This window comes from Sceloporus undulatus, chromosome 1 (assembly GCF_019175285.1).
Source record: "Sceloporus undulatus isolate JIND9_A2432 ecotype Alabama chromosome 1, SceUnd_v1.1, whole genome shotgun sequence".
NCBI classification, from domain to species: domain Eukaryota; kingdom Metazoa; phylum Chordata; class Lepidosauria; order Squamata; family Phrynosomatidae; genus Sceloporus; species Sceloporus undulatus.
In genome coordinates, this window is record NC_056522.1 from 127,667,154 (window position 1) to 127,725,312 (window position 58,159).

Sequence of the window (58,159 nt, forward strand, 5' to 3'; positions counted from 1 at the left end):
GCCGCCGCCATATTATACGTATTGACTACGTACTAGGGTTAGGGGGGTGCGGAAGCACCGCCCCTTCCTAACCCTAATGTGTATTCAATACGTATTTTATGGCGGTTTGTAACCCGCCTAAGTTTCCAAATTAACAACCCTTTCCTACATCTTCCCAGGTTTTCTCTTTTTTTTATTCTGCCCCCCCCCCCCATCTTGTAAGACCAAGAAGTATGTTTTATCGTAAGCCTGAAATTTGGAGAATGTCTCATGGCACATACCACTTCTTAGCTTGTTGCCCAATTTAGGCTCTGCAGCAACATCCAGAACCCGAGGAAAAAGAGATAAGGTTGGCTATGGATGTTTTGCTTGGTTGCTTTTTTTTTAACTTGTTAGCGAGTTTGTTGCTGTTAACTGCCCTTGAGTCAGTCCAAACTCATGGTAACCCCATGGATTAGAAATCTCCAAGCTCACCTACCCTCGACTGCTCTGTTCAAGTCCTATAGATACATTCCCATGATCTCCCTGATGAAGTTTCTATCTGACTAGGGTTGCCATAAGTCAGGACCTCCAAACCGGGACAAATGTAGGACAAATGTAGGACAAAGTTTTCAAATGGAGGACACACTTTTTAAAAATGGAGGACACACAAAAAATTTGATGATTTTTAAAAATATGTTAATATAAATGCATGTTTCTTAGGCATGATCAAAATGGAGGACATTTTGGCATTTTTCCTAGAAAGAAAGAAATGTACTTCCCTTTCTGCCCAAACCACCCCCTTCCATTCCAATTTGGGCATTGAACATGGTTTTATTTAACATTGCCTCTTGCATATTTCAGAGGCTTATGAACAGTGAGTGCATGCCTCAGAAGCTGTCTAATATCAATATCACCATCTTCATCATCATCACTATCACTGTTAAAAGTGATGAAGGCCTTGAGTTCTGGTCCTCACAGCACACTCCAGCTCCCAGAATTCCACAGCCTTGAGTCAGAAAAGAGTTAAAGCATTGCCAGCCAAACTGGGTTATTTCTCCAGTGTAGATACAGCGTGATGGTGCCACTCCCATGCTTCCCTCCCTCCTGGGCTCCCTTTTCCCTGGTGCCTCCACCTCAGCCCCCCCCCCACATGGCCCCCACGAGTCCTGGCTTCCCTCTTGTTGGGAAATGCAGGCCTGGCCATGGAGGGAGTTGGGCACACAACAACAACAGCAGCAGCAGCAGAGGCAGTAGGGGGGAGGAGGAGAAAGAAGGAAAGGAGGAGAAAGAAGAAGAATAGGGAAAAAGATAAAAAGAGGAAGGGGGGAAGAGGAAGAGGAGAAGAAAAAGAATAGGAGGAGTAGGAGGAGAAAGAACAAGAGAAAAGGGGCAAAAAAAGAAGAGGAAGTACCTTGCAGGTAGAGCCTTGGGCCCGCGCGGGGAGGAAGGAGAAGCTCCTCCTCTGGAGGCTGGCTGGCCAATGGGAGAGAGGGGCTGGAACAGCCCCACCCCCTGCTAGCTTTCACAGGCTCCTGCATCAGGGGCGGGCTGTCCAGCCATTGGCCAGCCAGCCTGAAGGGCAGGAGCACCTGCTCAGCCCTGCGCGCTCCCACACAAGAGCGTGCAGGGCAGCCCAGGGCGCAAAATGGAAGCGCAGGAGGGCTGCAAAGGCCGCAGCAGGAGCGGCTGCAAGAGTGGCCACGTTGGTGGCAGACTGGCAGTCGGCAGCAATAGCTGCAGAGTGGCTGCAGCTGCTGATGCTGAGGCAGGGACCAACTCAACCCGGGGCCAACACAGGGGAGGGGCAAAAACATAACGGGACCGTGCCAGGGGGCCAAAAAATGGGAAAGTCCCGCCCCCAGGCAGGATATGGCATCCCTATATCTGACATGAGCACTTCCTCTTTTCTACTGCCCTCCACCTTTCCGAGCATTATTCTTTTTTCTAATGAGTCCTCTCTTCTCACGGTGTGTCCAAAATACACCAGTCTCAATTTCGTCATCTTGGCTTCCAGGGCATTTCTGGTTTTATCTGATCAAGGACCCATTTGTTTGCCTTTTTAGGTATCCCATCCAGCTAGATCTCAGGGTACAGCCCTGAGACTCCAATTTTCATGGGTCATCTCCAGGTCGGAGATAATGGTACTAGTTTTCAAGGGCTAATTTCCGGGCAAGAGGCAAAGGCCGTGTGCAAATCTCCCAGTCAGCTAGTAGAGCAGCAGTTTGTACAATTTGCAAGGTTTAATTGATCAGTTGCTGCACCTTGCAAAGACTCTTCAAGAAGATGGGAACCTATCTATTTCCTTAGTTAATCGTCATTCTCTCCCAGTTGTGGTGATGCTGGGGCTCACCCTCCACTCCACTCTGCATCCACCTTCTGGTTAGAAGCAAGCAGGCTAGATTAAATATGCATTATCCCATTTCCCTAATACCATAATAATCCCCTCATTTCATCTTAATCTGGGAACAGCCCCTTTAACTGCTGTGGTACTTAATGCATACTACTTAATGACAACACAAGGGGTAGTCCTTAGGACTCAGGGTTTGGTCTGGAAACCTCAGAACCTAGGACAATCCTGAACTGATAGATATGGATCATACATTTCATTTACTACGGCAAATAGCCAGCATATAGATATGGATCTTTCATTAAATAATTCAAGTTACTATGTGGAGGTGAGTATTTCTCTCTCTCTCTCTCTCTCTCTCTCTCTTTCTAACATCTCATTTATAAAACATCTTTCTGATTTAACTTGTTGAAAATTGTGAGGTCAGTAAAGGGCACATATGCTCAGAAAAGGTGCATTTTGATTTCAAGTAGGAAAGAAATTGTTATATCTACTCTAAGAGAGCCGAGATTCTCATTCTTGTGCTTTGTCTAGATTTCTAGGTCATCCTAAAATGATGACTTTGTTAACTCTCTGCCAAAGTTCTCCAATTCACATTTTCATTCTGTTCTCAAAAGGGTCATGCAACCCAGGCCACATCTAAAATACCAGTGCCCCCTTTAGTATTGTATTTCTTTTGACCTTTCCTTCAGCACCATCAAGTTCTGATGTATTTTCTATGAATAAGGAGGGTGGCGAAACCTTTGGTACATCTCCTTCACTTTATTGGGTATTTCTTTCTTTTCTTTTTTTTCCCCTTTTAAGGACAAGACCATACTTTCTGGTGTATTTTTAGCTTAGTCAAAGTGTAACGCCTCTATCTGATCAGACAGCACATGAACCAGCTTCCAAAGTTTGCAGTTGTATCTGAAGTTAATATAGTAGATACTTCCCATCCGTAGGGGTTCAGTTCTGCGGGGCCCTGTGGATGTTAAAAAACAGGGACACTCAAGCCTCATATATTATTCAATGGACAGCAATGTGCATGCATCAAAGTCCTGCCATTGAATAATATGTGATGCGGCAATCTGCAGACAGTTGAATCCAGAGATCAATAGTCCACCAATACGGTAGGACTACTGCATTGGGCAAAGTCTTGGGCTTCTGATGATTGTGGTTGTAACCTAAACTACATTTGCACACTGACTGTGATGGACTGATACCTGGGAGTCCTGTCTTCTATTTTTTCATGCTATCCATTATTTTGGATGAGAAACGAAGTCTTCCCTCCTTTCCAATTCTGGATAAGCTGGCCTGTTTTCTACTTTCCATTTGCCAGCAGGCAAAGTTTATTCCACTCAGATAGGCATTTAGTGATTAATTGGTTGCAGGGAGTCATTTTTATGAGATGTGCAGAATAATTTCAACTTTGTTTTTAAATGATTTTTACACCTTGAAAATTTTATATGACAACTTGTCCAATTGTTCTCCACCAAACAAAAGAGGCCTGGGCCTCACAAAGGATAGAGACATGTTGGATTACAAAGAAGCATCTTTTTGTTTTGCAAATGGATGTTAAATTTCCTAGACTTTGACAATCTCCCAGTGACCATATGGCCAGAAGGAGAAGAGTCCAGCCTGCAAGTAATACCTCTCCATGCCATCTGAACTAAGAACAAAAACAATTTTCTTTCTCCTGTATAGTTTAAAACACCTTGCCTGAAGAAGATGCCAGTGGAGCTTTGAAAGCTTTCAACATGTAATTGTGCATTTTGGTTGGTCCAATAAAGGTGTCATTGGGAAATCCCGTGAATGATCCTGGTTCTTCCCCAGATAAGTCCTCTCTAAGCATGATGTGTGTAAAAATCTTTGTACGGCTGTCCTGGGAAAATGCCTTTTTAAACCCTTGATTTCCCCCATGTGATGAAGTCCATTGTTTGGTAGATTTTTGATTTGCTAATATGGCCAACACGTCTATCCCTGAATGAACTTGTCCAATTGTGTTTTTAACTTCACCATTATCATGTTTTTAGCTTTTTCTTATTTTAGCATTTTGTAAACTGCTTTGAGTCCCACACCAGGAGAAAGGTAGAATATAAAATAACTATCTGAGTAAAAAGAGAGAGGGAGAGAGAGAGAGTTATGCATTTGAGTCTATCCTTGATTTTGGCAACGATGGCTGTTCCTATTTAGGAGAAATAATCCAGTTTGAGGCCACTTTAGTTGCCCTAGTTCAATCCTATAGTGTTCTGGGAACTCTAGTTTTGTGAGACATTTAGCCGCCTCAGCCAGAGAGCTCTGGTGCCACAGTGAACTACAATTCCTAGGATTCCCTTGTACTGAGCCAAGGCAGTTAAAGTGATCTCACACTGGATTATTTCTGCAGTGTTTTGGACCCAATATAAACTTGCTGCTAACCAAAGATTAGTTGTTCTTATAATGCAGAAACTGTTTAAATCAGGGGTAGGGAAAGTGTGACCCACATATGATCACCCAAGTTTTGTGTTTTGCTGTCCTTGACTTCAGACCCCACAAGATTGCTCCCTTTATGCCCTTTCCTAAAGTGACTCACTCTCATGCTCTGAAAAACTCTAGGAGCAGCTCAAATTGCACACACACAGAGAGCAACATTTAAGTGAGGAAAAAAGTACTTTCTGACTATTTCTAGAATAGTCCCCAAACTGTGCTCTTTAATAGGATTTTGGACTTCAGCTCCCAGAATCCCAGGCTATTGGCCGGCATGGCTGAGGCTTCTGGGAGCTAAAGTCCAAAACCTCTTAAAGGGGACAGTTTGGAGACCACTCCTGAACCCTTGATATTATGACAGTGGTCCTCAAACTGTACTCTTTAATAGGATTTTGGACTTCAGCTCCCAGAATCCCAGGCTATTGGCCAGCATGGCCGAGGCTTCTGGGAGCTGAAGTCCAAAATCATCTTAAAGGGCACAGTTTGAGGACCACTCCTGAACCCTTGATATGATGACAGTGTACAAACTGGGCTAAGTTTCCAGCGTGGGGCGTGAGGGCCGGCGGCCATCTTTGAAACGGGCAAGGGCGTTGCTTCAGAGCTCAGGGGCGGGCGGCCATTTTAGGAGAGGCGGAGGCTCCCCTCTCAGCCCTGAAGGGAAGGAAGGAAGGAAGAGGCGGCCATTGCCCTCAAGGGGCCAGAAGGGGGCGGTGTGTCTTTCTTTCTCTGTCGGGGGCCAAAGTGCTCGCCTTAAGATGGCAGCTCCCTTTCTCCGTTAGTTTTGGGGAGGAGTGAGGGCTAATAGATGCTCGCCTCTTGGCTGCCACTCGGGGTTTCACTCGCCTTCAGCCTTTTCGCTTTTGCTTTTTGGAAAGGGGAGGAAACCTGTAAGTAGATCTGCGAGGAAGAACTTGCAGCGAGGCGTACGCACTGCAGAAACAACCCACTTTGAGACCGCTTTAACTGCCCCTGGCTCAGTGCTAGGGAATCCTGGGAAGTGTAGTTTATTGTGGCATCAGAGCTTCGCTCTTTATGGTGTGAGGATATCGTGTTCAAATAATAATAAATAAATGATAACAACAATAAATTATTTAATAATAAATTTATTATTATTATTATTATCATCATCTTTTGTTTAATATGTATTTACTTTTATTTAAATAATAATAATAAATACATAATAAATTTATTATTCAATAAATATATACATAATACGTTTATTATTTAATAAAATCATAAATAAAAGTTAATAATAATAATAATAACTTTATTATTACATAAAAGTAAATAATAATAAATAAAATATTTACTTTTATTTATTATTTACTTGCTTTTATTTAATAATATTTTATAATTATTAAATAAAAGTAAATAAATAAAAGTTGATAATAATTTTATAATTATTAAATAAAAGTAAATAAATAATAAATAAATAAAATCAATAGTAATAATAATAATTTTATAATTAAATAAAAGTAAATAAATAATAAATAAATAAAATCAATAGTAATAATAATAATTTTATAATTATTAAATAAAAGTAAATAAATAATAAATAAATAAAAATCAATAGTAATAATAATAATTTTATAATTAAATAAAAGTAAATAAATAATAAATAAATAAAATCAATAGTAATAATAATAATTTTATTACTATTAAATAAAAGTAAATAAATAAATAGGACGCCTGCCCGCATTATGGAGTGGCTTCTTCCTTGTTCTCTTAATTCTTGGCCTGTATTTTTCTGGGGACCAAGGTTCAAATCCTGGCTCAGCACTGGGAGGGTTTCTCTGAAGATGCCAGCTAGAGAAACCAACTCTTCTAGAACAAGGCCACATATCCTGAAAAACCCAGGATGCCGGCCATGAAAGCCCTCAACTTCCCACTGGGTGACCTTGGGTAAGTCACACTCTCTCAGCCTCAGTGGATGGCCATGGCAACCCCATCTCTGAAAAAACCTGCCAAGAAAGCCCCATGATAGGGCTGCCTGAGGGTTGCCGTAAGTCAGAAGTGACTTCAAGGCACACAACAGCACATTTCTCAGGTGGCAAGCATGACATGCTTCTTCTCTGAGCAGGTGATAATCTGCTAAATATTCCTTTCCTTCCTCCCTGCAATGTCTCCTGGAAGGGAATATGATTTCATGGTATGCCAGTTGCGCCCTTTCCTAGAATCGGAGGACCTAAAGATGGTATTATGTTTTTATTGTAATGTTTTTTGAAATGCTTTTTACCTGTGAGCTGCCTTTCTGGGAGAAAGGCAGTATAGAAATGACATAAATTATTATTATTATTATTATTATTAACCTTTATTTATGAAGCGCTGTAAATTTACACAGCGCTGTACATGCAATCTTTTTAGTTAGACGGTTCCCTGCCCTCAGGCTTACAATCTAAAAAAGACATGATACAGAAGGAGAAGGGAGTGGTGACGAGAAAGGGTAAGAGGTCCAGCAGTTCCTCTCAACCTCCGAGGCCTGGACCAAGGCAGATGGACTGGAGGGAGGGCAAGGCTTCATAATGGATGGTTAATCATTATCCAGGGAAAATACATAATCACAAGTAGGATAATACATATACAGTACATAGGAATACAGGAAATGGATCGATAAACAGCCAACAACAGAACATCAGATAGTAAGCGACAATTATGCGATGCCTGGGAAGGCTTCTCTGAATAGGATGGTTTTCAGCTCCGTTTTGAAGCTGGTTAAAGAAGTGATGGCTCTTGCTTGTGGAGGAAGAAGGTTCCAGGAGTGAGGGGCAGCAAGTGAAAAGGGGCGAATCCGGGATGGGGCAGAGGAAATCCTGGGCTGAGACAGCAGACCTTGACTACCAGAACGGAGGGCCCTGGTGGGAAGGTGAGGAGAAAGAAGGTCTGATAAGTAAGGAGGGGCCAGTCCATGGAGGGCTTTGAATGTCGACAGCAGGAGCTTATACTGAATGCGGAAAGGGAGAGGGAGCCAGTGAAGGGATGCCAACACAGGAGAGATGTGGTCAGAGCGGTGGGTGGAAGTGATAATGAATAAATAAATACTGTACATGAATAAATGCCTGTAACCAAAAGGGTGGACTTCTGCAATGCTCTCTACACTGGGCTACCTTTGTACCAAGTCCAGAAACTCCAACTGGTTCAGAATATAAAGAGACAGCCATATTAGTCTGTGGAATCAGAATGTAGAGAGATTTTGCAGCGCCTCTGAGACCAATTGAAAGATAGAGGTGGACAGAGTGAGCTTTTGTAGACTTACGTCTACTTCCTTAGATGCATTTGGACCCCAAATGCATCTGAAGAAGTAGACTTTAGTCTATGAAAGCTCATTCTGCCCACTTCTATCTTTCAGTTAGTCTCAAAGATGCTGCAAGATCTCTCTACATACTGGTTCAGAATATGGCAGCCAGACTGATTACAGGTACATCCAGGAGAGATCACGTCACACCAATATTAAAACCCCTCCACTGGCTGCCACTGAGTTTCTGGACAAAATACAAAGTGTTGGTTATTACTGCTAAAGCCTGACATGGTTTGAGTCCAGGTTACCCAGAGGATTGCCTTCTCCCATGCAATCTGCCCTGCATACTTGGATCCTCTGGGAAATGTTTAGTCCAACTGGCCAGGCCTAGACTGGCAATGGTTTCCCAGAGGACTTTTTCATCTGCTGCCCCCAGACTGTGAAATGATTTACCAGAAGAGATACAACAGCTGAAAACATTCAAAACGACATACCCAGTCAATTTTAAAACATGACTTTTTAATTTTATGTGTACTCAATGAGTGTATTTTAATGGTTTTATAGTGTTGTATTTTAACTGTGGATTTATGTTTTTAATTGTGTTTTTTATATTAATGTTTTAGTATGCTGCATCCTGCCTCGAGCCTTCAGGAGAGGCTAGGAGGAGGAGGATGATGATGATGATGATGATGATATTATTATTATTATTATTATTATTATTAGAGACGACCTGATGTTTTTTCCCACTGGTGTTTCCAGACCAGGTTGGAAAAAGTAGTGTCTGCAACCCATTTAATGTATAGGCAAGTTGAAATAAATTAAGTACTTTAAGCTTCATGTAATTAAAAATGTATGGTGTAGTGGTTTGTGCACTGGGCAGTTTGTGCACTGGGCACTTGAACCAGGGGTTGAATCCCCAGTCAGCCACAGAAACCCACTGGGTGACCTTGAACAGGTCACACTCTCTCAGCCTCAAGGGAAGGGAATGGCAACTCTCTTCTGAACAAATCTTACCAAGAAAATCTCGTGATAGCCTTAGGGTCACCAAAAACTGGAAACAACTTGAAAGCAAACAATTAAAATACCCTGAAATAACAATCCAAAGCAGTCTTCACTCTGTTATGGTAGAAAATATTTGATGGATTTAGAATGAAATTAAATTGAAAGTATAATAGGACAGTTGTCAATTGAATTCGTAATTTTTTCCTGAGAGTCAGTTGTTTGAAAGGAGAATTATTTCCCCCGTCCTCCCAAAATTACACACACCCCTTTGTAAAATATAGACTTTGTTGAAATGAATAGCTTTCTTCATAGAGCTTGGAAATTTAGTTTTAACAATTAATTTATTTCTTTAGTCATTCCAGTATTTAAAAAGTAGCTCATTGGTGCTGCTCATTGCAATGCTGGAAAAGATACTGTTTCTGCTTATTAGTTTCCCCACTTCTTTTTTCTTGTTTTTAATGCAAAAGAAAAAAAAAACCTCTTTGAGTTGATAGGAATGGCATGATACTTGAAAATGTCCTATTAAATGCCCTTTAAAATAACTTTGGAAACAATTAGAAACTGTATTCAGTACGCCCATAAAGCTAACTTGGTCTTACTTGTTACATTTCTTTCAAAATGTGACTTTGTTACACTTTGCTTACCAAAAAAAAGTAACTCGTTAGAGGTAATAGTGTTATGTAAGTAATTATTCCAGAACTGTGTTCTTCATTATCATTTTTCACTCATGGGAACATGCTTGAATCCCTGTCTCTGCACAGTGTGGTACAGGAAGGACTTCTGTTTGTGAGTCACTCAACAGGACACCAAACCGTTCCTTTCTCTTTGTATCGCCTAGTCTCCTGTAGAGGCTTTTGTGAAATGTTCAGTTACAGTTTTGAACACAAGAGTGACTGACAGGAGCAATTGTATTGATTTAAATCATACTGTCAAAAGCTGCTCTCTTTCAGAAGAAAGTGATATGTGCTCTGGTTTGTGTCCTAGAAATTTATATACATCTTCATTCATTTCACCATGTATTGTAGTTTCACAGAGGTAAAATGGGATTGCTTGTGCCATACCAGCTTAATAAGGGTGGAATGTGCAGGGCTAAGACATTGGCTTATCACAGACGTGTGAAACGCTTCATGGTCCAACTGGCAGCCCAGATGCACTGATTTTCCTTGGGTATTTGACATGATAAATGCAAGTATGAAGGACAGACATGCTACTCAAAATGTCCATTGGCATTTCAAGAATGTCTGAATACATCATGGCTCCTCAGGTATGTGCCTGAGTGTTTGGAAGATGCACATGTCTCCTTTGCACTTTCCACGGGTATGATAATCAATACAGTTAATTCATTAATCAGATTTGTTGGTTCAAACTCACTGGTTTTCTAGGGACATAAATGCCATATTGGATCAGGTCAAAGGCCTATCTACTCCTGCATTTTTTTCTACAGTGCTCAACCATGTGCCTATGGAAAATTCACAAGCAGGATAGGAGGGTAATAGCACCTTCCCTCTTCTGCTTCACAGCAAATGGGACTGAAAGCCATACTTCCAGTGACCATGGTGGTTTTGAGTGGCTCTGAGAGTTAGTCTTTCCAGCATCTGCTAAAGTCAATGTGCCACCACTGAAACTAGTAGCTACTAACTACCTAATCATCCAAATCAAGGTACAGGTTTTTAAGAATTTCTGTAATAATTGGGAATCTGATAGTGTCATAGAAGAAGCTGCTCCCTTTCATGCACATAGATAAAAGTTATGCCTCTTCTTAGAGGGGATCCACTATAATACATATATCTATAATTTAAAACGCAAGTATTACATGCTTTCTTCTTCCTCTGAAACTAGTATAGTGCGCCCTTGGTATCTGCTGGGGTTTGGTTCCAGGACCTCCCGTGGAGCACAACATCCGTGGATGCTCAAGTGCCATTAAATACAGTGGCATAGTAAAATCATGTCCCTTACATAAAATGGCAAAACCAAGCTTTCCTCTTTGGAAATTATTTTTAAAATATTCCAAGCCATGGATGCTTGAATCCATGGATATGGAGGGCTGACTGTATTTTATTCACATTTTAATGTAAACAGATCTAAAATTCAAACACTTAATAGACTCTGATTTAGGTGATAATAATTAAAAAAACCAATAATAATAAGGATTGTTATTCTTTAAAATGTTTGAAGAATGATTGAGGCACTGCATGAAGTGTTCCTTATACCTTACCTGGATGACATATTGTATATTTTGATTCTATTTAATCAGTAACAAAAGCTTATCTGAACTCAGTAGGAGGAAGACTGAACTTTGAACATTCACTCAGTAGGAAAATCTGAGATAATGGATACCTTGAACACTCTAAAAATGTTGAGGTAGTAAAACAAGGTTTCAAGAATCAGGCCAGATCCAGTGACGCATGCAGTGCCTTAGTGAAAGAGTCACAGGCAATATTTCATCAGATTTCAACAATTGGCTTGTCATATGAAGAAGAGGTGGTAGCACATTCTGTCTCTATTTTGTAAGAAATACTAGTTCTGATAAATAATTCTGTCTCTATAGCCAAGAAGGCATTCAACAATATGAAGCCCGTTATTGTGGTTCATGGTGGAGCTGGTCGTATCTTTAAAGAGCGAGAAAATGGAAGTCGCTCCGGCGTCACTAGAGCAGCTCTGAAAGGTTACAATATCCTTAAACAAGGAGGGAGTGCATTAGATGCTGTTGAAGAAGCTGTGGTGGTAATGGAAAATGATCCACATTTTAATGCAGGTAATCACTGAGCTTTCCATTTTGGGGGACTAAAAATTCAGTCACACGCTTATGTATAGAAGCCAGCCTGCTGTTGCTGCTGGTGGTGCTGGTTGTTGTTGTTGTTGTTGTTCTTCTTCTTCCCTTTCTTCTTTTTCTTCCTTCCCTCTCTTTGACTGCCTGTGATCCTGTGCTCCCTGTGAATTAACTGTAGCGTGATGCGAAGGAATTTTCTTGCCACAAAAAGCTCCTTAACCTGTTAACTTCCTGCAAGTCTGGTTGCTGGAAAAGGCATAGAGGGAGGGCCAGTAAAAAGAATAGAGCTAATTTACACCAATGCAAGCATATCCACTGGTGCTTTATTGTACAGTAGCAGGAGATGGAGACAGGAGTCATCATATTACATAGATGCATCACAGCTTTGAATAATGATCAGATTGGGAGTTACTTGCCCTAAGTGGTAAGGCAACGTGGCTTATACCATCTATGCTAACGTCTAGTCAGATTTAGTACGAATGCCTCTTCCTCGCCTTGCCCCTTATCTCTCCACTCTTTTATACCAATACAGGTCCTTGTTCCCCCAGCACTTCGATTCCTTATCCTCAGCATCCACTTCCATTATACCCCCCCACACACACACACACACCTAGCTAGAGTGCAAATCCTGGGAGGGACTTCACAAATACCCCACTGATGGCAAGACTAGAGACCTTTGGTACTCAAGATGTTTGGGATCTCAGCTGCCAGAATCCTTGGCCATTGACCACTGTTCTGGGATGTGATGTCCAAAACATGCAGAGAATGAAAAATTGAAAATTACTGCAAAAGAGGAACCAGAAGACTGAGTTACACCATGAGTATCCATTGTAATTGAGGGAGTCCAGGGCAATTTACTCATCTCCATCACTCAAGCATGGGTGCTTCATTCTTCGGAATGCGACTACAGCTAGTGACTCAAGTTTGTTCTGTGGTTCAAGGATGCAATCCACATAACCCAAGTCAAAAGCACACCTCCCCATTCCAGTTTCATAAGAGAGCAGGAGGGACACTATTGATGGTGCAGAGCTGCTATTAAATCACTGCATATCTTGGATAACCGTTCTGATAGAATCAGTGTTATCTTCAATTGATGATAACTTTGACATTTAGCAAGCATATAAAATGCAGCATTTGTGTAAGGCATTCTTTTTTTCTCCCAAGAATCTTATATTCTAAAATTAGCAAACCTTTGTTTAAGATTTTTCCTTTGTTCAGATAATTCAGCATTTTGATACTTTCTGAGCAATGTCCTTCACACATAGCGTGATGCCGAAGCATGGGCCTCCAGTTCTTTAGCCAAGAAGCAGCATGCATGTTACAGTTTGGCTACCCATGTTATATGCAGTATCCAGTCCATTAATTGTTTGCATCTACTTGTGTTAGGGCCCATTAAGTATAGTTGCTCTTGGAGAACAAGGGAAAAGAAGCTGGGTAAACAAGACCCTGCTTGGAATTGCTATTTCAAACCTACAGTGGGTTGTTTGTCTTCATAAAGGATGAAGCAGTATTAGCATAAGGGGGGCAGTTGCAACAAAACTGTGACTGGAGTAATTTAAAATGCCCAGAACCTGTGAAAATTATTATTGTAGGCTGCAGATCCCTGACCCTCACAACCAGCATGACCACTGGCCATAGGATTCTGGGAACTCTAGTCCCAAAAAAGTAATTTTCCATGCTCTGAAATTATAAATTATATATTTATAAATTATAAATTATGTATTTCTGCAAGAAAGTTGGCAATCTAGAGATTTTCACTTAAAAGGTGCAAAAACATGAATTGGTTAAAAAAGCTTTAAGTAATAAAATTGATTGGATGGCTATCTTTGTTCTTTTCTTCTCTGTGTTAGGTTGTGGCTCTGTATTAAATGAGAAGGGTGAAGTAGAAATGGATGCCATTATCATGGATGGAAAAAATCTGACCTCAGGAGCAGTATCTGCAGTGAAATGTATAGCCAATCCAATCAAGCTTGCTCGACTTGTCATGGAAAAGGTATGCAGAATAGTCACTTGAACAAAGCTCTTAGCCAGTTCTATTTGGACTTGGGATCCATGTTGTGTGAGGCTTCATTGCCTATGTTTCTGGCCTGGTTACACCAGTAACAGAGGGTTTTAATATTCTGCCATGTTAAAATTGATGAGATAAACAAAGCAAAATGCCCAATGTGTTTTGGGTCCAACATTTGTAAAGGGGGGGGGATTAAAAATCTAACGTTGGCATGAATGGTAGGCTTGGTAGGTTGAGTTGGCCTTCCAAGGTGCTGCTGGTCTGCTACAGGAAGTTTCTGAGATTTAGAATCCCTGGCAGTTGTCCATACTGGAACTGTTGTTGCAGTTGAATCATAAACTCAGAACAGATTATCTTAAAATATGCAATACCATATATCACAAAATAATAGCAACAAAAATAATCAGGACTGTAGCAGTGGGTTAAATTTGCCACATGTACCTCCCTCTATACCAGTTCCATGCGGTTGACATACACAGAGCTTTTGAGACAGCCTTGCCCAGTTTTATGTCTTTTGTATGTTTTGGACTGCTACCTTTCAGCCCCAGTGAGCATAGCTAATTGTTGAAGTTGATGGGCCTTGTAGTCAGAACATCTGGAGGGCACCAACTTGGAGAAGGCTGTTCTAGGAGGCTGCCTTCTATTGAATCAGACCATTGGTGGATCTAGCCCACTGTTGTTGGCACTGACTGGTGGCAGTTTTCTAGAGTTCCAAGCAGAATTTTCTGATCCTTTCCGGAAATCCCACAGGTTGAATTTGAGGCCTTTGGCATATGAAGTGTTCTTATCGTTGAGCTAGAGTACTCTCTGTCTACCTGTTTGTGATGTCCCAAACTATGCTCTTTTAAACCTTCCAGCTTGGAGACCACTTGTCTCACAATATGAACTGGCAAGATGTCATTCCACCTGCCTTCAGGATAGTGAAGAACCACTTGCTGCTTTGCGAAAGCCAGCACAAGAACAGACAAGCCTGCCACTTCTAATGTAGTACTCCTTAAGACAGAGAGTGCTCTATAACTCTTGCCTCAGTCAGCCTCACAGTTCCCTGTGACATAGATAATTTGTGTCCATTTTATAACAGAGGGATGGGATTGGAAAAATAATGATTCAACATGAAATCCACTGCACCAATGGAAGCTGGCATATAAAGCTAAATCTCCTATAGTCAAATCTACTATTATTGCCTCAGTCTCACACAACCTCTAATCTCCTTCAGACCACCAGAGCCTCGATGCCATTTTCCCTTCACCATTCAGTGGCTTTCTGTTTCAGTATCTGGGTTCAAAAGGTAGCCCTTCAGAGTCTGTTTAGTAACACTTCTTGAGTGATTTAAGTGTGGATGTGTTAATGTTTCCTTCTCAAAAACTGCCCTTTGAAAGACATAATCTTGCATTTCATGTTTAAACCTAGTATATCAGGGTTCAGTCAAGACATTGTCTTATTTTATTTATTTTTATATTTATAGAACAAATGTTGGTTTACCCACTCAAATTTTATAATAAAGAAGAAAAAAATTACAAGTAATAAATGCCAGAGATGCAAGTTATTTATCTCATCTAATAATAAGCCATATATGTGGGCTTTCAGGAATCCTTTGAATCCTGCCTCTTTTGACATGGTTCTAATTGGAGAAAAAGTCCAAACCCTACATGCACTGCTCCCTGATTATACGCATGTCTTACATCTAAACATCTGGCATTTCTTTGCTTTTTCAGGGGCAATTTTGGCTTAGCAGACAGTGGCCATTTCAGTTCTGCCTTCAGAAAGCCAATTGATCAATAGCTGCAGAACAGGCAGATCTTCTCTTTAGAAGTGAAGTGAAAATAAAGCTGTTGCCATTGAAAAGACACTGATTAGGCAGGCTTTTTGCAACTGCCGTTGGAACTGGAAAACTGACATACTGAGTTGTATTCAAAAGTCTCTTTGAGCAACTTCCTTCTTCATGAAAGATCTGAGATAATACTGGTACATGGAGAATTCTTTTTGTATCACTGGTTGAAGTTGTCACTTTTCAAGATTTAAGATGATACTTGTGTGCAATTATTTTCTGTTCATTTTTGTGCATAAGATTGTGAATTGTTGTTTTCATTTGAAACTGTACGTTGACATCAGAATAGATAGAGAAGTTAAATCACATTTGCGATGTCAGTTAACTTTGAGTGTGAATTTCTAGGCCTACACATGAGTGCACATGCAAAGTAGATATGCACTTTTAAGTAGATATAAGCTATTGTATTATTTATTGTATTTATGTATTCCAACTTTTCTACACAGTCTCTCTCCCTTGCTTGCCCAGCCTGCATCTTATCCTCACAATAACCCTGGGAGGTAACTATGAATCTGCACTACAAAAATAATACAGTTTGACACTGCTTTAACTGCCATGGCTTTATGCTATGGAATCCTGTAGTTTTGTGAGGCATCAGAGCACTCTGACAGAGAAAGCTAACAAAACTACAAATCCCAGAATTCCATAGCATTGAGCCTTGACAGTTAAAGCAAGGTCAAACTGGATTATTTTTGCAGTGCAGATTCAGCCTTATTGAGAAAGAGGATGAGTGTCTCCGAGTCTGATGAGGTTCATAGCTAAGTGAGGTTTTGACACTACAGTAAATTCTGTCATAAACTCTGTCTAGCATTCAGCAAAAGGTAGGTTCAGTGGGAGGCAAATCAGTCACATAATGGTGCAATTCAGGCAGTCTGATAAACCATATCTGAAGTGTTTTTAGAAGCTATAATCATGGTTTGGGTCTCTAAACTACAGTTAGTGTAACCTGTATTTAAGGTGGTATCAGTACTACAGCAGTAGGTGAGCTATGGAATTAATAATATAGTCGGCCCTCCATATCCACGGATTTTGGTATCCACAGGGGGGCCTGAAACCAAACCCAAGTGGATACCAAGGGCCCTCTGTAAAGATAATTTCACCCCTGAACACTTTAGCCTGTTAACTTTAGAGAAAGCAGTATTTTATTTGTTTTGTTTTCTTGCTTAGACAGTGTGCATGTCAGCCTGCTGTTAAAGGCCAGGAAAAAAAATGTAGCAATTTAACCCTGCAGGTTTTTGGTTCCAGGAGCCCTTGTGAATACCAAAATTTATGGATGCTCAAGTCCCATTACAGTGCACCCTTTGTTTACGGGGGGGATCTGTTCCGTACTCCCCCGCGTAAAACAAATACCGCCTATGCTCGAGCCCCATTTAAATGAATGGAGCTTGTGCAAGCGGTGGTGGCGTGGTGGTGCGGCGCCGCACGTGTGCCACAGGCACACACCCCATTTGTCCCTATGGGACATGCCCCCCGTTCCTCCCCGCGCAGCATGTGCTGAAAGCTGCGTATGACATGGGCGCACTGTATATAAAATAGCATAATAAAATCATGTTTCCTATATAAAAGGGAAAATCAAGGTTTGCTTTTTGGATTTTTAAGTGTGTGTGTGTGTGTGTGTGTGTGTGATCCATTCTGGAGGCCCCCGTGTAAGGCAAATACCACGTAAGCCATGGGCGCAGGCACCATTCAGTGGATTACAGCATGGCTTCCGCATTAACTGGAAGCCGCGTATGGTGCACCAGTTTATGGAGCAGGCGCACTGTACATACATTTTATAGTCATGGATAGTTGAATCCATGGATGCAGAATCAATGGATACAGAGAGCCAGCTGTATTTTTGTTTTGTTATGTATGTATATATTAGGATTTTTGGCTTGTGTTTTATGGAAGGTTTAAGGATCAGGGTTGTTGTTGTTGTTTTAATTAAGATTTCTATTCCAAATCATTTCTGCTCCCTTTGAATGTTGCACCCTAAATAAGGAAAATAAATGATGTTTCTAATTACCCACTGTGCTCATGATTTGGTCATAACACAATATTGGCTCCATCTGGTGGCAAAAGAATTTCTTCAGATTTTGTCCAGCAACACCCAGGAGTTTAGCCCATTAAACAGTCCATTGAGATACATTTCATTAAGCTGCACATGCTGTTTCTGTTTGTTTGTGAGCTAATAGTTCCTCTGAAGGACCAATCTGTTAAATTATTGTTTTTGGAGATCTACCAAAATCTGGAGATTTCTGTGGCATGCTTTTATTAGTTCCACTGGGAAAAGAAACAGTACCTGAAAATAAATTTGGATAAGATTGGATAGGCATCTGGCATCAAAATACCAAGGGTGCTGTAGTATCTCAAGGAGACTACCTAGCCTAAAATAGCATGAGCGTTCACAGAAGATAGTTTTTGAATGCACTTCAGTGCAGAGCTGTGAAAAGTGTTTGGTTTTTTTTACAAGTAGCTGTACTAGCTGGTAGATAATGGGAGCTGTAGTACCAGAAAGTGACTGTTTCCAAGTTCTGCTTCTATGTGCACTTGCTTGTGAACAGGGTACATTGAGCACAGTGTAGACATGTATATGGCTACACTACACCTTTTCCCTATAATTTGTACATCACATACAGTATATGGAAAAGGAGGCAAAATTTTGTGTTGGGAGAATGGAAATGTAAGGGTACAGCAGTACTGTTCCACAGCTCTGTTATTTTAGTAAGTCCTATACTGAAGAATGCTTCCTGTACAATTAGGACCTGTATTAACAAGGCGGCAACTAAGGTTATAGAACTGACAATGCTTACAGAAGCACTGAACATATCGTGAAAACAGTATGATTGCAGTTGTGATTATGATTGTAGTCTTTTAAGAAATTACCTGGGAGTGAGCTTAATTGAGTTCAAGGGGGTTGCCTCTGAGTAGTTATGTACTCTACTGAAAGAGCAGCTCCATTGGGCTCCTCTGGTAGCAACTGATGCATTATTGACTCTGTTAAAAAAGAAAACATCTGTTCTGTACTCCTTGCCCTGAAATGTTTACATTCCTGCTGGCCATTACAAGCATTATTATTTCAAGTTAAGAAGTAGTAGTTCAATATTATGTTTTCCTCTTCCCACCCTGGAAAGGAGAAAGGTAACTTTTATAGCTGCTACTAAAACCACTTGAGTCTCTCAGGGGCGAAGCAGACGGCCTCTGGCCACTCCACCTATGATCACCCTGCAGTTGGCTGGGGACTGCAACAACCAGATGGACCACTCTGAAAGTGGGCCATTACCACAGTCCCAAACAGGCCACCAGCAAGGAGTGGATTTTCGCCGCTCCTTTCTTCCGTGGCTTCAGGCTGCTTTCAGCTACATCAGGAGCATGTGCCACACACCCCTGAAGCTGCTGGAAGCCACTTATTTTGGCCCATCAGTTTCAGGCCTTAGTTTCTGAATAAGTGCAAGAGTCACTTTAATGTAGAGTTACTTCCTTTTTTAAAAAGTCAATTAAGAGTGTGGTCCTATACACATGTACTCATACAACTGGTTGTATACAACCACTGTGTAAGTGGATAGTGGATGCATCACAGCCTGGACTAAAAAGTGACTCTGAAGGGAAAACTTTACATCTCTACTTTCTCTTCTCTTCTCTTCCGTCTAAAAAAGCAAAATATCACTGACTTTTTTCTACACTGTAGGAAACAAAGTGGGCAACTGTCATCATCTAGATATTTTGGGACTACAACCTCAAGATGTTGCACATTGGCTGTTCAGGATAATACTGGCACTCCAACAGCCTTACTTCAGAGACACAATATGTTGTTACCATTTCAGCAGGAAAGCAATTCTTCACTAAGTTTGTATTTGAAGTTTGCAATGAGTAATTTTTAGCAATTTTCTTCCCACTGTAAGAAAGATTTTTTAAAAAAATAGGTTTTGAAGAATATTCACAGTTCAGGACATACTTTCCACCAAATTCACACATGGTTGTTTTACTCAGAAAATAGCATTTTTTGTGTGGAAAATATTAACACAGAAATATGAAATCCTACACAAAAAACAACATTTTTGTGTGTTCTGCACAGTTGTTTTCTGTGCATGAAAAAAAAGCTGAAAGGGGGATATGTACTTTTCTGTGGAGAAAGCAGTATTTTTTGCCTGTAAAATGATATTTCAGTATTAATTTCTACACAGAAATGCTGTTTTTTAAAATCAATAATGCGTGAATTTTATGCAGAACAAATTCCCAATTACAGATTTTTGGGCAGAAAAAAATCATTTTCTGCATAGGAATTAATATTTCTGTGTTGAAATATTATTTTCTATCTAGAACATGTTTCTTCCAATGAAAGAATATTTGAAAATAGTCATAAAATGGAAGAAAAACATGTTTTTCTTTCCAACCCAACCATTCTGTAAGGCCATATGTACCACAACAATCAAACTAACAAAGAAGGTTATAGTTAGCACTGGAAATGAAGTGGTTTTATTTTCATATTTAGTAAAAATTTCCCTACTGGAAAATGAATTAATTACATATAATTCAAGATTTATCATTTATTTATGATACCAGGACTGTTTTGTTTTATTGACTGCATACAGGTAACTCTGGGAGTCTTTCTTATTGAAGAATGGTGAAAAAAATTATTTAGGCGGCATACAGACCGCCCAAAAGGGCGGTCTCCCGCCGCCCTGGTTTGGTGCGCGAGGGAGCCGCAGCGGACAAACCGCGCAGCTCCCTCGCACAGCAAAACGAACATGCAAAAAGTGGGTTCTTTTTGCGGCGTGGTTGTGACGCCGCAAGGCGCCAATGGCGCACCTGCAGCATCACAAGGGCGCCAAGACGTGCGGACGCTAGGCGTCCGCCATGTCAAAATGGCGGCACCCGTATTTACGTGCGAGGGGTGAAGTGCATCTGAAAGCACCGCCCCTCGCATGTCATGATGGCGCCCCATAGAGCCCGTCTAGCAAGCGCCTTAGTTAAGTAAATATGTAGGACTATTGAAATCGTTATGTAGGAGTATTTTTGAAATATTGAAAAACAAAAACAGTTGTAAACAATTGTGTCATGAACATCCTGTTCTTCTGCCTTTTAAAGAGGTATTTTCTCAGATAGAGATGCTGTTTTCTGGCATACAAACTTTTTGTAAAGCCCTGATCAGGAAAAAAAACTAGCTCTGCCTAAATTCCACAGAAATCAATATGATACATCAATATGATGATAAGCTCATCAACTGCTTAGCTTTGGTCTCATAAATTTCAGTAGAGCTTAAGCATGCATAATTTTCTCTGAATGGGGTCCATAATGTTTCAGTTTGAAGACACTTAAGGAAATCTGCAGTTAGTATGGATTTGTTGTTCTTGGTGACATATGCCTGTCATGCAAATAGGAACGTTTCAGTGATGCTTTCATGAGCTCTACTTAAAATGCCACTTGAAGACATTTGCAAGGAGACAAGATAAAACTCTCAAAATAAACAGTTCTATTGTTGCAATGCTTTTCAGTTGACCTTTATATTTCTGGTATTAACCAGGAATTGTGGGTGTGTTCTGCTCATTTCTCTTTGCTAAGAGTATGTGCAGTGTCCTATACAATTCATTTTCAATATTTTTTGTGTAATTTTTAAAGAAACATTCAATGCATTTTTCTTACTAAATTTCTCTGTACCTGAGCATACATATATGAGTGCAAACTGAAATAACTAGAAGCAGTATCAATTACATACTGTATGCATAATGATTTCAGATGCAAGTATAAAATCTTGAATGACTTTAACATAAAATAAATGCATTTTTCTACCAAATCTTTTCTTATTAACTTCTGAAACATAAATTTTACAAACACTCAAATACATATAAAATCTTAACTCTACCCAAACTAACAAAGTAGTATTTTTTAAAAAAAACAAAAAAACCTAAACAAAATAAAATAAAATAAAGTCTTAAAAAATGTTATTGAGTCCGTGCTGAAAGGTGAAAAAAATTGTGTTTGTTTGTTTCCATCTGCTTTTCCTCTCAGTATGATCCATATTGTTTAGTGGCAGCATTCCCCTCCCACCTTTTTAACCAAATTTCCTTACCTGGAGATAAGGTTTTTTGGACTTTATTAGTCTCTTACAACACGAAAGCAATGTAGCACCGCCTATAAGACTAACTGGTTTTTATTTTAGCATCAGCTTTTGTGGCTATAAATCACTTCTTCAGATGCAAGGGACATGATTTGCACCTTCCTGGATCCTGCTACATTCTGTCCTACTCCCACAACTGTATAAATATACTGTATAAATATACTGTACTGTACAAACTGAGGTTTTAATACCAATCTGTACTGCATCTGAAGTAATGGATTTATATCTTGGAAAACTAATGCTAAAATAAAAACTAGTTATTCTTAAAGGTGCTGCTTCATTGATCCCGTCCCCCCACCCCAACCCTGTTTCTCTTCCTTCTTTTTATATTGACTTAGGTGTGACTAATTGGATACAGCTGGCTTTTGGCACCTCTTACTTTTCAAAAGGAATTGTGACAGGAATGCTTACTTCAGCTTTTCTGTTTAAGTTGTATCCTAGCTATATTGTCCCTTCGCTCGGAGGTGTGGCATCCTTTCACCCTCCATAGAGGAATAGGGGCATTTCCCTTTTTTCGTTGTTGATGAAATGAATATTCAGTCATGTACATTGGTGCAGATAGGTAGACTTTTGAGGTCTCTGTGTTCATAGGGTCTTAAGGAACTCTTACAGATTAATTACTCCAAAGCTAAAAATACTTGTGTGTGAAAAAAGAAGGCAGAAACATCAAAGGCAGCTGGACAAATTCAAAATGAAGCAACTTAACTCTTTTCAGTATCTGGATGCAACATTTAAAAATTCTATATCTTAGTCCACTCATTTGGTTGTTGCTGCATTAACAGGTAACACAATAGCTCACCTTGCTAATCGGTAGAATGCTATTATTTATTTATTTACACCCCTAAAGGCTCTCAGAGCGGCTTACAGATAGTTATGCAGACAGTTCCCTGCCCTTAGGCTTACATTATACAGCTAGCCCAGCCTATAAGTTAGTGGTACTGCTCCATCAGCTGTATAAGACTAAGTTATTAGCCCAGCTCTTGTATTTGGCCTTCTGTGGACACATTCAGATATTACAGCATTGAATAAGGAACATCATATGTTTCTGACAAGAGCTCTGGGGTTCTCTACATTTGTCCCTTAAGGCATTTTGAATTGTAGAGACAGCTTGCTACTCAGTGGCTACAGAGGTCTAAAAAATACTCATTCTTTATTTTATGATAATATCTCATCCCCTCCCCCAATGGTATTTGAGAATATGAAACCACAATATTGGACTATCCAAATTTGTCAAATAATTCCTCAATTGGACTTGTAATTGCAAAGTACTGTAGTGGCTCTTGTTTTGAAGTCACAAGACACTTAATTGATGTCCATTTTTCCAGCTATTACAATACTAATGTCTAAGTATTCTAATTCGTTGTGAAGGAAGTTTGCTTGGACAGTGGTCCCATATTTGGTTTTCATTTGCCTATATACCATAGATTAAATACCCTGCAGCTGATGGTGGTCAAGAGACATTATACTGGCCAATGTATGATAAAGCAATATTGTCCTCCTGGTTGCTGGAAGATGGAGGACTTGGTCTATTTATTTGCAGAATGCCCATTTTTATAGTATTTTGCACGTTTGGATATTTGATTTCCTGTATGATTCTTGTATTTTATTTTATTGCTTATCTTTTCATGTATATATGGTTAGCTATTGTTCAAGAAATACAGTATTTGAATTTCTCTGAAAACATGCAGAAGTCATAGACGTGTTTGTTTTTGCAAGGGCAGGAGAGGGCAGTGTTGCATAACGGAAATTTTATTTATTTATTTATTTATGGGCCAGAAAATTCCAGACTTGTAAGAGCAAACCATCTTACTTTAGAGATACATGTTCCAGACACAGATATGTACCACCTGACAGTCCGTATTGTCCTTTGCTAAAGAGTAGCAGCCCTTCTTTGTTCAGACTACAAGGGAGAAAGTTATCTCTTAGTCTGTACTATTTCAGAAGAAGGAGGTATTCTTTGCTTCCTTGATATCAAGGAATTGATCTTGACAATGTATATCCCTGTGGGTAACTAGATCAGTATCAGAAGGTGTGATTCATCCCAGGGTTCCCAGGGAACCCATATGGGTAAGAGAAACACATATCACTGCAGTCCAGAGGTCAAAAGGGGGGGCTAGCCTAGGCAACAGTCTATTTTACTGTGAGGAACAATTGAGGACAAATAGTAGATCATGCCTGAGAATATTCAAACAAACATATTTTCTTGTGTCTGTGCATGCAGCTCTTCTGAGATTCGCTGAGGCCAACTGAAAGCAATGCTGGAGCAATCACAAGCACCATTCAGAACTGCTGGTCTGTCTGGTCACATTGTTAGGCCCTTTTTCAGAATAGAGAGAATGTGATTTTATGGTTAAAACCAGGAGTTATGTCAGACTTGAGAGACAGATTAGTTTCTACTATTTTTCATGGTCTCTCACATCAAAGTCCCAGAGTTTCTCGTCTGGAAGTAGGAAAGAGGGATGTCCAGAAAAGGGGGAAAGCAAAACATCACACCATGGAACAGTAATTCTGGTAGGATTATTAGGCCCCTAAGTATCTAATACACTCACAGTCACATGTGAATGCAGATTTCGACAATCAGAGTGATAGACCATAGATTCAAAGACCCCAATTACATTTGTTTTACATTCCATTCTCATCTAAAATTGGTGAGGCTTCTTGTAGAAAATGAATACAAACTAACCTCACTAATAATATTAAATAGGATTTACAAGAAACAACTGCAGCAATTTTTCTGTAAGTGAACATAGCCACAATGAAAAATAAAATTAGAGAGCAAATTGGATTATTGTTTACAGATATATTGATATATTACATTAAAAAAAACCACAACACCAAGACATTTCCTTTATTAATGGCCAAAAAGTTAAAACGGGCCGGAACAGATGGCTCAAAAAATCCCACTTCCAGGCGTCATTGGTGCGCAGCATTTAGACACTCAAGGATGCTGGGAAGCCGGCTTGAAGCCGCTCAACTGCCCAGATGTGGGTGGTTTCATGACACTCTGGTGGCATGTCCTTTACATGCCACCAGCCGCCGGGGCATCATGGAGCCATCATGGGGTTGCGGCTGGGTAGAAAAAGCCAGCTTCACCAGCCAAAAAAGGAGCGGATCTTTGTCACTCCTTTTTCAGTCAGCTTCAAGGTGGATTGAGGCTATGGCGTGTGATTACTGTGGCCCCAGTCCATCTTTGCAAGGGGTGGCTTTAAGTTGCCCCTTCAGGACTGTCTGTTTTGCCCCAGCATTGTTAACAAACATGTAATAAAACTAGCAACAGCAGGTGCTTTTTAAAATAAATGTAGAATATTTGGCAGCAATTCAAGCATTAAACTTTGTCCATATTATATGTGATTATATGTGTGCAAAAGGATCCTGCATTACAAATTTGTATCATGTCTCTCACCCATCCACAAAGAGGTTTGAATGCTAATGGTCCCATTCTCTGCATGGAAACCGCCAGCCTCATAGGCTGTTAGCAAGGGGTTTTGTAAACCATAGGCTAAGAATTCTAGAAAGTATGATACGAGTCTTGTAAAATTTTCACCAGCAGATCACATGGAAAGCATTGATGCAGCCTTAGGGGCTAAACACACCGGCAAAAAGAACTGACTTTCCGGCAGCTTGGGGGTGTGGCGTCCGCACACCCAACCAGATGGCGAGCAGCATTGCAATGTTTCAGCAGTGCAGCGTTTAGATGTCGCATACCACTGAAACAGGGAAAAACCGCTGCTGCAGCAGCAAACACACTTTTTCCCCAGGACAAAAAAGAGTGGCATTCTGCTGCTTCTTTTGGCTCCAGCGGAAAATGCCAGATCAGGATGTGGTTGCCATGGCCCCAATCCAGCGCTCAAAGGGGCAGCCAGAAGCAGCTCCTTCAGAGCGATCTGGTTTGCCCCACAGATATTCTCTTACAACAGAAGCCTAACCAATAAAAAGCATTAGCTCTTTGTATGTCTCAAAGGTTGCCATTTTGGTTCATATTCCTATGAATCACTGAAACCTAGAACACAAATGGTAGCAGAAATTAGGTCAGTTTACTCCTTCCCTACCCCACTCCAAAGCTCAATAGCCATCTCTTTTTCTTTCTGAAATCTAACATGCCATTGCAGAAATACATTTTGCCTCTTCTGCACACCCTCATTTTTTTTTTCTGGTGCTGCCAGTAGAACTGAGTAAGTCATCTGGAATCATTTTGATATATCATGAATAGCATTTCTCACAAGAGCTAAATTCTAGTTTCTGTGACCTGCCTACAAGGTCTTCCTTGGGTGCAAAGTGGAAGACAAAAGATGTATTGTTTCAGGTATTCATCTTGTCACTTTTTTTTTGCTAGCACACATTTTGCCAATAGTAATAATACTTTTTAAAACTTAAGTGCTAAAGACAAGTAACATCAGGTTTATCCCAGGCTCCCTAAATGTGACTGAGGGTTCAGGAGCAGGCTGGTGGTGTTTGGAAAGTTGTGCAACATTTTGAGTAGTTGCTTGTATCTTGTCTCCCTCAGACAGACCACATGCTGCTGACTGATCAGGGAGCCCTTGCCTTTGCCAGGGCCATGGGAGTTCCTGAGGTTCCTGGAGAGACATTAATCACAGAAAGGTCACTGGAGAGATGGAAGAAAAACCTTGAGGCTGATTCAAACCCTCAGGAGTTTCAAAAGCAAGTATAAATGTTGGGGTAGGCAAAGTTCTGCCTGAATGAACAAATCAGATTAAAACATCAAAAAAGAGAAATGGAGATGTGTGGTTATAATTCATGGCTACCAATCATGATAGAATTATGCAGCTTCTGGTATCAGAGCACTGATCCTTCAGGACTGTTCTCATGTCCTTAGAATACAGTATATGCAGAAACATTGGCCAGCAACATTCCTGCCAGATGTCAGTTCTTTTGATTTTAACATCTGTCCTGCAACTTGTAAAATTTGTCCTTCTTGCTGATATATGGCCCCCAGCTGCTTCCAACCCTGATTCTTTTGATATGCAATGCTATGCTGGCTGGATGATTCTGGCAGGTAAGCCCCTTCCCCCAGTAACTTTATTGCTATATTGTTTAAAATTGTATTTTTAAAAAATTCTTTTAAGTGTGTATTTCAAATCATTTTAATATTATTAGTAGCTTTCTCTTGTATTAATGTTGGCCTCTTGCATGTTTTTGACTATACTGTAATCATTTTAATTTGTTAGCCACCTTGGGAATAAGTGAGGTTTAAATAAAGATAACAACAGCAGCAGCTCTGTATTTACCTTTGAGAAAGTCTCATCAACTCCAATATGCCTAAATTGTGAGTAGATATGTATAGGATTGTGCCGTTACTCTCCATTGCTGTGGATGGTATACAACCTCACCTTTCCTTGGGGCCCTCTGTGTGACATCGTGTAGGTCCTTTCTTTAACCTCCTTTTCCCCCACTCTCATTTGAATCCTTTTCCTGCATGCTTTGTTCCTTTTACTTTAGAAATTGTAGGTCAAACTGGGAAGAGATCCCTAATGCAGAAAATGCACACACCACTTCCTGTGCCCCCCCCAAAAAAAAGTGATCAGAGCAACCACAGCTGGGGTGAGATGTTTTATGTGGTCACAGCCTTATTTTAGACTCAAATGAGACTGAGGGACAAAACAGAGCAGCAAAAAATGCTAGCTTTGAAGTGGCATGGGGTTGTGGCATATGCATGGAACATGCCCCCAAGCTGGCATCACACCTCCCTGCTGACCACAAAGGTGCCATTACGGCATTTCTGCAGCGTGGCGTTTATATCCATCACACCACAGAAACACTGAAAAGCTGCGGTGGTGAAAAGGGCACCTTTTTTCCACCCCAAAAAGGAGATTGAAGCTGTGACATGTGGTTGCCACAGCCCTGATCTGACATACAAAGGGGCAGCATCACACCACCCCTTTACAGCCATCTGTTTCAGCCCTGGGTGTTCAGCAGGTCAGCTCCAAACTCAGAAGTGCATTTACCTGACATGCTATGTTAACATATACAGAATCTCCTTTAAATGGACTTGCACTTGCCTTTGGTCCAAAGATGTATGTTGTCTCACCATACCTGTAAGAACAGACTCTGTGTTCTTTTGGCAAATGCACTCTGATCTTCAGATAATTGTTTGAAATGCTGTTTTTGGCAGAGATCTTGGAACAGTTGGAGCCGTTGCTATCGACAGTGCGGGAAATGTAGCTTGTGCAACATCAACAGGGGGACTTACTAACAAACGGGTTGGCCGCGTTGGTGATACAGCCTGCATAGGTAGGGAGGAATAGTAAATAGAAGCAGCATCTCTTTTTTTCTCTCTTTCTCGTATAAAATGCATGATGACAGTAATCATTTAATAATGCTCAAAGCCTGCAATTTGAGGAATTGAGATGAGGACCTTGCAGTTCTTCTAACAGCCCTTCCTTGCTCCCAAAGGAACAGGCCACTTTTTAATACTGAACAGTGCAAATAGGAAGTGCAGAAACAGAAAAATGAAGCAGAATTCTGGGCTTGCAGAGGGGAAATGTTTGGATTTACTCAAGTGTGTGTTTTCTTGAAATGACTTCTTCACTTTTCCATAATAGGCAGCATACTTCAAGGTAAAATTGGTACAGAGTAGAAAGAGGAAATATCGTGAGATTTATTCAGATCTAGGGACTGTACAAACTGGCACTATGAGCCGGTGTCGGGGTGGAGTAGGAGTGTAGTGACCAAATGCCGCCTGCCTCAACTCCATCCCCAAAGCAGCGTCACACCTCCCACCTGCCCAGATGATGGGCAGCATCACAATGTTTTTTCAATGCAGCCTTTAGACATGCTGCACCAAAGAAACAAAGAAGAGTCATGCGACAGCAAGGGTAGCTTTTTTCTACCCCAAAAAGGAGCGGCATTTTGCCACTTCTTTTGGGGCTGGAAAAATGCTGGATTGGGGCCGCAGCTTGTGGTTGCTGCTGCCCCAATCCAGCAAGCAAAGGGTTGGCAGCAAGCTGCTCTATCAGGGCAGTCTGTTTCGCCCTATAATCATTTAAAATATGTCCTCTGTGAGTACTCATCTCCTGCAAGCAAGCTAAGTTCCTCTTGTTGAAGAAAGTAACAATCAGCATTCCTGAAAAAGCCCCATAAGATCCCAAAGTGTGTTTAAATATGTATAATATTAACAAGTAATTAACTATAATTTCCACTGAGTAGAACAGATTCCTCACTTCATGTATCCAGTTGAAAGTTCAGGTAGAAAATTATTCATAAATCATAGGTTTCAGATGGAAAAGATAATAATGCTTTTGTGTTAAACTGCAATGACATTCAAACTAAGTGGATCCTTGTTATACACTGAGGTTTGGTTCCAAGATCTCCCATAGATAACAAAATCCATGGATGCTCAAGTCCCATTAAATATAATGACATAGCAAAAGGTGTCCCTTATAAAAATTGGAAAATCAAGGTTTGATATTTGAAATTTATACTTTTTTGAACATTTTCAAACCATGGATGCTTGAATCCATGTATAAAAAAATCAGTATATAAGAAGGGCTGACTGTACTAGCAGTTATTACTTGTGTATTCAGAGCCAGAGTTAACATGGCATGCTGATAGAGTTCCAGTATTGCCTCCTTACTGTTTAATTTTTGTTTAACAGCTTACAGCTAAGAGCTTTTATATGTGCCCCTGTGCACACATGTGTATATGTGTGCACACACGTGTGTGAAGTTCTCCTCAATATTTCCACCTCGTAATATTTCTTTATTCAACATTAATAAAACTTCATCATTTTGTCTGGACTCAATGGGAGGCTGACAGGAAGCTGGGAATCAAAAGTAAAGAACAAACATGGAGTAGGAATCTATTCGAATACAGCACAGTTTTTTTTAAATTGGGTGAATTTCTCCATTAAAATATTAGGAGCTCCATGTCTATACTGTCATTGGAATTTTTTTCTTAAGATTTTGCATGATAACTTTGTGTACATGGGCAATCCTCAGAATACCTATGTGCCAGCTTTCATAGGACTTTACATTGTCCTGACATGTACTCAAAATCATAGATAATAATGAGTGAATATAAAAACATCACAAAAAAGGTGACATACATCCCCAATGAACATCTTAAGACTTGTTCAGCAGGTTTAGAGCTACTTGGCCAACAAATCAGTCTTCCAATTCAGCCAGAACCAGTAACTAGCTGCGAAAATAATTTCCATACTTATAAGGTTCTCTATAGGTACTGTAATCTGTATTGGCTTACTCCATAAACAACCAGTTGATGTTTATCTTTATCCAGCATTTGGAAAACGTTACTTTGAGGTATTAGAAATCCCAGAATCCTCCAGCCAACATGGCAATTCTTTGTCTTGCCTGTGTTGCCTGACTCCAGTGTGACCTATCAGTGAAGCTGACTACTTAGTACATTGTTTGCTAGTCCTCACAGAAAGAGCATCTAGATTTTAATAGGGCCATGTAGCATCTTGACATCCAGAAAAGATACTTAGAGTAAAAGAGAACTTAAACCTTGCCAGTTCATGTTTTTGTCACATTTTTAAGTGCAAATTAATACTATCTCTGTATACTTTCTTACCTCTATGCAAAGTGTATTTGGATCTGCTGCTTTTGAAACAAATTATTTTCTGGTCAATTGGCATGACATCACTTAACCTCTTTTACTTTTTGTTTTTTTGATCAGGAAGTGGTGGCTATGCAGATAATATTGTTGGTGCCACCTCTACCACAGGCCATGGAGAGAGCATTATGAAAGTGGTTCTAGCAAGACTTATCCTCTATCATATGGAACAAGGTAAAGTCTGAAATTTTGGGGATCATAAGTTACAAGTAGTATGCAGCTACAGTATTACATAACAACTATAGAACTGCATTAGAGTTACTGTAGAAGCACAGAACAATTACAACTGTAAAACTATTATAGAGCATATAACTACTTTATCACTATTCACAGTTTGTTGGCAGGTGGAAGTTGGATACTACTCAAACAGAGAAAACTGAACAAATACCCGAATAAAGCAGTGCTTAATTATTATGTTACATGCTTATCCTGAGAGTATTGCGTGATTGTCTTTTGTTTTCAGGGCTCTAGCTACAGCTTGTAACATTGATTCTTTTCAGGCTGGAAGGCATATGAACCTGTCCATGCAATAATCTCTGGAAGTCCTACTGTTTGTTTTACAATTTAGAGAGATTAGATTGGTATGTACTCAAAACAGGGCCTTTTCTATAGTACCACTCTGAGTGAGAAACTCCATTCCTAAGTCAAACTACTCTCCTCCTTTTTATGCTTTATTTTTACCTCAAAATTTAAAAATAGTCTCTGATTTTATAACAACACATGTTCTATTTACTATTTTAATTTTATTGTTAAGATATATTCATTTTATTCTGTTTTATTGGTTTTGGAGCAACCACTGGGTGTAGGGGCAATTTATAAATATGTCATATCAACAAAAGGCAGAGGGAACCAGAACTTCTGGCAAACAAAAAAAAACTGTCATGTCTCAGGTGGTGATCATATCCCCATGATTAGCCAAATTCAAAACAATTACCTACTTGTTGGAGGAGATATAACACACCTTGCATCTTGAATAAAGGCAACTACTCAGACAAACTTGAGGATTCCTATACAGTATAAAACAGCCACAGCCCATTTTATTATTTAGCCCAAAAGTAACTTCCGTATTCAGTTTAAATATCCAAAAGCTCTCCTTCCCACACAAAGTTAAGGAATAATCTAAACTGACTTTATTTTGTACAACCTGTATAACTCCAAATCTGAATGAGTGATAATTATGACCAGTCTGTTGGAAATGTTCATAAAGAGGAGAGTCCCTGGCACCTGATCTTAAAGGGCTCCTATGTTCCAATAATCTAATTTTCAAGGGTCTAGATGTCTGGCCAAAGTATAGTTTTTGACAAGAGCAAATTAATGTATATACCAATATACCAAATGGTGTTGCAGTTTGAAGATGAGTGTAACCTATATATGCTCCTGGCTGGGGATGAGTGACACACTGATCACATAAAGGTGATCTACAATGGATGCAGTAGCTACAAGGGTAATGATCTCTTATTGTAGAGGGGAAAATTCCAACAAGATGAACTGGATTATCTAAACTGGATTTTCAAAATGAGCTAGTGTACAAATGGTTAGTTCAAAAGGATTCTTTTAGATTTAAGAAAAGGGTTAAGTTCCATAACCCTATGTCAGATATTTCTTCCAACAAAGGACATAGCTCAGACAAATTCAATAAGGATAGCACATACTCAAATGCTCTTTTGCCTGACTGCACCCTTCCCTGAAGATCAGAAAAGCATCACTTGGGAAACAGGGACAGCAAATTCACACAAAATTCAAAGAGAAGCAGGATGACTTGATCATCAATTTGTCTAAATACCATTTTTGCAGTATTGAACAAAGAGTCTTGGGATTAGGTCTATCCTTTGTACCCACCCGAGTATATAGAAGAAGAGGAGGAGAAAGAGAAAGAAAAGGAGGATGAGTGGCGGCAGCATGATGGAGGGGGAAAGAGGAGGAGGAGGAGGAAGGCAGAGAAGACAAGGTAAGAGGAGGAGGAAGAGGTGCAGCAGTGGTGATGGGGAAAAAGAGGAGGAAGAGAAGAGGAGGAAGAAGAGTGAAGAAGAGGAAGGAGGAGGAGGTGGGAAAAAGGAGGAAGAAGAGGAGGAAGAGCTGTGGCAATGGCAACGGGGGAAGAAAAGGAGGAAGAGGCAGGGAACAGGAAGAAGACAATTTACCCTCCTGCTTCCTGCCGCATGAGAATTGCGAGGCTGGCATTAGGTCGGGAGCAAAATGCAATTGTCCTCAATGGTTAAGCAGCCACATGGCTGCACCACAATTGATTTCTATGGGACTTGAGCATCCACGGATACTGAGGGCCCACTGTATAATCAGTTTCCTAGAGTTTCAGTCATTTATATTCTCCATAAGTTACACAACCCCGGATTTCCATCTCCAGGATGCCTCCTGTTAACTAGGTCATATTCTCTTTTGGAACCCCTGGCTTTTTTAGTACCATTTGTTTGCCTGTTTCCACATTATTTTAGGGACACCAGAAGCTTTTATCAATTAAGTTGAGAACCAGGTGGTCACATCCTCGACCATATTGGTAATACTAGATGTTATATCTTTTTACACATCTATTTCTCATGGGTAAGTCAGACAGTAATAGAACAAGAGGGGAAATCCACATCCCCTACACTTTTTCTAATGACTCTTTTGGATATTATTTTTGGGGGAAATATTTTGATTTGATTCCCAAGTATTTTTTTCCAGATCAAAAGGGTTGTGGTGGGGAGCCCTGTGGCACCTAGTGTGGCTAAAGTATATATGGCCAGATTGAAACATAAGGTGATTTTCAGTCTGGATGTAAAGCCTTTCAAGGAATTTTTTTATTGCATATACACGATACTTTGGTTACATTTTTATTTTGTTTACCAGTGCAGAGCAGGTAAATGATTTTTGTTGTGTGCAGTTCTCAAGAGGCAATTTTTGGCAAGAGGTCATCTGGAATATGCAATTAGTAATTCATATCTGAAGGAAGCACAAATTAATTTGACAAATCTTTTTGTCTTGAGACCCAAACAACCCAAGATAGTACAGTGGTCCCTCTACATTTGCTGGGGTTAGGGGTGAAAGTCCCCGGTTAATGTGGAAAAACTACAAATAAAAAAGGCTATTCTTTGTACCTAAAAGAACACCTCTCTAGGAATCTCCAGGTCTCCAGTGCAACCTGTGGTTAACATCTGCCATAGACTGATCATAGAATCATGCTAGAGGACCTACAAATGCCTAGAGGAGTGTTTTCTCTACAAATTTTTAGGTTCTCCACACAACTCTATGGTCCACTTCTGACAGAGTTTCACTGGAGGACCTAGAAATTCCTAGAGAGAGCATATTATTCAAAACTGCAAATCAGATTTGCAAAAGTCAAAACTGCAAATGTGGAGGGCCAATTGTATACTTTGGCCTCTGACAGTTTCTCCCTTAGCTCATCGTACCAGCAGGATAGTGAAAAGACATTGCTTTTTTGTACAGAATTTAGTGAGGTGCAGCTCATTGCCATTGGTAGCTTACTCCTGTAATCAAGATTTAAAAGACATGTTAGTTCTTTAAAGTAAGAGGCTATGGTGGTGGTAGAAGTGCTGCAAGTAGGTTCTTCCAAGTCAGACAGAGAAGCCAGACCAAATGTGCCAAATAGCTACTGAGCAGCAGCAGTAGTGGGGAGTAGTGCTGCTGGAGGAGCTCTCAGAGATAATAGCAGGGGCACTTTAGCTCAAAAGGAGTTAGTTCTGTGCAAAAACAATGATAAACCACTTCTGAATGCCTATTATCTTAAAAACCCTGGATGGGACAATCTACTGCATTTGTACTAGATCAATATCCTGACAACATGTATTGGAAAGTATTTTTAAAGTTGCATGCTGCAAAGTATTGTTTCCATGTGAAAACAAAACATTTGGCATTTTTGTAGCGTCACACCTCAAAGCAATAATTTCTTTTCACAAAATCTTTTTTGGCTAACCAACCTCCCATTTCTTCTCTGCCCAGCTGCAAGTTTTTCAGCAGCTTTGGGATTGGGGGGACAGTAGAAAGAGACTTTTGGTGCCGTGTTCCAACAGTATGCTTGTGGTAAACAGCATTGTGTAGTGGTTTGAATGCTGGGTCTCTGGGCACCACAATTCGAATCCCCAGTGGTTATGCATACCCATTGGGTAACTTTGGACAAGTCACGCTTACCCTCAGAGGAGGCAAAAACAAATCTTGAACAAATCTTGCCAGCAGAAAACAAGCTTGCTCCCTCCTCGATATGACATCCCTTCAAATATTTAAACAGAACTATCATATCACCTCTTAACCTTCTCTTCTCCAGGCTAACCATCTCCAGCTTCCTAAGTCGTTCCTCATAGGGCATGGTTTCCAGACCCTTCACCATTTTAGTCGCCCTCCTTTGGACATGCTCCAGTTTCTCAACATCCTTTTTGAATTGTGGTGCCCAGAACTGGACACAGTATTCCAGGTGGGGCCTGACCAAAGCAGAATAGAGTGACACTATTACTTGCCTTGATCTAGAAACTGCTTTTATTAATGGAGCATAAAATAGCAGTGGCCTTGTTAACTGGCGCATTGCACTGTTGACTCATGTTCAACTTGTGGTCTACTTGGACTCCTAGATCCGTTTCACACGTAGTTTCATTTGGCCAGGTGTCCCCATCCTATATCTCTACATTTCATTTTTCCGTCCAAAGTAGGGGATCCATTCCCCCCCCCCCCCCCCCGGCATAAGGGAAAAAATGCGAATGCTCAAGCCCCATTCAAATTAATGGGGCTCATGCCCACGGCGGCATGGTGGCAGCGCACAGGGCGCACGCCACAGGAGCACACGCCATTGTTTTCTTCCGGTGCGCCCCTGCCTCCCTTCCAGCGCAGCTTCCAACATATGCTGGAAGCCACGTAAAACATGCCCGTGTATAGCACAGGTACACTGTACCTTACATTTCTCTGTGTTGAATTTAATTTTGTTAGCTTTGGCCCAGCTTTCTAGTTATTCAGGTCATCTTAAAGTTTGATCCTTTTCTCTGGGGTATTTGCTACTCCTCCTAATTTGGTGTCATCTGCAAATCTGATAAGTATGCCCCCAATTCTGTCATCTGAGTCATTGATAAAGATGTCGAATAGCACTGATCCCAGGACAGAACCCTGTGGGACCCCACTGGTCACTTCTCTCCAGGATGAAAAGGAGCCATTGTTGAGCACCCTTTGGTTACCTCCAGCATGTTTTTTTTAATAAAATAAATAAATCTATAACCTTAGCAACCAAGAAGGAAATAAAAAGGAAAGTGGAAGCTGATGGAAAACAAAATTATCCTTGTATGCATTTTGGAAGAAGCCTTGAAGTAATCTCTAGAAGGTTCAAAATGTCAATGGTGGTTCATTTAATACGTGCATTGTGGTTTGGATAAAAAGACTCCTGAAAACTGCTCTTTTTTTTGTGGTGCAGGAATTTATCCTTAATTTTTCCATATTGTCTCTACTAGTACAAATATTTTATTAAAGAATGCCCAGGAATACATCTGCTTTGTTAAGTGAGGTATACCTGTATGCTTCTAATTGCTTAAGGGTCTGAATCACTACTGATACAACCTATAACATCCTTTCTAAACACTAGTTTATTTGGCTTTTGTTTTAAAAGGAAGGTGTATAAATAAACATGGAGTGTGCTTATTTGTGTATTGATCTTTGTATTAAGTAAGAGTGTAGCTTTGGTAAAGAGCTGGCTGCAAGATGTTCAAGTGGCTGTAAACATAATCAGGCAACACAGAACCCTGGAGAGCTTTACCTTCAATGTTTGGGAACCAAAAGCTTGATTGTCCTTTAACGAAACCTGAGAAGATTCTCCAAAGTGTAGAGTTTGTTTTGATATTCGAAGGATGAGAGGGATTTAATTTTGATTGATGATGCTTCATGGACTTCATGAAACCAAAACAAGATCTAGAGTCTCTAGAAAGGAGAGAGTAGGAAGGGGTGTTTGGAAATACACAAGAGATGAAAAGGGATTCTGGTCTTGTTTGATCTGGCAGAATTCATCTTTTGGCTTCTCACGCCATTCCACATGGCTAGGTCTATGTGTCATTCACGCTACCTATTCTGGTGCTATGTATATCATTGCAGCCACATCCACTCATGTTGGTGTCTGATTAAACTATGGCTGGATTGATAAATATATTAGGGGAAATTTTGATGCTTACAAGTACTAGCCATATGAGACTGCCACCTCATTCTATCTAATGGGAGAATTTGCCCTAGCGAGTGTGCCTCATTTGAGGAATTTAATCACTACTGTTGCAACAGAAATGTCAGCCAGACCTTTGAATTTCCAATAAATGCAGCCTGGGTTATTTTACTGTTTTGAGGCTACAGTACAGTCTTAATCTGGTTTGGGATGCGGACAGTAGCATCTCAGGGATGGGGGGGGGGGGTAAATAGATATAGGTCCCTCCTTTAATTTTATTTTCTAATTTTTCTCTTACCAGTGTATGGCTCTGTACAGACTGGCCTAAAAGTCCAGTGGGGGGTGGAGTCTACATGACGCATGCCCCGGCTCCACCCCCAGGGTGGCATAGCACCATGGCACACAGCATGGCGCTGCGTCTGCATGACGCAGTGCTGAAGGAGTCCCGTAAAGTCACAGCACCACAGTTATGGCACCCTTTGCAGGCACAAAAAGGAGCCACTTTTTGTGGCTACTTTTCATGCTCTGGAAAGGCCAGATCGGCACTGCGGCGTGCAGTTGTCGTGGCCTCGATCTGGCTATAAAAGGGGCAGCTGGAGGTGTGCACAGCCCCTAAGTTATACACCCTTTCCAAATTATAAGGCATAATTCAGACTGTAGTGTGCCACAAATGATGAGCAGGTGCTCCACTGAAGAGTGTAAACTTGAACAATCCTTTATCACAATTGCTGTAATGCCTGAGTGTAATTATAGCAGCTGTTGCCCGGATGAAAATATCTTTCCTGTTAGTGTTCATAAAGGCTGGTGCTTTGGTTTCTGAGCATGAGAATAGTTTCCATTCTGGGGTATTTAGGTTTCAATTTATAAAGAAGTGCAACATTTACCAGCTGGTTGTTATGTCTGTCTGGGTCACTATGTCATCTGTTGCGAATATTTGCTTCAAGCAAAACACTGCCTCTTGAAATAAAGTTGAGGTTATTAATGAGGAAAGACAATATTATTCAGGATGTTTGTGAAGACACACATTGATTTTGTTCAGGGGGCATAGTATATTGTTTACCACTGCCTAAACATTCTTCTTTGTTTGGTTACTACTGTCTTTGTACACTTAGAAAGGCTCAGTTTGTAGAGTGACCAAAAACACATGTACGGACAAGACCCAAACCCTACAGCAAGGTTTTGGAGGAACTGAGTGATTAGATTATTCATTTCCTTGAAAATTCTCTGAAGCCAGATCAACAACAGTTAAAATCAGTCACTTTTTCAGAGAAAACATAAGTACTGTATTTTCTGGCATGTAAGACTACTTTTTAACCCAGGAAAATCTTATCAAAAGTCGGGGGTCGTCTTATACGCCGGGTGTCATCTTATAGGGCAGGTGCTGAAACTTCTGAGCCAGACTGGAGAATCTGTGGTCGCTGCATATGGTGGGGGGAGCTCAAAAACAGCCACGGCCACATCCCCACCGTATTTGACGATCGTATGAAAGCAGCTACCGCTCTGATAGACTTGGAGACAGGGAGGGCTGGGCAGGCAGGGAGAACTGACCAATCCAAGCAGGCTTTGTATACAAGAAGGTTTCCTGCTAAGTACCTGCATGTCATTTGAATTAAAATTACCATATTGAAATCAAATTTGATGTTTTTTTTTAATTTTTATTTGGTGTGCGTTGGAAGAGGGGTAGTCTTATACGGTGAGTATATCCCAAACTCTATATTTTAACTGGAAAAGTTGGGGGTCGTCTTATACGCCCAGTCGTCTTATACGCCTGAAAATACGGTAATCCAAAGAAAATTCAGGTCAGAACTTTGGAAATGGCCACTGGGAGATGTAGTCCAAAAAAGAAACTTTTCCATACCTTGAAAAGTTTGTGTTCATTGTTTAATAATATAGTTGAGTTTGCCTCTTGCATGTTTAACCTTTTATTTCCCACAATCATTTATGGTATTCTGTCTGTCATTAGACCAGCTGGCTTATGGTATTCAGTTATGAGAAGGCTGTGGAATTTCCTTCATTTGGAAGCATTTCAGAAGAGGCAAGAGGAATGACTGTCAGGCATTAACTAGGGGTGCATAAACTCATCTGTCTTTGACTCTGTGATCAGGTGTGGTATGTATGAAGGAGTTTTACAGTGAGTTTTACATGTTGAAGCTGAATTGGGAACTCTGATGTTTACTTTGGCAGGAACCCAAACATTGTCTTAGCCCCACACAAATGTAAGGAGGCTGAACTAGTTCATTGGATTTTTGTCTTCCTCTTCCTTTGATGAACAGCTGTCAAATCATAAATGGCTTTCCTCATTTTAAAAGATGCTTGCAATTTAGTCTATGGGACTGCTTGTTTTGAGAAAAACAAGCCTAATCTCCTGTTACTATGTGTGGAAGTTTTAGCATAGTTCTTTGAATCATTACTGTCACTGCTAATAGGCTTGCTGTTCTAGCTACAGTACCACAACAGTCTATTGTTGGCTAATCTGACAAGACTGAAAATATCCATAGGTTTAATTACTTTAAAACATGAGTTAATTCATTTTACTTAACATTTAAAGACATATGTTCTGATTTTTTTTTCTTTCAGGGAAATCACCAGAAGATGCTGCTGATGTGGCCCTAAATTACATGAAAACCAGAGTTGGAGGATTAGGTGGGGTGATTGTGGTCAGCAGTTCAGGAGATTGGGCGGCGAGGTTCTCCACTAAGCAGATGGCTTGGGCTACAGTAAAAGATGATCAGCTCCAGAGTGGCATTTTCACTGGAGAGAAAAACACACAGTCAATTAAAGAAGCCATTAGCTCCATGGAATCCTAAATACAAGAAATGAAAGGAACAGAAGGTGACAGAAAGAAGATTATAGACCAAGCACCCCAGATGTTATTGAATTGCAGTTCCCATAATGCCTCGCCATTGGCTATGTTGGCTAGGGCTAATGGAAGTTGCAGGCACACTCCACAGCTCTGCTGGAAATGTTTATTGGGAATTGAAGATGTTCCCTTTGAGAATGAAACATACCCTTTTTAGCAAAATCAATATTTTGAGGGCTCCTTCCCACAAGATAGGCACATTCTTGTTGCTTGTCTATGCTTGTGGTTGTATTATTTCCAAAGTTCCATTTTTGAGCTCAGTTTGCAGCAGTTGAAGTCAGTTGAGGAGAAAGGGAGGAAGTGGGAGGAAGAGAGGGAAACTGAGACAATTAGAAGCAGCTGAAAAAGTGGGATGATGAGGGATTTGTTGCAGCTATCCTTGCAAAACCAGGACAGTTGGAAGGTATGTTGTTGCAGAATGATAAACTAAAGGCTTACTCTGTAAATTGTAACTATGGCAGTAGCTAACTAGTTTGGTGGCTAGGAGCTATAATTATAATGAATTACATTGAAAAGTAATGTCCAAGTTCTGTGCAGCATCAGAGTTGCCATCACTACTTTTTGTTACAGAATATGGTTGTAGTAGGACATAGTTTGAATTATTTCAGTAATCACTCTGAAAATATAATACTGCAGAAGAGATTTTTCTTCGAGTTTCCAATGTTTCCACTGCACAAACTAGGAAAAATGTCTTCCTTCCCTTTCTTTATAAAGCAAAGTAGGTATCTCTGATTGTCACCAGAGAGGTTTTCAAGTTTTTCTAGGCTTTCCATCCTCTGATTCTTCCCCGTTCTTGCTGCTTTTTGCTTCTGTTCCAATATTGTATATAATGGGTCTTGGAATCAAACCCCAGTGGATACCAAGGTCACACTATGTAATCCCAAGTGCTGGGATCAAAGGTGTTTCCCTGATGAGTTGGAGTTCCCAAACTAAGGGGATTAGAGCCTGACAGAGACTTAGTGGGTGCAAACAATGATGATCGACAACTTAATTAGTGATCACCCTTTCGGCCAAATGTCTGGACATTGTTGTTACTGCTTTAGATTCTATTTGATTACGTTGCCAATTGTCTTGCATTAACTAATTATTAGTTGCTTGCTGAGGTGTAAATGCAGTCACTGTATGTGCTCTGCACTTCTGACCCTTTCTTGCTAGTGCTTTGCCAGAGCTTAAACCATGTAATGCATTGTAGCATGCAGCTCATTAAGTACTTGGCTGCACTCAGACATAATGACCATTGTCCATTATGCATGCATGGCAACATAGCAAGCTATCTGCTTAGCAACACCAACCTCACTGAACACACCACTCCAGTGTGGGGTCCTTGCTGTATAATTCATTCAGCCATCGCTGCAACATACACACTGAATATAAACTAAAGTACATTCACTACTCATCTACCCCCTTCCCCCACCATTAGTTGGTTGCAACAGATCGTTTAACTTTTGCAGTTCTACGTTTATAATGATATTTGGTTGTGACTTGAAGCCTACTGCAAATGTTAATGCTATTTTAATACTGTGAAAAACCAGCCAAGCAAAATGCAGTTTATGGCATAACAATATTTGTTCAGCTTGCAAGAATCATATTTACTTCAGTGCAGCATTTTCAGTGGATGGAGCAAATAAGAAAATGTCTTGTAATAAATTACTCTAACTCTAACTCTGTTTTCTGAGAAAATGGTGGGTGTGAGTGTGCACCATGCACCAAGTTTTCAAATCTAAGCTTTTCTCTAAATATGTAAATTCCTCCCTTGCACCTTCAGGATGACATTTGACTGCATGAAACAGGCATTCATACACATAAATGTTGAATTAGCATTTATGAAAAGAGAGGGGGAGAGGGCAGTTGTAAAGGAGAAGCAAATCATGGGCTGGTAAGAATTATTGAAAGTGTTATAGCAGAATAATCACAATTAAATGTTAATTTAATTAGTGAAAGATTATAGCTGTCTTGTGACTTTAACCCCCAGCCCTAGCAATGTGATTTTATTACAAAAACCATTTTGCAAGAATGAATTGTAACTTTGTATGAAATAAAGTAAAATTGTGGCTGTTCATTTGCTTCATAAAATGGTTGGATATGGGTTTGACGATAAACTGAACAACTGCCTGATGCAGAGGCATAGGACTTTATCACACAGTGAAAATTGGAAGGTTAGATGAGATAGAACCTAGGGTTATCCAACATATTGGGCACAATTGCGCAAATGGTTTTCAGATGACGTCACATGCAAACCACACAGAATCCGAACAAACGGTGGCAGGAATCCGGAAATAGACATTTTCTGTAAAACACTTTGTTTTCATTTCCATTTCAATCACTAATTCTCTTTCTTTGCCCAATTGCTCCAGTGTGAAAGCTATTTGCGGTTTGTTCATGGGATTTTACTTGTTGCCAGATTTCCCTTGATTCTTTGGGGCAAGTTTACTTCCTAGTTTTGTCCTTCCCAGTTGAACACAGCTTCTGAGGCAAAGAGCATTTTCCTCATGGAGGACCTTTAGAAATTCATCCTGGAGCAGAAGGCTGAAATGGAGGATTTGTCCTGGAAACTGGGGCCTGGCCTGAACTTGTGGCTCAGACCAGACCTGGCAGGGTCAAGGAGGAAGGAGTGCAGCTCCTACCTCGGTCCCAGGGCAGAAGGGTTGCTCTCCTTCCCTTGGGCTGGATGCGCGCACCAGCCAGGTCCCTGGCTTGCAGGAGTGCCTTCTTCTCCAACTGGGAAGCAAAGGGAAGGAAGGGCTGCCTGGGAAGCCTCTTTCTCGCAACAGCACTAGCCACTTTCCCCCATCAGACAGAGACAGGCAGTCCCTCCCATCCCAGGCAGGCAGGTGAGGGCAGACAGAGTGGAGCAAGGAAGGAGGATTCCTGCCTCCTTGCTTTTGCTTGAGCTGCTGCCACACTGCAGAGACCCCAAGGGCCATCCAGACCATCTCCATTCTGCCATGCAGGAACGTCTGGCTCCAGGGTTGCCACTCTCTTTTCACCATTCAATGTCTCTCTGCCTCACAGGCCACACCTCTCTGCCAGTCCCTCAGCCACCACTGACACGGGTCTATGTTGGGATCTGCACTGCAGTAATGATCCAGTTTGACATCACTATTAACTGCTATGGAAGTACCCCCTGTGACAGATGGCCATCCAGAGACCTCCAAAGAAGAAGACTCCACCACTCTCCCAGAGAAAATCTGTGTGTCACTTCTGGTGATGCAACTACTGCTTCTGTGCGCATCCTCGAAATTTTTTCCTCCAAAACAACAGGATTTGTCCACATCCGTGTGAAAACAAAATATGCATTCTACTCATTTTTTCCCATTGGTAATATGCTTTTAATGACTTGTGCTCTGCATGTGAAAATCATTAGCACAATTGCGCACTTATTCAAGATGCAAGCACATCAGTCAATTTTGGGATGTAAGCACGTACGTCCCCATGTGATAAGTGCCATAGTGTTAATATGCCTGAGAGCCAAAGGTTTCATAGTGACAGCATACTGGGTCTGTAACCATCCCAAATGATGTTTACTTGGAGAAATTATATAGACATGTGAAAGTCAAACTTTTCCTTCTCCCTCAAGTGGCTTTTCCTCAAACCAGCTTGGGTCGAGAACAACAGCAAAGAATTCCAAGCACTCTGGGCTTTGTGAATTGCTAAACCATGCTTCACCAAGTGGCCTGAGCAATTTGGCCTGAATTATGGTGAAATTATTATTCTCTTCCCTGCCCCCAGCTGACTATTACAAGGTCCACTAGGGCATTTTCTTTTAAAATGGAAATGCATAATCCCTGCATGGGCATCTTTTGCCATTCTACATGAACCCAGTACAAAAATGTGGTGTTCACCCGCTTCTGAATTCCATTTTCAACAGAACAAAATCTCAGGACAGCTACTAATTCGAGTTGCACTGATGGCAAGAATAGGTCTTGAGTAACACTCTCTAAGCAATTTGAACAATGCACTCTGAATCCCAAAGCAATGCAGATGGAAAAGCGTTCAAGGGGTTCACAATCTAGTGAAGCAGGCTGATGTCTCACTGAGTTCAGCAGAGGAGGTTTAAGCACATGTTAATACATCGATTGAAATCAATTGGGCATAAAAGTATGTAACTAACTTTAGCTGGCTTGTTTCATCAGTACTTTATCAGCTGTTTGGCCCCTATTCCACTCTTCCCTATGCAACAGTTCAGACTAAATAAAATCTATGCAGAGAAGCAGACTGCTGAGGGAATCTTCTTTCCTGCCTATTAACTGGATACAGCACAGCTGTAGCTGAGCTTGCTTTCACCTCTTGTACTATACACAGACTTTACATACTCCAGTGGGAAGAAAATATTGGTTCCTGAAAAGAATACAACAGTGGCAGCAGCTATTTATGGGACAATGATTTCTGCAAAGTGCAGCAAGCAGCAGCAATAGTTTACGTGTCTTACGGTACACGGAGACTTGTGTTGGTCACTATGCAGCAGCTCTCAATTTTAACCTCTGCTGCAAACTGTAATTTTGGATTACAGATTAATTGAAACAAGTACAGTGTAGGTGGTGTCATTAGAGATCTTTACTGGAAAGTCTTGATAGATCAGTACAACTAACATATTGTAACAAGGCATTCAGGCAGTGTGGTGCAGTGGTTAGGATATTGGACTGGGACTTACATAAAATCATAGAGTTGGAAGAGACCACAAGGGCTATCCAGTCCAACCACCTGCCATGCAGGAAATCTAAATCAAAGCATCCCCGACAGATGGCCATCTGGCCTCTGTTTAAAGACCTCCAAGGAAGAAGGAGGTCTTTAAACAGAGGGAGTGTGTTCCACTGCCGAACAGCCCATACTGTCAGGAAGTTATATGTATATGTAAGGGGAACCTGACTTGTTTAGGGACTCCACTAAGATTATTTGCATTGTACACTGACTACTTATGGTCAATTAGCCATGAAAAGGGATATGCATTCGCTATGATTAAACTGCTTTCTCTTCCACAGTGGGATTTCCTCAAGCATGCCATACTCGCAAATTAAAACAAAGCATGCTAAGGTATGGTCCAATTGCACACTGCAGAAATAATCCACTTTGAGGCCGCTGTAATTGCCTGGGCTCAATGCTAGGGAATCCTGGAAATAGTAGTTTATTGTGGCACCAGAGCTCTCTGACAGAGGAGGCTAAATGTCTCGCAGAACTACACTTCCCAGAATTACCCAGCACAGAACCAGGGCACTTAAAACAGTCTCAAACTGGATTATTTCTGCAATGTGTTTTGGACCACAGTCTCAAAGATGCTATGAGGTCCCTTTGCATACTGTCTGTTCTCTGCACCTTTCTCATACCCTCCAGTGTTTCACTGATGAAAAATGGGACACATGTGGCTAAGCAACATCAGAATGTGGCCATGATGGCAACTAATGAGGAATTTGAAATACCCAAATTATGAGAAGCTGCAGCAGTTTGCTTTGCCTGAGCCTCCTAGAAAGGGGAAATTCCACCCCTCCTCTCCTTCCCCTCCTGCTTGAGTTAACTGAGTGCAAACACCTTTTACACTTTGGACTGAGGATGCATCCAGACTGATTTAAAAGACAAGAAAGTCCCAGAATCTATTCCTGTTCTTTCCCATTTTATTCCAGAGCTTCATACATATTTTGTTCATCCCAGAATATTTTCTTTCAGCTCCTGGTACATTCAGAGGCTTTTTATACCCGTTCTTCACGCTGATTTATTTTAACTCAGTGCAAAATCAGAAAGAATGGGCTCATCTGGACAAACTGGAAAAACCAGAAAGTCCCTGGTTTAGTTCCTGCTCTTTTTATTTATATTTATAAGATCTACATGATGTTTTCTCCATTCTGAAATATTCCCAAGGAATGTTGTGTGCCTTCATTTCTAACTTGTGGTGACCCTAAGGACGACTTATCATGGGGTTTTCTGAGGCTGAGAGTGTGTGCTTTTCCAAGGTCACCCAGTGGGTTTTCAGGGCTGAGTGGGGATCTGAACCCAGTTCTCCAGAGTTACAATCCAACGCTCAAACCACTATGCTACACTGGCTCCCAGTATTTACAAGGGCTTTTTATCCCCACTTTCTAGGTCATCAGTTTAAATTAAACCAGCATTTCTCAAAATGAAATGTTGCTTTCCATGGCAATGTGTTTCTGTTATCCCAGAGCTAACTAAGATGGCTGTCACCAAGATACATTGTAATGGTTCCCAGGCCAGAAGATTCAACAGAGAACAAGGAAAGAGGAATGCTTGCAATAAAAGAAAGCTAATGTAATGTTGCTAAAGCACTTTAACACTTTGCCTATAATTCCTGATTAATAATTAACAAGGTCTCAGTAGAAACTGGTGAACCTTTCTGAAATGTCTGAGTCTTGATGTGACACGTGATCAATGGAAGTGGAAGGAGGAAAAATACAAGGGGGGTGACAGAAACCTGGGATATTTCAAATAGGAATTAGGATGCAAAACCATAACTATGCAGATAAAATCAAAACAAAATGAACTGGAAATTCTCAACACTTCCTGGGATTTTTTTCCTGCCTAGATAAACCCAACAGGAATAAATTGGGATTTTCTTGTGTTTTCAGAATTTGGTGACTAATATAGTGGAATATGCATTTTTTTAAAAAAAATGATTTTGTTACTGGTATTTTTGTGACAACATATTTTAATAATAATTTAATAATTTATTTCTATCTTCCCGCCTCTCCCAATGGATCAAGGCGGGATCACAGCAGAGTTAAAATTACACTTACAATATTGCAGCATTAGTTACTGCACAATTAAAACCACTGCTAAAAATATAAAAACATCAGAACATAAAAGCATAGAAACATAAAACAATCAATCACGGGGTCAGCTGCTCTCGTTCCATACTCTTCATCGGAGGTCAGGAGGGTATTTGTGGCGAAAGAGCATTGTCTTTACTGCCTTCTTGAAAGTTTCCAAGGACGTGACAAGGCGGGTCTCCTCTGGGAGTCCATTTCATAGTCTAGGGGCAGCTATACTGAATGCCTTTTGGGAAGTAGAAACATGTTTGGATGCTGGTATCTCCAACAGGTTCTTCCCACTTGTTCTAAGAGTGCGAGGTGGATTGTATAGGGAAATGCATTCCCGTAAGTAACCCAGACCCAAGACATGTAGGGCTTTAAAGGTAATAACCAGCACCTTGTACTGTGCCCAAAAGCTAATTGGGAGCCAGTGTAGATCTTTCAAGATAGGTGTTATATAGTCAAGTCTCGAAGAGCTAGTGAGCAACCTGGCTGCGGCTTTTGCACTAGTTGAAGCTTTTGAACTTGATATAAGGGTAGTCCCATGTAGAGCGCATTACAGAAATCGAGACGAGAGATTACCAGAGCATGTACTACAACTTCAAGGTCCTTCAGTTGAGGTAGGGTCGCAGTTGGCGTATCAACTGAAGTTGGTACCAAGCACTTCTAGCCGTTGCATGTTTCTTAGGTATAATTTCTTAGACGTATTTTTGTTTTGTTTTGTTTCAAACAGTCCCTCTGTAATGAATAGAGCTCCAAAATGGTGGCTTCAAACAAATAAACAAGCACTTTTCTTGTTACTTTTCCCCTCATATTTTTCTTTTTCCCTATTGCTGTCCATCATATCTACAAGTCAGGCAATAATTTTTTTTTTTTAAGTTAAGTTAAACAAAGGGAACTAAAAAGGCAAGTGCCATATTTTGTCTCTTGGATGTGTGCTTGCAAAAGGAATCAGCTTTGGGAAATAATTCATGATTCCATAATAGGAAAGGTATCAGGAATATTGCTTTAAATTGAATTGGGCTACAGTGTTTATAAATGTTTACATAGGGGAACATATCAAAATGTTTTTTGGATAAGACCTTTATTGGAACCAGTCACAAAGTTAATTAGCAAGGACTGGAGGATTCTTCAGGCCAGACCTTAAACCAAAGTAACAAAGTGTGTCTTAGGGAACTGGACTGTGGACTGTGGTGCAATTTTTAAAATAAAAAAAAAATGGAATTACAGTTTAAAATAGAAACTTGTCATTCATAAGATAGTAAACAGGATAGGATTGGGTTATGTAGGTTATATGTTGGTAGTAGCTTTAGCTATAATTATATGGTATATGACTTTGATGACATTAAAGTTTATATTTAAATGTGTTGTGCAAGAGATGTTCCTCAGTGATTTCTCCCACACCCAGAACCTCCACCAAGAATATGAAGGCCTGGAAAATTTAGAATAAGAAATGGTTTGTCCTGACTGGGGTAAGTTCTCCCCCTACGATTGTTTGTTTCACATATCTAGTTTTTTTCTTTCACAATAATCTTTGCTGCACAGCATCCCTGTTAGGAATAGCAAGCATCTGTAACCATGAACTAATCTACATGTATGGGCTGGCACTCAAAAGCCTTGTGCCTCTTGTGTTTCCACTGGTGCTTATTTTAAAATGATTGATCAGAGTAACTAAATATTTCTGCTTACAGCATACAGTATTCTGAAACTTCTTCACTAGATTTTTGGAATTTACTAGGATATAGTACAGTGACTGGAAGGATGTAATTAATTGAATTAAAATTAAAAGTGAGACCAAAATAAAACCTCATCCGTCCTTGTGGATCTCGTTTAATAAAAAACAAACTCCATACCAGTGATCCTGGAAACTTGTTCAGAAATCTTGCCTGCATGAATAATCCTTAATGATATTCCCCCTTCTCCAAAGTGGAAAAGAAACATGGCTACTGAAAATGGCAGCCCTGTCTCCAGATTCTCTCCTGTTGCTCCATAACATGTAGTACAGTTTCCTCAGCATCCAGGTGTCCTTTTGCTGTTTCTCTGTTCCTTCCTGGAGCAGCCAATTATGTGAATGAGCTGAAAAAGGAAATGCAACACATGTCAGAAGTTACCTTAAAAATGAGTAACAATGAGCGATTGTATTAGGAAAATGTAAAAACGCTAGTCAGAAGACCGACTAAAATTTGCTATGCTCTGCTTTGAGCCAGAAGAGGTTAAGGGACCTCACTTTTTAAAGCAGGAGCTCTAGGTTTCCAGTTTCAGGCTGCTTCTTGGTGGGCAGTTCCTAGCACAGTTCTTCTCTCTCTATTTCATGTTAGGATATTTTCTAAGGAAGATAGAAGAAGTAGGGAGAAGATGAAAGATCTATTGTAAAAACAAAACAAAACACATGAATAATGCAAGGCGACTGCATAAATGGACGTCTTGTCTGGAACCACCTTCAAAAGCAAGGCATATTACTCACCTCATCCCCATTAGATACCACTAACTAGCAGATGCAATTTGCACCAACCCTTAGTAGTAATATAGTGCCATAATAATTTATACTGCAACGTTGGAGGCTTGAGAGAGGAGAGGATTCTCCTGTAATCAGATACCTATTTGTATAGGCTGGTGAAAACATCTTTGCTTATTTTATTAAGCACAATCTCATTATTGAATGCCTTCTGTTCCAGCCCTCCTCCTCCTCCTCCTCCTCCTCCTCCTCCTCCTCCTTTTTATTAAGTTATCCAGACCTGGCCTTGGTAAAATATGCAGATATTTGTGGAATAGACTGAAGACATGTCTCAAGATGCCTAACAAGTGGTTGGCCGAAACCTATGGAAACTTAGCGGTGATGATATTTTCCAATCTTCGCTTCCAAATCCTCAGCCCTCCCTCCAACGCCACCACTTCTGAAGTGGTGGAGAATGAGGCAGTGCATAATGACGTGTCCAACCTTCTCCTGGTTATGAACCAGGAACACTCCAACCATTTACTGGACAAGTGAGAACATGCGAAGAACCAGATAAAATTTGTTAATACTTCTCTTGATGCTTTTGTATGTGTGTGTGGCTTGGCATTTAAAATGGTATCCTAAAATCATACACACATTTGCATACACAGGTGGCTGTATGCAAATAAACAAAACTCTGCTAGATTAAAAGCAGAGATTTAGTGTGTGGGTGCATAAATGAGAGACATTTTAAGAAAAAGAAACACCTATGAGAGAGAGAAGTGAGACAATGCAAGTGATACAAAGTAAGAAAGAAAAATAGTATGTAGTGACATTATCAGTCTGGAAGAATCTAAACTCATAATAAACCAAATATTATCAATTGTCACTGCAGTATATCAGTTCAGCACTGAGCTTGGAAGTAACGTGTTCCTTTTAACAAATTAGTTTTGTAACTAACTACTCTAGAATCACAAGTTGGATAGTAAGTTTTTTGGGGGTTGGAGTTGCCTGTAATGCCCTGAGCTATATTTTACTACTGCTCGGTCTACCCATATGACTCTTCTATGTGAGGTGTTGTGAAGCTAACAAGGACAGAGCAGCAAAATGTGGGTGAACAGGAGACACCCTGAAGACATGGACTGTACTTGTGTACTGTGCTTAGAGAAAGACAAAATATTAAATTAAATAAAATACAAGAAACTCTGGCAGTTTCAAAATTAAAGAAAAATAACTTTGGAACTTCCTTTTCTGCCTTTCTCCATTTTGTTCAAGTGTTTTTCAGCTGCTGCTGCCAAAAAGAGAGGATCAGTTTAAGAGCAAGGAGGGTTGTGGTAAAAAAAAGGCTGCTTTGCCAAGTTGGCTACTCCAAACAGTGGCACAGAGCATGCACTAGGCCTGGCTAGGCTTGTGGTAGCTCTGAGAGCATTTAGAGGAAGGGGGCAGGTTCTTTGCTTGCCTAGGTCGGATTTAGAGCAATTGGTGACAGGTGAGGGGATGAAAGATTTATTGAATGATGGCTTCTTTTTTCCTGCCTACGACATCTATATGTGTTGCATGTGGCAGCCATGTGGTCTGCTATGCCATGTCTGTAAAGGTAAGGTGGGCAGTATCTAGGCAGGGTAGTCTACTCAGAACTGATTATTTGGGATGGATGAACCAAGTGTATTTTTCTAACAATAATGTGTTAGCAATGAGTAATCCAATGAGCTACTTTCTGGACTGAAGTGGCAGTAATAAGTTATGGCAGAATGTTGAGAGTAATGGTTAATGAAACCAGTTCCTTTAAAAAGTACAACATCAGACTTTGGATCATCATAACAGAATGCAATAGTACACTTTTTATTTTCAAAATTATTCTCTTGGAGCTAAATCCTAAAGATGTTTACAATTAATTCTAAGCAAATTTACCTATGAAGAACAAAAAGTCCTCTGCGTACCAGGATCCAGCATGCCCAAGGGCCATTTGGCTCATATTTCTCAGGCAGAAAACATCCACAACAAATCTCAGAAACCCCCCAAACTGACCCCTTTACCACAATACTTGATATCTCTTTACCTAACAGGGACAGAAATTTTACATGGCAGCCTTTTATCTGTCAGTGCATTGCACTGCTGGAAATGCTGCCCATCTTGCAACTCTGTTTGTGCCTCTGAATGTTTACTACAACTACCAATACTATTCTGGAGGAAATTTAACATATATATATGAATTGTTTATCTATAAATTCTATACAGATTTTTTTTCTGTAAGTCTGCATAGGAACAATTGGACTGTACGCACACACATGATGATGACGACGACGATGACGATGATTCAGTTTTTGTTTGGTTCTAAATGAAAAGCTATCAAAGGAATAGTGAAGAAGGTTTGCTTTGCCTTTCCTGGCCATTTCCCCCTCACTTTTTTTTGTTTCAAAGTACAAATTCCTGGGACTGCTTTACGTTCATACCCATGCACATGCAGACATATTAGTAACCACAAGCAGCACATTCAGACCATACACCAAAATGCATGTGTTCTCAAAATAGCCCCCCCACACAATAAATTTGTTCACAATTTTAACACTGGAAAATAATGGAAAACCTGGAAAACCTCAGAGAGGATCCCTGAATCCAAGCACCTTCAGTGAGCACTCTGCTCCAGTACAAAACAAATTAATTCACAACTTTGAAATCTGGGAAACATTTATTAACTTTACTGAGAATGGTTAGTGGTAACTTAGTGGGGTAGTGCCAACTGTAGCAGCCGCTCAACAGAGAAAAAACCAAGGCAGTGAGAAATACAGTGCCACTGGAAAACAGGAACAGTCCAGTGACATCTGAAGTTAATCAGAAAGTAACAAAGTGCTCTGAGGTTTCCCCAGGTACCAGGAACTCTGAAATACTCCAGAAATGACATACTCCAGAAAAGGTTATGATGAAAATTCAAGGAAACCAGAGCATCTGCCGTCAATAGAAAACAAGGACAAAAACCATACCAAAGGGGTTAGAGGTAAGAGAATGTGCCACACAGGGAGACCACTGCAGGCCAGATTGGGGGCACCGTAAGGGCCAAATTTGGCTCATGGCCAGAAGTTTCCTAGATCTACTTTTAAATGCTCAGTTTTAAACAGGCGCTATGTTTTATAGCAAGGGAGCTTCAAGAAGAGTTTCTACTGACATTTTAGATGGCATCCTCATAATGGAAAGATTAAAAACTACACTGAATTTCTTCCTGTCTAATTAAGGATTTGCTACAGGTCTTACATGCTGCTTGTAACTATATTCATAACCAGTTGGATATTATTACCAAAAACCACTAGTTTCTGCAAAATTCTACACAGCATGCAAAATTCTAGACAACATTTAAGTGAATCACATGAATCTGTGTAAGCCTCAGAGAGAAAGAACAATTCTAGCATGAACAAAATTTGTCTTAATACAGCAATGCATAACACCTGACTAGTGGAAGATTTTATTTTATTAGCAGCAGGGGAAATTATACAAGTAAGGACTAGAAATCTTCTTAACTGTGAATTGAACAATTCTACTAGCAAATCTGAGACAGGGCTAAACTAGATGATAAACCTAACACATTTTTGGAAAAGATGCTCCCTCAAGTGGTGAAAGGCTACTGTTTGCACATGACTTTCTTCATCTATGGCCCTATCCAGACCAGCACTTTGTGCCAACCTGCATACATGCTAGGGTTGCCCAAGGGTGGCACCACCACATGCCCCGCAACCCTAGCATGTTTCAGCGGCATGATAACGGCGGTGCCCTGTATACACGGGTACCGCCATTAAGACATCATGGCCGTGTCGCAGCCAAACAGCGCAATGTAACCGTGACATTCCCACAATGCTGCAGGGTGCTTGGGGCGCCCTTTCAGCATCGCGCTTTTTGCCGTACGTATCGCTGGTGCGGCCTTTAAACAGCCATGCCAGCGATGCGGAAGAGAAAGAGGTCGAGCTGCCCCTTTCTGCCCTTCCTTGCAGCTGTCAGGGTGTCCTTGGGGCATGAAGCCCCAAGGACACCCCTTTCCAGGCCACGGGGAAGCTGCGTTTTGCCGCTTCCCCAAGGCCTGGAGAAGCGGCAGATTGGGGCCTCTGGGGCTGCTGCTGCGGATGCCCAGGCCCCAATCCAGAGGGGAAAGGGGCGGGTGCAGGCCACCTCAAAGGAGCGGTCTGTATCCCATCAATGTGTTTTATTTTTATCACCTTCTGTTATCACTGCAAGGTAAACATGGCCTTAACTTAAAAGTCTGGTTATTGAGACACATCTCTAAAGAAAACCTGCTGCGGAAAGGAAAATGAGGCTACATCTACACTGCAGAAATAATGCAGTTTGACACTGATTTAACTGCCATGGCTCAGTGCTATGGAATTCTGGGATTTGTAATTTTGTGAGTTATTTAGCCTTCTCTGTCAGAGAACTCTGGTGCCACTACAAACCCAGGGATTTCATAGGATGGAGCCATGACAGTTAAAGCAGTATTGAACTGCATTAATTGTGCAGTGTGGCAGCAGCCTGAGTTTATTCTTAGGTAACACATATGCCTCATATCATCTATCTGACACAATGGACTGGAGGTCAATGCTCTGGTACATTTTGCAGTGGAGGCAAGCATCACTACAAACCTTATAGCCATGTCTACAACAAGACTTCATACGGTAAATGCAGACAGCTCTTTTGGTCGATATCTGCAAATAAATTCTAACAGCTTTCATGTACACAAGGAGGTCTTCTGTAAATGTAATGGGCTCATTCCCGTTGGAGGAATGACTTGATTTTTGATCCGGCTTGGCTGCATGTCAGAAATCGATCCCAAAAGGTCCCTCGTCCCCACTGCAAGCAAGATTTACCTTACTCCAGAGTAAGAGTGGGTTTTTTTCGGCATAATTCTTGTTCCCATTTGTGTTCTGGGTGTCAATCATTTGACGGCAGGACTGGAGGAGGAAGGGAGGGAGGGTGAAAGAGAGGGAGGGAGGGAGAGAGAGAGAAGCCCTTAAGTTGGGGATGGAGGGGGGGAAGAAGGCCTGGGAAGAAGGGAGAAATGTGGGACTTCTGGGAGCAGAGAGGGAGAGAAACTGAGGACTCTGGTAAAGGCAAGGCAAATGGGGGACTTCTGGGGCATCCTGGGAAGGGAGAAATGGAAGACATTTTTTAAAATTAAACTGAGCGCATATGCCATTGATTGCTTTAGCAACTACATGCTTTTGCAAGTAGTTCCAAAAGCGATCAATCGAATATGCACTCAGTTTAATTTTTTTAAAAAAAACAAGTACAAAAGCAGCACTGACAGGGGGGAGAAATTGTGGATCTGTCATAAACTGAGGAGGGATGGTAAACACCCCTCTGCCATTTGTCCTTCGCCTCCTGAATGCTGCAATTCCAATTTGTCGTTCCCACCTTTGACTTGCTTCAGGATCGATTCCTGTGAAAAGAACCGCAAAAAAGCCAGTATCAAGTAACCCTGGGTTATTTGTGTTTGCCCCACTTCTTTCTTCCTGGAATCAATCCAATGAGGATCAGAAGCGGGATCAAATGGGAATGAGAGTCGTTTGCCCCGAATCCTTCTTCAGAGCAAACTGCAATGGAAATGAGCTCAATATGTCTTAATGGTTTATTCAAGACCAAACAACTCCCCAAGTATTTTGCATTACAAGAAGACAATTCACAATGATATACTGTATAGAACAATATAATCCAAATGGTGGGCTATATTGTTATATGTATTACATGTTGCGAATTGCAAAATAATTTGGGAGTTACTATGAGGATTACTACTAAATTCAGAGGAAATTCAGAGGGGTAGTCCACAAGTCCTGGTGCTTTTTTCTACTCTCCAACATTCCAAGAACGAAAAGCAGGACACATGTGTTGGTAACGACCTTTAAATCCCTTCATGGCCTGGGTCCAATCTATCTGTGGAATTACCTTCCTCCATATAATCACACACTTAGGTCCTCTGGAAAAAATAACTGCAGCCAATGCAGACCAGGCTCGCTGTGGTTACCCAGAGGGCCTTTTCATCCTCTGCTCCTAAATTATGGAATGGCCTATCAGAAGAGGTCCAAAACATTACCAATCTTGACAGCTTTAAAAAGGCTGTCAAGACGTATCTCTTCTGACAGGCCTTCCTGGAGTCACCCGCTGATACAGATCATACAGAATACCTCAAGATGCCCGTTTCACTATCTCTGATTGCTTTAATGATTTAAATGGTATTTTATTATTGTATGTGAGAATTATTGTGTTATTGTTTTGGGAGGGAGGGAATAATTGGGATTATTGCTAAACTGTATGTATTTTATTGTTATTGTAAGTCGCCTTGATCCTGTTGGAGAGATGAGATAAAAATAAATTATTATTATTATTATTATTATTATTATTATTATTATTATTATTATGCTATAAGAGTATGGTCAAGATGGCAAAAAGTGAATAACCAAGAAGAACACAAACTAGGAGAAGCCACAGCCGTTTGCTTGTGTCTGATCCTACTCGGAAGGGCAAGACTCTGCTCTGTCCTCTCTCTCCCTTGATGAACTTATTGCAAACTATTTTTTCAATTTGAACTCAGTTTGCAGCATCCCAAGATGAAGCAAAATGCAGGATGAAGGGGTAAAGTAGGAAAGAAAAACAGAGACATTTTAAAAGAGGCTGAAAAAAATGGGAAGAGAGCAGATTATTTGGGATGTCCCTGACAGTTGGAGGGAATATTTCCTCCCTATGAGCCTGTTTCCACTACAACAATTTTCATCTCATGAAAATGAATGCATCCATAGGCATCATTTATCATGTAGCCAGTTTGGTCATTACAACATATACAATATAAGTGCAGAATTATTGAAACCCCTCATAAGATAGTTATGAGACAATTTAAACAAAATTCACATTCAGAACAGAATGGTAAAGCACACACAAAAATTAACTTGCTCCTTTTACAATTGATATCATATTGTTCACGGAGTTTTATACTTGTGCATATTCATGTATTCGTGATTTAGGCATTCCTTCCAATTTCTCCTGCAGAAAAACATTCACCACTAAGTTGAACACTATATAATTAAGTGTCTGCATATCTGTATAAAAATGGATTGTGAGGCAATAACTGGAGTTGGAGCATGCAAGTGTTTTGACAGTCCTGAAACTTGTAAAACAGTGGAAAGGAATACTTTTCCACTATTATTTTGTGTCTTTCACCCATTAGCAGTGCAATGTATGCTGTCTTAATTAAATCTGATCAAGTCTATGTACTGAATCAAAAGAAGAGTGCATTTCCTTTTCCTAGCCTCCTACGCAGCAGCTCTGTTACAACTTGTATGCTTAGTTTTCTGAAAGTCTTGTCTAACCACCTCGCTTCCTTCTGTTCCAGTTTTTCCTCATTGCACTGTGCTTCTGAAACTCCCAATTGTGAGGATTAGAGATTTAGTCCCAGTTCATGGATCTCTGGGCCATGCTCACAATGTGGTTTATAGCCTGATAATGGTGAATGTCAGTGATGAATACGTACATCAACACTTCTTCGTCTCATAGCTTCAAAGAAAACAAATAGATTATGACAGTAAATTTTATGAAGTAACATTTTCTTCAGAAAACCAAAGCCTCAGTATAGAATACTAGGGGAACAGCCCCCAAACACTACCTCCACAACATATGTTATGTGTGCCATGGAAAGTTCTTTGCTGTCAGACTTAAAAGGACAGCTCACTCCTTTCATTATGCTACATTCCAATTTCTGCAGTATTATAGAGGCAGTGGATTATGGGCCAAGTAACAAATATTTCATACTGTATATATTTAGAGCCATCTTGGTGCCATGGTTTGAGTGTTGCATTATAACTGTGGAAAGCAGTGTTTGGATCCTGGCTGAGCAATGGCAACCCCCTCTGAAAAAACTTGCCAAGATGACTCTGTGATAGGCTTGCCTTAGGGTCACCATAAGCTGGACATGACTTGAAGGGATACAACAACAACAATAATATACTTAGAAAGGCATGTGCATGTTTTTCTAAGGCTTTTAATTTTATGCCCCATGAAAACAATTGCAGGCCAGAATTCTGTATCACCTAGCAGCATAGCCACCTAAGTTACGTAGATAAGTAGTGTCTCTCAGACTAACCTGCCCACCCCTCACTTACTAGACAGCAGCCACTATGATCAATAGATATCTATTCTACTGTTGATGAGGAAGCAGCTGACTGACTTAACCCCTTCCACGAGTGATTTCTGGTGTGACAGGCAGAACCAGTGTCATAATTGGAATGAAGATCGCTTACAGGGTGGTGGTGGGTGGAAATGTCAGTCAGCTGCTTCCTGATTGACAGAGGAGCAAACCCCTGTTGCTCATAGCAGATTCTGTCTAATAAGTGGTGCTGTGGTTTAAGTGCTAGACTGAGACTCTGGAGGGGTTCAATTCCCCGTTCAGCCATGAAATCCACTGGATGATCTTGGGCAAGTCACATGCTCTCAGCCTCAGGGGAAGGCAATGGCAAACCTCATCTGAACCAGTCTTGCCAAGAAACCCCCATGGTAGCTGTGCCTTAGGATCACCATCTAATAATCCTGATGAGGAATCTGTACTCAGGACAAGAGGCAACAGTTAGAACAGAACACAGAGAAACAGAATGGTTCTCAATTGGCAAAGAGGTCAGACAAGAATGCATCCTTTCCCCCTATCTTATCAACTTATATGCAGAACATATTATACGAAGAACAGGCTTGGACACAGAAGAAGGAGGAGTGAAAATAGGAGGAAGGAACATCAACAATCTAAGATATGCAGATGACACCATACCATTAGCAGAAAACATTAGCAGACCTAGAGCAACTACTGAGAAAGGTCAAGGATGAAAGTGCAAAGACAGGTTTACTGTTGAACTTAAAGAAAACAAAAATAATGACCACAGAGGATCTTCACAAGTTCAATCTAGACAATCAGGAAATAGTAAAAGAGTTCCTACCAAACATAGATCAGAATAGCAACTGCAGTCAAGAAATCAGAAGAAGACTAAGAATGGGGAGGGCAGCTATGAAAGAAGTAGAAAAGGTCCCAAAGAGCAAAGATATACAACTAAGCATGAATGTCAGAATTGTACAAGCAATTGTATTCTCTGTTACCATGTATGGATGTAAGAGCTGGACAATTAATAAAATGGACAAAAAGAAAATAAATTCATTTGAGATGTGGTGCTGGAGAAGATACCATGGTGCTGAGGATACCATGGATAGCAAAAAGAACAAATATGTGGGTGGGTTGTAGAGCAGATCAAGCCCAATATTTCCCTGGAGGCTAAGAGGCTGCCATACTTCGGTCACATCATGAGAAGACATGACTCATTAGAAAAGAAAATAACGTTGGGAAAAGTGGAAGGAATTAGGAAGCGAGGAAAAGCACATATTAGATGGATGGACTCAATTAATGAGGTCACAGGTAGAAATCTGAAAAAACTGGGAAGAGTAGTGGAGCATAGGGAATCTTGGAGCTGTCTCGTCCATAGTTGTCACCATGAGTCGAGACTGACTCAAGGGCAGTTAACAACAACAACAACAACAACAACAACAAATAGATGCTTAAACACTGTTAATGTATTTTTGAAAGGAGGAAATCATTATTTACTTTCAAAAGAAAGGAGCTGTACATAGATACATACATACGTGTGTGTGTGTGTGTATTTGACTGTGGTTTTCAACAAGTACAAATA

The 58,159-nt window shown here is 40.5% G+C and overlaps 1 protein-coding gene across 6 annotated transcripts; it reads left to right on the forward strand.

Moving 5' to 3' along the window:
- Positions 1–5,423: 5,423 nt before the first annotated feature.
- ASRGL1 (asparaginase and isoaspartyl peptidase 1) lies at positions 5,424–41,335 on the forward strand. Of its 6 annotated transcripts, none has more exons than XR_006103696.1 (8): positions 5,424–5,640; positions 11,539–11,745; positions 13,611–13,753; positions 26,198–26,352; positions 27,824–27,942; positions 30,346–30,456; positions 38,382–38,486; positions 38,996–39,132. XR_006103696.1 is itself a non-coding variant. In XM_042465239.1 (8 exons), exons 3-8 carry the CDS (start codon positions 11,559–11,561, stop codon positions 39,223–39,225), a joined length of 945 nt encoding a protein of 314 aa, XP_042321173.1. In that variant the 5' UTR covers positions 5,624–5,640; positions 10,511–10,650; positions 11,539–11,558; the 3' UTR covers positions 39,226–41,335. The 6 variants fall into 6 exon arrangements, 3 of the variants coding, with proteins under 3 accessions (XP_042321182.1, XP_042321164.1, XP_042321173.1); XR_006103697.1 differs by lacking the exon at positions 38,382–38,486 and adding an exon at positions 32,077–32,230 and having other exon boundaries at positions 38,996–39,131; XR_006103694.1 differs by having other exon boundaries at positions 38,382–38,527; positions 38,996–39,131.
- Positions 41,336–58,159: the final 16,824 nt, after the last annotated feature.

Excerpts from the sequence above, each read along its gene's own strand:
- ASRGL1 (XM_042465230.1), top strand. The coding sequence starts at position 5,559 with ATGCTCGCCTCTTGGCTGCCACTCGGGGTTTCACTCGCCTTCAGCCTT. Across the intron at positions 13,754-26,197 it reads CTCGACTTGTCATGGAAAAG|ACAGACCACATGCTGCTGAC; the intron begins GTATGCAGAATA and ends TGTCTCCCTCAG. Across the intron at positions 30,457-38,995 it reads CCTCTATCATATGGAACAAG|GGAAATCACCAGAAGATGCT; the intron begins GTAAAGTCTGAA and ends TTTTTCTTTCAG.